This window comes from Liolophura sinensis, chromosome 7 (genome assembly GCF_032854445.1).
Source record: "Liolophura sinensis isolate JHLJ2023 chromosome 7, CUHK_Ljap_v2, whole genome shotgun sequence".
NCBI classification, from domain to species: Eukaryota; Metazoa; Mollusca; class Polyplacophora; order Chitonida; family Chitonidae; genus Liolophura; species Liolophura sinensis.
In genome coordinates this window covers 38,349,622-38,410,569 of record NC_088301.1, presented here as the reverse complement: position 1 = coordinate 38,410,569, position 60,948 = coordinate 38,349,622, and the positions used below count along the sequence as shown (strand labels likewise).

The following is a 60,948-nucleotide window of genomic DNA, read 5'->3' as shown; positions in this document are numbered from 1 at the left end:
TTAAGGTAACAATCACAAAATAAAATCACCTTCCTTTCTTTTGCTGCATTTTTCAACTACTTTAGGGTGTTTAAATCTTTGTATAAGTTATCTTGCTATCAGGAGCAACGTTTATTACCTGGGTACATTGTCCCTGAGAACCTGTGCGGCCCAGCACTTTAGTCACCTGTAAAAGTAATGAAGAGATGATCATTAAAGACATAATCACAAGTGTAAATAATTCACAACTTTAATCTTTCTGCACCAGACACCAGGGGATGCCAGTGGATGAATAACTGAGATTGATAAGATTATGGGCAGCACAAACTACTTTTGGTTTTGTTTTACAAAATGGCTAATAAACAAAGGCTACTTGCTTATCAGGGAACACCTGGACTGACACAGAACAGGGTGTTTGAGCAAAGGTATAAACAAGCCATTTTGAGCCCATCTCGTTCACTGCAAAATAAGCCTTATTTCTACAGCTGAGCAATCCAGAAAAGTAGCACAGCTTATCTGGAGACAACTGGGCATTTAAAATAAACTTTCGAAAAATGCAAAACGTTTTGAAAGAAGTACCTCAAGCCAGTGCTTTTTACGTGTTAAAAATATTTCATCTTTCTGCTGGGGTTTACTGCTCATCATAACACTGTATATGCATTTCTTGGAGTACAGCCAGAATTCTGCTTTCAGAATTCAGACACGTATCATATCTCCTGTAAAATTAGACCTGCACAAATATACTTGCTTCAATCTGCCAACCACAGCAATTCCTTTTCGTCCTTGAAAATCATCACTCCATGCTAATGCAATAGAACATAATAATGATCCTGCCCTAGGACTTCAGTTTGTGATGAGTGTAAACAATTTGAACCTGACAGCCATAATGATTATTATTTTAAGGAAGAACAAAATTATAAGGCAACCATTTGTGGGTTCTTCCAAACCAACGCATCATTTACATTCTATGAAGATCAAATCATGTTCTTTATACACACCATAAACGGAAGGCCTGAAAAGTTGATTGTGTTGATATTTGATCATCTCATAGTTGATCGCTCACCTGAGTATTTGCTGTCTGTTTATGAAAATTTCAACCTGCTTCGTCAAATGATTTGGTTGGAAAACAGAGCAAGGGGCTTCTGAATCACCTAAAGTTATTTGTACCATGTCCATTTCAAGCAAGAACATAATTTGCACCTTCATAGGCCATGAGTGGGCGTTTTGCCTTTAACCTTCTGGAAATGGTACTTTTGAATTATGCTATTGTCCTTCGAAGTGTCTCATCAAAAGCTCATCAGAACAGATCTCATTTGCCAGTCCACCAGCCTATATGCATTTTGGGCACACCAGTATTTAACGGGAAAAGGACACAACTCAAAGAAGTTATGGAGAATCTCCTTGCTCTCTTTTCCTTTTACATCTAATAGGCCCTCACCGAATTACCTCCCTTGAGGTCACTCTCCTGTTTAAAAAGTGTTTCTTCGGAGTAAGCTGTGTTTAGGTGGGACCTCAGAAAATGACTACTGGCAAGTTTCAGATTTAAAACTGCATAAGCTAGTTGAAAATCTAACTAAGACAGGTCTTAATTTCATAGACTTATCTGGAAAGCCCAGGCTAAACTTTATGTATTTCTTAATCCATTCGGACATAATTTTAAAATCCTGGCTCTTGAAATACAATAAACAGGTATAGTGAACTGCTTAAAAGCTAAAAAACATGAACTTAAGTCTTCGTTCAAAAATCTGTCGATATTTTTGCGACTCCCAAAGGCTCATACCACATTTTTTTCACATTCTGTTGCCTAGAAAATATGTGACTGTCATGACATAACTCACATACTGCATGCTTTTATAGGCGAGGTCACACTTCTTGTAGTTTCATATCTCGAAAACTAACCTCAAATTAGTCATAGTTGCTGTCTTGTAACAAGGGAAGTAATTTAAAGCAAGCCTATTGTAACATGCATATCTGTGCAGATCTGAGACACAAGAGCCTAAGTAGTCCATCTAGGTGGATCCAGTAAGCGATAATGAAATTCGGATATTCACTGTAACACTGAGTCCATTGCTGCCTCTCAAATAAATCGTCGCACATTTCCAAACTAACTAGATGGCACCAATCCCAATGAAGTCTCTGCTGACAGCACCCAAACTTACCTGCACTAAAAATACATGTTCTATTTTATGCCTTTTCGGGTTGAATCAAGAAGGCTAAGTTGTTCTTGCAGACAGCAATGGAAATATAATAGTTTTATCGAGGATTTCAATGCTCAAACTCAGTTGCATTTCAAACCCAAAAGTGGGTCATGTGACTCAAAATGGCTGTCATAGGCAAGGAACTCGGTACTGCCGAAGTTTTAGCCGTTAATGTGAAAACAACGCAGCAAGTTAATTAGTTTCATCGATGAAGATACTAAACTAAGGGGACAGTATTAGAGATTCCACCGTAAAATGAGCAGATGCAGTGCAATGCATTGTCATAAGTGGGAAGGAAATGGGACTTTGAAATCCGTGCCACAGTTGTTGGGAGGTGGCGATGGACTGAAGTGTAATGATGAATGTCAGAATTTTAAAATAGCACACAGAGTCTCTCTAGATGGACTTTTGCCTAAGGTGCAAGTTAGCAGAACTCTGCCACTACTCCAAGAAAATCAAATAGAATGTTGCATAGCTCTACAGCTTTACCCGTACAGTGTTCGTACACCTACAGGCAAGCCAAATTCCATGACTTTTCCATGACCAAAGTGACAGATTTCCACGTCCTTTTACTTTGACTTTTTGGCAAATTTAACTTGGCTTACATGACTTGGTGACGGCATTAGAGAAACTATGGTCACCTCACCCAGAAGCTAGTCATGGACAGGTTCTGTGCATGACCAGTAAGTCAGGGGCTGAAATAATCTGAGAGTTACCATGTGTTTTCAGATGATAGAAATTACAACTTAATTTGACGCTCATCAGGGGAGGTAACTAATGTATCTTTAACATGATTGTCAGAGTTCCCATAATGCAAACGTCATTGTTTTATAGCTATTGAACCAAAAAAGATTTAAAATGTTGGTTGTTTTACTGTGTATTAAATGACCAGAAGAAAGAATACATTCTCAAACATTAGGGGAAGTAAATCTGAACCCAGTAGTTTCACACCTCGCTATATAGCCATTCAATAATCTGATTAAAGCTATCAGCATTTACAGAAAGTGTACAAATATTAATAATCCCTTCATGAGGTATGCCTGTCACAGACAGCATAATGTGTTCTGTATTGCTGATGAAGCCACACTCACATGGAAGTAATGTTGCAAAAACAACACGACGCATGTGTTTGGAATCAAATAACAACACGATGCATGCATTTGGAATCAAACTAGCTCGCAAGGAACTGTAACCAATCACACCCTCTTCCATTTTTCAAAGGAATATCCTATTCTGTTTGATTCTATTGATGTAATATTCAACATCTTCAAGCCAAAATATCAAATAATCCATGGATCACACTCTAACAGTGAGAAATAAAGCGAATGATGATGTGCTATATACTAGTTTAATTAGTTCATAAAAATTTTATGTTAAAAGGGGCGCAGGTAAAATTATGTTTGATGTCCACCTTTCCTCACTTCATTAACATCACAAATGCTAATGATTTTCTTTTCTTGTCTACTGAGTAAGGTACAACAGAACAGTCACTTCCTGCTATCACCACTTACATCTGCTGTCCACTGCAGGTGATTACATATTACAGAGATGTGCTTTCAGACGTGGTCATTGTGCGGATTTTGTACCGACTCAAAGCTTGAATAAATCCATTAAGAAAAAAACACTCTTTTATTGACGCTACTATTCTAAAATTCCATGACTTTTCCAAAATCCATGAATTTCCTAGTTTTCCATGACCCATACGAACCCTGCCCGTAGTATTAGGTGCAGAGGTATGTTGAGCAAGTCAGCGACTAACAAAGCCACATAACTTTACAACTGCCCTCATCTGAATTGACGAGGACATAAAAATTTATTCGTCAAACCATTCCTAGATCCTAATCTGATTGTATTCCGTCGATACGTGCAGTAACCTACTGTGTTCGCACTCTGGCTTTGCCTGTTTCATATTACACTACAGCCTTACAGCATGTGTAAGCAATGCAGATTTGGTTCAGTGATACACGTTGCCCTTGTTAAAAACCGTTTATCACCTTCAAGACATGATTTAAGGTCTTAAACTTGCACCGAAAGTTGAGGCAGTGAAAATGCCTCTACATAAGTACAGGATAAGTATACAGAGGAACGTGTCAGGGGTAGAAACGCGTCTTTTGTACCTTAGCAAGTTTTGGTGGCGCTGACTTATCCATGCTTGCAGTTGAAAAGGAAGGCGTAAGGGACTTACTTCCGGCATGGAGTTCCCTCCTCCGGAATATTTTGTGTCAGTCACAAATTTTGACTTCGAAATAGTTTGTGATAAATAAATAAGTATATTTGTGATCGTTTTTTTTATTTTTTTAGATTTTTAGCAGACTCACGACATTTAACAAATCCATAAGAAGATAGCCCGACCCTAGGGCAAACATGGCAGCCAAGAGACAGCTGACTCCGTTCCTGGCAAAAATTCGTGATTTTTTGTTATGGGTGGGTATTATATCGATCCTGCTCCATTCGAGATCGAAATCTTAACGACTATAAAAAAAGACTTTCTTGTGAGAAAGTCCTTCAATTTTTAAGAAATGAATTGTTACGTTGTTTTGAATGACACTAACACTGAGTGTTGTTGTTGTAAATTGGATAAAGGTCGATGGATACAGCTTGAACACGTTAAATGTCTATGCAGTGTATTTTGTATCTGACATTCATGGGTGCAACGATTGACCAGGTAAATATTTGAGTCGAAATGGGGTTTTAACGTTGAGGCTGTTATCACGTGGTAGAGTGACATCAAGTCATCGAAGAGCTAGTTGAGGAATGGGTAACTCTTATCGAGAGAAATAAGCCCCAAATGTCTCGCATTTTCGGGACCTACCCAGTTGCAGCCACCATATCGATAACTTACCAGCTGCTATGGTATGGTCTCGAAAAAGGTGATCACTTGTCATGAACAGACGTGATTGCCATACAACATTTTGGTTTGCATGAATCTCGCAACAGGTTCGTTAATAACAGAGACCATCTCGTTATGCACATGTGAACAGCGGTAACTGTTCATTGGCGTCAATCTGACACATTTGTGGCTGTTTACCTCTGTAACTCCCGTAACACATTGTGTTGCTCAATGAGAGTTGCCCCACTGCAAGTTTACATTTTGGCGCGAGTAAAGTCCGTGGTCTCATACGCCGTAACAGTCATGTTGATTTATGGTTCATAGATGACAACAATCGACTTGTGCAATTGTAAGGCCAACAGTTCTCGGTTTGACCATGTTTTGTCCCTGTGTTTCTGTGTGGCAGAAAGAATGTTAATCCCTAACTGCTTGCACTCAGACTGCTCAATTATAATTACTTTCTGATTTTTCCAGTAGAAAAGAAACATTGTGATACATGTCCAATGCATCTGACAAAAACAAGTCCAGGTGGCTATGAGCATTAGAACAGTGTGGTATATCTTTAAGAGATGGTGATGAGCTTTGTGTCACAAAGAATGACAGAATTCTAAAGTAACATATGAAATTCATATAGATTTCATTTAAATCCATTGGAGCATCTCCTGTGACATTGAAGGTAACTTGGTTGCTGTCCACATTTAAATATTTGGTATGCAGTGCTAGCTTGGTCTATGGAATTGCCGTACGTGGGAAAGTTCATCATGTATTCCTGCCCCTAGATAAAATTGCTGGCTGTCAAATGATTTTCATAATATTTCATTTCAGCGAAAATACAACCAGGCTCTTCGATTTGAAGAGGAATTAAGCCCAAGGTGAAGAAAGATTTAAATACCATAAAATATTTGCATTTTGGAAGCAATTCATCAGATTTCTCAATAAGCTTACTCTCTAATGGCATAAATCTGACAGCCAGAAGAATTTCAGTATTGCTGCCTGATATTTGTGTCTTGAGTTCCTGTTGTTTATTTTAATTTTTCTCAAATCCTAAGCTGTGTATACAAAAGCTGGGTTATCATGCTTTTAAATAGATCGCAAATAAATATTTTGTGCAGCGAGTTGATGCCTAAATGTAAATTGATGCTTTTTGGGTTTTTTTTGTTCCTGTGAAGAACTCAAGCGCCACCTGTTCTACCTGATGGTCCTTCTCACAAGCTAAATAACAATTACTACTATACACGTGATGGGAGAAGAGAAGTCAATCCGCCAACAGTTGTCTTCACTGAAGGACAAAAGCTAGTTGGTGCAGGTCAAGAAATGTAGGTGTTTTAACAGCACCTCAGCTGATAAAATCTGTCATGTTAACAGTTTAGGCAATCATAATGTAATTACGCTAATATTGGGTATTATGGTTTTTCTTTGTAGTCATACAGTTGAAGTGCATTTAGCACTACTTGAGTTGAGAAAATTCAGCATTTTGTCTATGTGTGATTGGAAAATATAGTCTTGAAAAAATAATGACTCCAGTTAGTATGTTGAATTAATGCATATATGTAAATACATTTCTTGGTCATTACTAATTTCAGCCAAGGCAAACCAAGGACACAACTGCTTCCAGGATATGGTTACAACTGGGAATCAGGGCAAGGAGAATATTTACAGAGGAAGTCATTGACGTAGCTAACGCGAACTCACATTTGTTTTTATGTAGAACATCTTGTGTGAAATGTGCAGTAATACAGTAAAGGCCTTGTATATAGAGGAGTTATTCCCAAGTTGATTGTGCTAGCTGTGTGTTATAAACCTTTGTGCGATAGTAAATTCCAAGATGGAAAGAGTGACGTCAGTTTTCAACCACAGCCTCAAGATACCTTCAGGTTTGTCTATGTAAATAAAACAAAAAAAAAAAAATGATTTAATTCTATGTCTTGCAGTTGTCGTCTTGTCTTTAATCTTGTTACATGGTATTAGAAGAAAACTGTGGCCAAGAATTAAACGTGGGACATACCATTATTAACATTTTTAGTATTCACAATTTTCGATGCATTTTATACACATAACTATTTAATTTTATAGATTAACTTATATTGGCAAGAATGCTCATCCAAATGCTTTACAAAGTTTGTTGTCAGTGTGTAAGAAAATTGTGAATTATTAAGATGGACACCACTGTGTGAACGTTTGAAAAAGTGAAGAATTATAGTAGTTCACCAGACTTCGTGCAGGTGCAGAACAGTTGTACTTGCATAGTGCTGGGCCCCTAGAATTACTTATTAATTTTATTGGTGTTAAGCATTACACTTAAGAATTTTATTATATAGGACATACACCATGATATGGGGCTTGCTGGATGTGATAGTTGAAGTGGTCACTGGGACTTTCATGGTCTTGACCAAAGAGATTTGGTGTTTGTGTCCAGCTTTAGGTTTCAGCTGCGTCTTTAAGCTTTTTCAGGCTTTTTGGCAAAGGTTAGTGGTTTACTCCTTACTCCAGTTAAATCCACAAAGGAAGGCTATTACTACCGAATAAGTGAGAACCTCTAGAGCACAGTGTTAAACGCCAATCTAAGAAATTAATATATGATGGCTTTCAGTTTCGTGTGTGTGACATAAACATGAAATATGTGGTCATCAAGAAACATTAGACAGCTACACAAGCATTAGCAATTGATTATTGTAAGCAAGGAAACAAGAACAATGAGAGGGGGAATTTACAGATTACAGATCTGGCTCAGTGAACCTGCATCTTGTGTGTTGTAGCATTTAAATCATCTTAGCCATCCACTTGGCCAGGATCTAATGCTTGGATTGTGGATTAATGCCCAACAGAAAAAGAGTTGTATGTGAATCCAGCACTGCTATAGCTTATCACCTGTTGTTTCAATGAGAATTTGGTAACGTGATGCAACCTGCAGTGGGCCTTCCAGATACACATTACAAAGTGTAATATATAATTCAAGGGAGAAAACATTGTCCTCATTTAAGATATACCCATTTGCACATTTGTTTTTCATGGTTGACTATGTATTTCAAGACTGATCTTTTTAAGACTAGATTCTTTTGGATTTGGTTAACACCTGATGACAGTTGTGACGAGTACAAGATAGAAAGGTGTTCTGTGCAACAGGATGATGGAAAACAAGTAGCCAAAAACACAAATTAAAGGGAGATAATTTCGTAAGGACAGAGGCTGTCTCCTCTTGATTATTCCTTCAGATGTCCGCTAGGTGCCGCTGCCCATGTCAGTTTCATTTTCTCCAGGAGAGGGAAAGGCGGTTATATCGATCCTGACTCGATAACATTACGAAGATTTTATCACCTTAGAGTATGAGTAGGTTAAATATAAGATGTGTCGTCTGTATGTCCCAGAATGTGGGTGCACGATAATGCTAATACGTGAAACAACATCCACGTTCTTTATGTACCAAAGTACATGGAAGTGATGCATGTTGACAGTTCTGTTGATGCTTGTACTGAGATTTCGGAATATTGCGTGTGACATCTTCAGCTGTAGATACTTTTGATCCTACAGTTATATGTTATCATTTGTCATCAGCAACTACTGGGTAACTCTGACTGTACATATCTATATGTGTCATTCTGGCTGCTAACAGGGAAATAGGAACCATATGTAGGCATATGCGTTTTTGTCAGGAGATTTGTCAAGTACACTTGTGTAGACTTACAGTTAATAACGTACCTGTTAAGGTGGGGTGGGGTGGATACCTTTAGAGCTCTGATTGGATTTCTTGTGAAGTTATCAGAGGTCTTTATCTTATAAAACCCATAAACCCATGAAATAAACCCAAAGAATAATAAACTACACGTAATAAATTGTGGCAAATATGGTATGGCTATGTGTATGTATGCTTGGGTTATTGCATTATATACTTAATCATTTTTAAGCCATATGACAATAAAGAGTCATTAGGTGTGTGTACATATACTGTGTCGATTCCATGCCGTCTTTGGAGTATTATGCAGACACACACAAGATATCCTACCTTGTCATGTTATACTGGCACCAGTCAAAGCAGTCTGGTATCCTTGCTCTAACCTCCCAGTGCTGAAAGCAAATACAAATGTAATCCTGATGTAGATAAAATACATGCATGTACTTCCAGAGAGTATGTCTGTCATATTGATACCATATTAGCCCCAATGCATTTTAGTTAAACCAAAAAATAGTAGGGACATTTAGCCACTTCTTTTTTCTATTTTATTTCAGCAGCTGCTTAGCTGTAAATAAGACCTGCAATGGTGGAGAGAAAGTATTACATTGGTGTTGATGTTGGCACTGGAAGTGCACGGGCAGCCATAGTCAGAGATGATGGATATATTGTTTCAGTGGCAACGGAGCCCATCAGAATATGGAACCCCAAACCTAATATGTATGAGCAGTCTTCAGACAATATTTGGAATGCTGTCACAGTCTGTGTTAAAGTAAGCACAGCAAGATGTATTAGTCAGTGAACAGTCAAGTTCAATTGCAGGTGGATCAGTGTAGTAGTACTATTAATAATGGAAAGTATATCCAAATCAACCTGCAAATAATCATGTTTCAAACGGACTGTGTCCTGTTTCCTCCCATAATAATGCTGGCTGCTGTCGTATAGTGAAATATTCTTGAGCACAGCATAATAAATACGTCTGAATTTGCTGTTTGAAAGTGAAAAGTTTTAGATGTGAGTCTTCTTCATCTTTTTTTTTTTTTTTTTTTTTGACAGGTTTAACTGTCAGTCACAAGATTTATTATAGTAAGAGGTTTTAAACATGAAAACATTATTATTGGAAACATTTATGCAACTTTTTGAGGCATAGTAAGTATACCCAAGAGGTGAAATAATTACATCTATTTGTGTCATCTTGCAAAAGATCAGTGATATCCCAGTGGGCTCTAGTTTCTATCCACCCAGAAAATTCATGAGCAAGGCATTGAGATAAATAAATTCATTCGATTGGCAAAAGGCTGACTGTTTAATTTTGTAAATTTGTATATAGTTGAAGGTAAATAGGGAGTCTGCAATACTAAGTAGAACCTTACATATATTCCATACTTATTTCCAGAAATTACTGGCTGGATCGGGGGTTGACAAGACATCAGTGTTTGGCATTGGATTTGATGCCACATGTTCCCTGGTTGTAGTAGACAAAGATTTTAAGCCTGTGCAAGTCAGTGACACTGGTATGTTGGTCTGTTGGACCTTTGTAAGGTGGTATGTCGTTATCTGTATTTGCATATGGAATGTCCCAGTTTATCATTTGCATGAGTTACCCAAATATATATAGGCCTACATACATATTTTTCACAAATATTAATTTTGGTTCTGTCCATTTGTGTGCAGTCAGGCCCTGGTTTATTGTGCAGTGCACTTTCACTTTGTAGTACTTCAGATCAAGGTTGAAAAAAGCCTGAATTGCTGGTTTTCATAGTCAAAGAAAACACTAAAACATGTTATATATCACATAGAACACTATGGAACACTGTCGAGGAAATTGTTTGGTCAATTTTTTAAAAATTTTTCCAAGCAAGTAAAATGATTTCAAAACATCAGATTATAGGGTATCACTGACATTACATCCATATTTTTTGGCTTAAAATGGTTCGTTCTAATGTCCATTTGGCGAATAAATTCATTGATCTATATGCATATGCATTTAGTATGATGAAATACATTTATTTGATTGGTGTTTTATGCCGTTCTCAAGAATATTTCACTTATACGATGGCGACCAGCATTATGGTGGGAGTAAACCGGGCAGAGCACGGGGGAAACCCACGACCATCCGCAGGTTGCTGGCAGACCTTCCCACGTACAGCTGGAGAGGAAGCCAGCATGAGCTGGACTTAAACACACAGCGACCGGATGAAATATAGCAGTGTGTATTAAATGGCAAAAACGTGATGTGATGTCACTGTTCCCCTTAAGGCCAGAAAAGGCTATGGGTATTTATTTTGATTCAAGTATTGTCTGGTCTTGATAAAATTTTATGAAAGATCATTTTCTGTAACCTTCGATAAATATTGAGTAAAGTCATGTTGAAGTTCATACTTTTCAGGGGATGAAGTACGTAATATTGTCATGTGGATGGACCACAGAGCTTCTGATGAAGCTGACAGCATCAGTCATACTGGACACAAAGTCTTGGACCAGGTTGGAGGCACCATGTCACCAGAAATGGAACCTCCAAAGCTTATGTGGCTCAAGAAGGTAAGGTAATGATTCCTAATGCATGCATATCATGTTAGCCTCCTGTCTCTGACAATGTCTGAGCTGTTTGTGGCCACATTTGTGAAAGCAGATATGCCCATCTTGGCCTCCCTTGTCACTTTTTAGGTGGATAAATTTTGAAGTGATTACTCTGACATTTCCTTAAAATTGTGGTTTTAATAATTCAACTGCAATAACTTTTTCTGGGTTTTCTAAGTGATTAAACTAGAGGTGCATACTGATAAGTAGAAATCTCCAAGTTTATGAGCATGGGCCTGTTGCACAGAGCAATCATTGCCTATGTTGACTGAAACTGCGATGACAAAATATTCTTTTAACACATGTTGCCATGATAGCTAAGATCAAGTTAGCCTCGAATGACTTTGTGCAAACAACCCCAGTAGTATCTCCACATCTCCACCGCATATCTTCATTATATTCGAGGGTTGGTGATTTGGTCATTGCATTTGGAGGATGATTTGGTTGGCAAAGCAAAGTACATGTAGTATTACATCAGAACAGTGAAGATGTTGAATGGACGTGGACAAATTGTTTTTGTTTAACTATTCTGAGACACCTCCATTGTTTCACTATGATCTTCAGCTTCCTGAGTTAAATACCTTTACTAGAAGACATTTTGGCAGTGGTTAAGACATACAAGGTGTGTTTTCAGGCATGGGTATAGAATATGTAGATTCTATGGCTGTCATTGTTTGTGGGATCATAGGGACAATAAGCAGTCCATGTGTGGCCATTTGTGTAGACTAACATCTGCTGTGGTATCGTTTGTCCTGCACCAAAGTGGTTTGTATATTTGTATGTACCAAGTCACTTTGGTTTCATCCAACCATATAACTGACCCACCATTGTAAAAGTGAAAATTCTTTTACAGAACAATCAGATAAATAAATACGGCCACTGTGAGTTTAAGTCCACCTCATGCTGGTTCGTCTCCAGCTGCACATTGGAAGGTCTGCCAGCAACCTGCAGTTGCGCGATCATGGGTTTCTCCCACCATAATGTTGCCTTTGTATAAGTGGAATTTTGTTGAATACAGCATAAACACCAGTTAAATAAATAGATACCTTCAGTTCTAAATAAAAAGCATTGCACAATTCTACCTTTCACTTCTGTTTTCTTGTCAGCACCTGAAAGAATCTTGCTGGGATAATGCAGCCCACTTCTTCGAGTTGCCAGATTTTCTGACATGGAGGGCCACAGGGTCATTGTCAAGGTAGTGATATTCACTTTTTATGCGTTACTGGACTTAGGAGCAAGAAAAAAAAGACCATATTTCTATCATAGAGTAAAGCAGCTGATGAAAAAAAGAGATGACAAAAATTGTGTAATTATAATGCATTATTTTATCCACCAGATCCCTGTGTTCTGTGGTGAGTAAATGGGGATATCAGGCTGACGGTCAGGGCCTAAGCTCTTGGAGTGAAAGCTTTTTACAAAAAATTGGTCTGGAGGATTTGGCTGATAATAACTACAGCAGGATAGGTGAGAATAACATTGTTCATGTCTGACTTCATAATGAGCCGACAATTCATCGTTTATTATGGCAAACAAAAGATGATTTGATATATTCACAAAAGTTAAGCATTTTCTAGGCAGCCATAACATCTAGGAGAAGTTTTGAGCTCAGTCGAAAGTAGGGTTGAACCATACTTTGGGTTTTCTTGTGTTGTAAAATTATTCTTATTTGTGAAATAGGAAATGATATCAAACCTCCAGGATCTCCCTGTGGAGAGGGGTTGTCTGCAAAAGCAGCAGCAGAACTGGGCCTAATGGAAAAGACACCCGTTGGTACTTCCATCATTGATGCTCATGCAGGAGGACTGGGTAAGACACAAAAAACATATACATGTACTAGCCATCAAGAATATTGGAAAGTAAAAATCAGAAAGTTTCAGCCTTACTTCAAGGTATTTCTAGTAATAACCCTACAATAGCCCCAAAATATTTTGTTGATAACTTCCGTTGGGTGAGGCACTAATGTTAATTTCAAGAAAGTAAAATGTTGAAAAGAAATGTTAAATGAATTACTGTATTTCAGCTTAAGTTTGGTATAAAATTAAAGATAATTAAAAATAAAGGCATAAAAATGGTACTATTGATGCCAATACATAATTTTTTCTGATAAGAAATTAATGAGACAAACACACACAAAAATTTTAAGTAGATCAATCCATCAGAATTTATCAAAACGTGTCACTTGAAAATTGATAAATTTTAAGTGAAATACAGTAATATAAAATGATTTGAGGATTTCAGAACTTTGGGAACCTGGTACGGCTGGTGATCAAGTGGCTCATTTATGTGGTTTACGTGCATTTCACCATTATGTATTAATTGATAACTAATGCCCAAAGAAATTAGGAATAAGACATTGATATCCATGACATGTTTTGTGCTTTCAATGCAGGTTGCTTAAGCTGTAACATAGACAGCCCTGGATTCCCAGAGTTTCCATTATCCAATAGACTGGCACTCATATGTGGGACATCCTCATGTCACATGACAGTAAGTTATCCTTTGAGAGTTTTCCAACTTTCTCTGCATGTGAGAGGAATGCTGACTTGAATTAAATATATGCTTTACAATTGGTTGTCAGTGGATTTCCTATTTGAAAGCAATTCTATACCCATTCTGTTTTAAAAGGATACATTATCGTTGCTGATTGGCTGCTCTTACACTGGGATGCTTTTTTTTTACACTATGTTTCTATGTTGTAACATTCAAGCTGTCAGAAGAGCCAAGATATGTGGCAGGAGTTTGGGGACCACATTATTCCGCCATGATCCCAGGCATGTGGTTAATTGAGGGAGGACAGAGTGCAACTGGTAAATTGGTGAGGACACCAAAATTACAAACAGAAATCTAGTAGCAGTATTTTATTTGGGTTTAAACATCTATCCCATTTTCCACATCTTGAAGAGATAAGAAATGTTTAAAAGCATTTATTGTACTGTGTTTCTAAACTAAAAGGCACTGTACATTATTTACTTTTTTGTCAATATATTTTCCACCAAAAAAAAACTTCCTGATTTTTTTGTTCCTATGCTGGAATTTTGGTCACATCTGGTCACCAGGTTTTTCTGTCACAAATTTCTGTCTATACCCTAGATGGATACTTTGATGGCCTACAGCGGTCTTACTATAAAGTCGTCACAGATTTATTTTTTTTTATCATTTGATTGTTGTTTTATTTCCATACTCAAGAATATGTCACTCATGTGAAAGATATTAGGTTTGTGGATGTAGGAAACCAGTGTCTGTGGTAAATCACCAATCTTTGGCAAGTTATTCAGAAATATACACCATATTTGTGATAAACAAGTGGTCTTTAGTGAATGTTAGGCTGCGTGAACATCCACACCAACATTGTCACCTTCTTATTGTCACCATGATAGAATCAAACAATGTAAAATAAAAAGTTCTACTAAGGGCCTCCTTTCATTTTGCATGTAGCTGGATCACATTGTTGAAACCCATGCTGCTTATGCGGATGTGGAAACAACCGCTGCAACAAAGTAAGTTCAATGATGCCTTTTTGTATTTTTTTTTTTTGAAGGGAAATTTTGTTATTTGAAATACATAGCTGTGGTTAGTTCTTGTTTTTGGTGGTGGCATTATTCATTCATTCATAATAAAACTGTCGTTAACATGACTAACCTTTCAGCAGAGTCTCTTAGTGTTGATTTTGCCAAATCCCTAAATTTTCGTAAGAAGGTTCCCTGTAGGCTCTGTCAGTCTTCCTCCCAGCGTAATTCACTTGCTGCTGTCATGATAGCTGAAACACTGCTAGGTGCCAAAGTAACCAACACAACACAACAAAAATTCTACACCGCTTATCAACAAAATAAGTAGCAAACAATCGTCAGTACCTAGCCACTCATTAGGTGACGATATTTTGCCATGTTATAGCTATCTAGAGTGACACTAAATGTCACTCTTGGAGAAAGTACAGACAAAAATGCCTAATACCCAACCAAAGAGTATCAGCTCTGTTCCATGTCCAAAGGGCTGATGTTTCTTTAGTTTGGCGCTCTGTCAGGGCGATGTTCATGAACACAGGTGTCGTGTTTTAGCAGTCCTCTTTGTCCTTGTCCTACATGGGTGTAAGCATTTGGCCTAGCTGGACCTTCTGATTGATAACACACCCTTTCATTCAGATTTTGGGAAGATATTTTTGTAATAAATCAGACTTTGCTGATGGAAAATGATGCAAAGTCACAATATTTTTCTTCAAGCAATGACTCTCCTGAGGCAGTTTTCTTGCCTGCTCATCATGACAAGTTACTGCAGTATCCTGCCTAACATGTACACATTGGGACACTGGCAGCCATTCTCAGTTCCCAGCTCATAAAATTGTGGTTCAAAATGCATCAGTTTGTCACCTAAACTACCCATATAATCCAGTTTATTGCATCAGTATATGTCTATCCAATATAAGAAACCACAGTAACAGTTGAGAGCTAATAGGTTTTGTGACGTGGCAGCCTATTATCACATGACACTTTCAGGGTTAGTGATTGGCCAAGGTCCTAAGGGCTAGTGGGAGTGAATTGTCCACCAGTACCGTATCCCCCAACTTCATCTTCTCGGCTGTCATCACTTCATAGAAGTTTTTTACATATTTTTCTGGGATAACTGTATCATTCTTTCTATGTACATATTAGTGGCACACTTTATGTTCATTTTAATATTGTACCGATACAATGGCTGATTGTGCAATAGTTATATTATTCGGGAGGTGAGAGGGGCTATATATCTGTGCAATACGTGATGGCTTTCTTGTTGGTATGTCATTGTTGATCACTTTTTATTTTCATATTGACAGAGGTGTGTCTGTGTATGCAGTTCTAAATGACATCCTCAAAGATATGGCCAGTAAGAAGAGAATCCCTTCTGTTTCACACTTAACAAAAAACTTTCATCTGTGGCCTGATTTCCATGGTAACCGAGCTCCATTAGCAGATCCCAGTTTGACAGGCATGGTAGGTCGACCTGAAGACATGCATATGACTCAAGTTTGGATTATTGTTAAGATGGAATACAGTTTTATGAAAATTGATCTGTTGGTGTATATATATATATATATATATATATATATATATGTATATATTGAGTCTTTCATGGATCATGTGCATATGCTTTCTTGTACTTCAGATTTAACTAAAATTTTGTAACATTCTTGAAGTCTACTGTAGTTTTTTTAACTACTTATATGAATGTAACATTTTTAATAAGTTTTTTTAGTACCTTATAAAGGTACTTAAGGTAAATGCACAGCAGACTCAATAGGTCTTCAGTATGACTAAAAATACTACTGTAATTCTTCAACCTTATCACATGTTTGCAAGGTGCTTTTTCAAGCTTATTCTTAAGGCATTACTCTATTTCTTCTCATTTTTGGAACAGCTAGTCTGCTAATTTTAGGCAGTATATATGTAATTGTAACAGGAATATTGAATTTATTTTTTCTCACATGGTTAGATCATCTAATGACTATCTTTACTTTTCCAAAAGGCTGGTTAAGATGTGTAATATTCTCCCGTCAACACTACAAATATGTGTCCCAAATTTTGGAATACATGTAATCAGGGTACTCTATGTACATTGGTAAGATTAGCCTACATTTTTTGGGAAGCCCTGAAACTAGCCAATCAAATCAGTGTAGTTTTGAGGAATTGGGGTAGTAGAAGAAGCTGATATATGTTTCATATTTCTGTTTATGCAGATTTCTGGGCTTACCTTATCTGCCAGCAGTGAAGACTTGGCAATCTTGTATTTAGCTACAGTCCAGGCATTATGTGTAAGGACAAATACACATGTACTTTCAGTGACTTCAGTCAATTAATGTGGTTACATTAACTCAGAGTAAACAAGTAAATGGATATTTATATTCATAAAACTGCAAGTTATCTTATCAAGCAAAGAAGTATACTGGATTGTTTCCTTGAAAGATTTCAGCAGGGGATTTTCTGTCTGAATCTTAAATAGGCCAAAGTTGTAATTAGCAACTACTACGTTAATATTAGTAAGTATATATTTACATGTCTGTAGCTTAATTGTTTGATGGTGGAGCAATTTCATAATTGTAACTGTTGTATTCTCGAGCATCTTATTTCATTCATCTAGTATGGAACACGGCATATCCTGGAGGAAATGAAGATCAAAGGACAGGTGATAAATGTAATTTACCTGTGTGGAGGTCTGAGAAAGAACCCTCTCTTTGTGTCCATGAATGCAGATGTTACAGGTAACCATTATTGAATGAAAATGCCTCTGGGTGATACATTGCTCCCTCGAATTTACGCGGATCGATTTACCACGAAATCAGAATTAAGGCAATGGTGTGGTGTCCCCCACAAGTACGTTCTCATAAGTACGTCTCTAGGCATAACTTAGGCCAGATTTGAGTGTATGTTGAGTGTAAGTTTTTAATGTAAAATTAATTAAATAAATGATAAATAAAAACTGTACTGACTGTCGTAATCCTACGCATACCGGGGTAAGCCAAGAGGCAAGAATCCTCCTTTGTGTTAATTTTGAGTGACGAATTTGTTGTCATCAGTCCAGCGATGTATTAATGTGTTGCTGCCATCTATGTTTTCTTACACATTGTCAAGGCGAACTAAGGTTTGTTCTCTGAAAAATACATTATTCCAGAATATAATAAAGAATTCTTGATATATTGTCATGGAGGTCTAAAGTTTGCCTTTCTAGAAGATAACAGACTATAGATTAGCAGATAAAGCAATCCATTCAGTAATGCTTTGCATGGTAAATTACTTTACATGTGATAATGTTTTTTTATTATTTCAAGACAAGAAGAGATGAGACTTGCTGGAATTGTTATAATTGTTATTGTTTTATTAAATCGGTTAACTCGATCAACATAAGGACCTGAAATTCTTCTGTACATTCGATCATAAAATTGTCACCAGTCACGTTCAGATTTCTGCTTCTTCCATCCATTACAAATTATCTCCCTTGCCTGGATTCGATTTTGTGGAGATTTGGGTCCGGACGAGCAGGTTATTTCAAGGGAGCAGTGCAATTGTCTTCAACAACTTTATTCTATCATTTAAACTAATTAAAGTGAGATCACTTTATATACATGTTTCAGAGAAATGAGTTTATATTTTAGCTATTGTGGGATGTTAATTAATTATTATTACATGTACACGTGCATATTTTGAGAATGGGAAAGTGTGCCATGCCGTAGTTTGTGAGTGCAGGAATTGAGCTGGGAAGATCTGGATTCAAACAAATAACAAAATGAGGCAGACAGTTGTTTCAAGTGAAGCAATAATATCCATGTGCTACATATTATATAGGCTGTTTGAGATAACAAAAACACACAGAAAGTTACGCAGCATTAAAAACTTTGATGACAGGATTCTAGTAATTTATGTGTATTTTTCCAAGTAATTGACTTGAAAGTTGATGGGTCTAAGTAAAGTTCCAGGTGTGACTAGATTAATTCAAAGTGTACAAAACTTGCTTAAAGGAAAAAAACCCTAAAAATCGAAGTAGGCATTGCTAAGTAGACCACTTAAAACTATGCATAGATATTCTTTAATTTATTTTCTTAGATTTTTGTGAAAAAAGTTAAAGGCGCTCAAACATTTGACTGCTAAGGTAGGCTTTATGGACCATACTATCAGAGGTTAGGAACTCTGACGTCACAGGAAGTTTTATCTGACTCTAATCACGACATAGAATTTTGGAATAACTCTTTTTAGCTATGAGTAAAAGATTACGCAAAAATTCCTGCCTTCCGGTAAACATCAGAAAAAAAAGGTAGTTTTCAAACATTTAAATGCCTTTCAACACTCTCAAAAAAATCTGAAAAAATAATTGAAAGTATTTTTATGCATAGTTTTTAGTTGCCTTTATGATGAGCCTTACTTCATATTTTAGCTTTGTTTTACTTTAATTTTGTGTGACTGCCGAGAGTTACTGCCAGTGGTTTATCGTGGATACAGACTAGGCATGTGGTTCATTTGTCCTGCAAATATCGTGAACATGTAATAATCCAGAAATACATCACATATTTTGACGTTTTTACAATCAGGGATGCCAGTAGTTCTGCCTGAAGAGAAAGAGTCAGTGTTGTTAGGGGCTGCCATGTTGGGGGCCTGTGCTTCAGCCAGTCACTATTCTGTACAGGTTTGTCATTTGTCAGAAAAAGCTCTTTGGTTACTTGGCATTCATAGCATTATAAACTGTTCCTGAACACGTTAACTTGGTTATATAAAGCACATAATTAGGATTCATTGTGGTACTGTATATGAACTCAAGAATACTTGATGGTGGGAGGAAATAAGGCAGAGCCCGAGGGAAACCGAAAACCATCTGCAGGTTGCTGTCAGACGAGCTATTATAATGTTGTATGCGTACATTATCTTCAGAGCACTTCTGAATGTATGGTAATTAGGTTATACTTTTATGCATTGAGACAGAGTTGGATACCAATGATATTGGTGAGATGAAGCAAGTAGTAATTTTTGACCCACTACTACAAGGACTTTTTTAAATTTGTTTTCTAAGTTTAGTAAAACTAAGGTTGTTGTGGAATAAGTTTGTCCAGTCATAAGTATAGCATATGTATAAGGAAGATATTGAAGTGTAATTTCTCATAAAGTATAGATGACTGTGTTGTGAAGCCTTATTGGATATCTTAGCAAAGGAAATTCATGGTCTTCTCTGGAGTGTGCCTTTCACATATTGCACAGTTGTTTACACTCACCACAGCTGTCATGATGGATGATCTCTGAGATCTACAGCCTGCTAAAGAATGCAGGTGAGGCCTCCAAAATTGTAGGAATTAGCATAAAAGTGTTTGTGGAGGTCTTTACTTTCACAGGAGACACACTGTAATTAAATGAATGAGGTGCAAGATGGCAGAATGCTGGCACTACTCCAAGAAAATTAAATGTAAGAATGTATGACTCCTCTGTAATCATCTCAAAATGTCTGAGTGACGGTATTGCTAAGTAGGACTTTTAACACAAGAATTTAATAATGCAGTGTTCAGTGTGAAAGTCACACCGGAGAAAAGACATTGAACTTCTTAAGAGATCTGATATGACCTCAAGTTTTGACAGTGATCTCATTTTTATAATATATTAGTTAAATAGTTGTAGAACATACATGTGCCCCACAAATTTAATTTTACAGTCTGCTATGAAGGCCATGGGTGGGAGGGGACAGGTCATGACTCCTAACCTTGATGACCTCAGGTAAGGTCATCCTTAACTTTCCTAATGTATTATTGTACATGGGCATAGACATTTATGTTACAATGAAAAGTGAACCTGCATGATTGTTATTGGACAGTAAAATTTGCTTGTCACTATCCCTCTGTATTTCGTTATTTAAAAATTCTGAGGAGTTTTATTCCTACATAAGTTTACCTCTCAGAGGATCCAGTGTACATTTCTGTGGGATTCAGTAGAGAATAATTTGCACTCTCATGACAGAGGTGCACAAAATTAAGATACTGTCTTTTCATTTGTAGCTTTCATGACAAGAAGTACAAAGTGTTTCGGCAAATGGTGGAAGACCAGCAACAATACCGTGCCTTCATGAGTGATTAAGTGTTAGTCCCGTGTGATGCATTACCCACTAATTCACTAGTCACATGTGCAAGGTTGTTATATGATATAAGCACTATAGCCACACGAGAGATGCCGTCAATATTATGTGATGAACATTTGTATGTGTATGCCTATAATACATTGTGAACTTATAATCAGGTCAACTGATCCAATTACTCAGTAATTAATCAGAAGTAAGTATATATAAGATCCCAGGTGTTACTTTCTCTTATTGTCTTCAATGTGCAGTGCCTGCTTCTTTGTATAAATGTGTAAAACTTGATCACCTACATCAGTAAAGTGCCAGGGGCCACTTTCATAAAACTTCATAACTTTTTTTTCACTTTTCTTGTAAATGACATGGCCATATGGCAGTATAAGCTAGACATCCTTCACAAAAAAAGCTACGAGAAATAGGACTTAAAATGTTTGGTGAAAGATCCTCCCAGAAGGCTAATTAAGGTATTGATAATAGTAAATCATGGAGTCCGACAGATTTACAATGTGTCGTGTATGTGTACATTATAGACCTGCCAAAGTATTATGGAAGCTACATTGATGTTTGGATGCATGAAACTTACTGCCATGAGCTACATGAAAGTGCATCAAAAAGTGCATCATTTGGTGACTTGGCTTAAAAGGTATGGGAGTTATTACTTGTAATCATTGACAACCAGTATTTTGCAATGTTGTGATACAGTCATCATTGGACATTTACTAACTTCATTGTCTACTTTATTTATAATCAGGTCAGTATATGAGTGGCAGATTTACTGGTAAACTGGAATTGCAGTTGCTGTAAGTTATTCAGTAACTTCTTTTACCTTTAAAAATTTTTATGTGGTATTATCACAGGTTAGTCGCAAATTTGAAATCCAGTATTTGTTATGCTTTATTGTGGATTTCACTCTCATGAAGATGTAGGACAAAGCTGCATATAGTTGAGTGTGTATTATTTTCTTGTTGAAAAAGTAATGGCTGCAAAACAATACAGGTCGAACCTTCAGTTTCATCTGCTCATCTTTGATCACAAAAAATTGAGAACTTTTTCATACACAGATGCATGATTCAGGCATTTATTTATGTTACTGAGAAACGGTGCTTAATTTTTTCATGAAGGCTACACATTTTGTGTCAAGATACCAGTATTTGTTCAGATCCTTTATCAAGATTAAATATGCGGTTATAGCGATTACATACAACTCCTATCATGGCATTTACCGGTACACGCTACATTTAAACTGCATATGAAAATAAATCTTCAAATTAGAAAGCCTCTGAATGAAAATAATTTTAGTCTACCATACAAGGGTTTAATTCATGATGTGTATTTTTGAGGTACACATACTTTTAGCAAAATGTCATGGTTGGCATTGTCATTTCCAGTGTCACTACCACTTTGCCTGCCTGAAGTTTAATATGAGAGCTGCAGGCGGTCTTAGTATCAGCATGTATGGTGTTTCCCTTCAGGAATTTCATGTCCTGAGAAACAAGGACAAGGGTATATATAACACCTTACCCTATTTCTTCTAATTTTGGGACACCTGGTCTGTTCTTTTTAGCCAATATATATGTAATTCCAGCAGGAATATTGAGTTTCTTTTTTCTCACATGGTTAGACCATCTAATGAACAACATAATCATATCTGTACTTTTCCAAAAGGCTGGGAAAGAAATGTAATACTCTGCTTTCAGCACTACTAACATCCGTCCCAAAAATTAGAAGAATTAGGGTAATTATAATTGATATTGATTCCAAACGCTTTGTGGAAGAGGCCCTAGTAAATATCCAATCCTCTAAATCCTGAGTAACAATTAAGAATGATTGAGACTGCCAGATGTAAATACTGGCTCTACTATGTATTAGCAATCATATCTTTCAACTGAGAGACAGAAGCTCTAACCTCCCTGTCAATGCCGTTTTATTTGTTAAGTTTACTTTGGTTTAACTCTGTACTTCAGAATATTCCACTTTCAAGGGTTATGGGTGAAGGAACGTAGGCCCTCTGCCAAAAAACAATTGCCCATTGCACGACACTTTCCAAAGTAGCAGAACCTTGGTTGGAGGAAGCTTCTGCCATAGGCCAAGAACCACATAGCAATGAACAGAGCAAATCTTTAACAAAATGATCCATTCACCCACTATGTTAACCTTTTCTAACGTCTCACTGCAACAGCACAATGCTGGAATTGACCTATCGTTAAGAAAAGGAGGGAATAGGAAATACCACAGTGCCCCCAACAAGTTGGGGAATCCTCAAACTTCCTGTGTAACGCGGAGTTGGAGTTGGATTCAAACACAACCTTACAGCCAGAACACTTCATGACTTAAGTTGTTATGTGTCTGTAATGAAATGGTAGTGGTAGCGAGTAAGTCAAGAATGGGTGAAAATAAAAACAAAGAAACATCCAATAGTTTGGACACTGAATTCCTCACAAAGGAAATACTACAAACTGTACTGCGGGGCAGTACAAAATAACACAAATACTGCAGGAGCAGTGCAATATGATTACACCATAGACAAATTCACAGCACTATCTAACGAGCATACTTTACAGATAACAAGTGTTGTAATGAGGAAGTCTTTAGATAGTCCTAAACCCTTGCTGTAAGGATTAGAACTATCTTGGACGTTTCCCTCTTCTTACCAACACATATATTCACTATTAAAGGATTCACTCAATTGGGGAAAATAACAAATAATTTTTTGCATCAATGAATGTATGAGTGATACCTTGTCTGTTAAGTAAAAATATCCCCCCACCCTTCCCATACTACAGATATTGTTATCCCAAACCAGCAATAGTACGTTATTATCATTAAGCATAGAACTATAATTATTATACAAGAAATCTAAGATACATGTATAGGACAGTGAAAATACTGTAAAGAAACTTTAATTACAGGAAGCATTGGGCTGACTGAACAAAGACTTTATAAGTGAATATATATTAAACATAAATGAAAAATGTAGGCTGAATGATTGTACTCAGTATGTCAGATCTAAATGTGTACAAAGAAGCTTATAGCCTAACTCAAAACAAAAGATCTACTGGAGTAATAAAATTTTGCCAACATACATAGCCTTCTCCAACATTTGTCTATTTCAGTCAGTCTACCTGGTAACTACTTTTGTCTGAGGTATACTATGTAGATCAACTGATTAAGACATGAAATATGAACTAAACTATAATGTATAGGATATAATGAATTCTCATGATTACTGATTAGGCAGGTAAAAAAAATACAGGAGCAGTCAACAAAAAATGCCTCTTCAAACAGGACAAAAGTCTTCTTAATTATTATAGTATGGAGAATGGTTGTTCACTGCAACTATGATGTGCTTGTAAAGGATTCCGCATGAACAGTCAACAGGTTACAGCACAATGTTGAAACCTCTACTGCATATCACCAGCTATTTACATGTATGAATGAATAGATACAGATTAGTACTGTCAATACATCACATGTAGCTTTAATGCATGTAAAAATATTACCTTTACATTCACACATTCCAGTTTCGTAAGTTTAATGTCATATGCCGGTCGTTATATCATATTATTTTCTTGAATCCCTTCATTTCTTATCTCTGATAAGGAATAAACCAAATTAAGTACACATAAGAAGAAACAAGTCTCTGTCCGGTCAGCAAGTCAGTCTGTTTTAGAACTATTCATAAAATGGACCAAACAAGCCTTTTTACAAATGACAACGTATAATGCTCGAGTATTTTTTACCAAAACAAAGACATTTAAACAATCAAAAATAATCTTTGACAACACAAAGGTGTCAACAAGGGAACATTACAATACCAAGCACTTTCAACCATAGCAAATAATACTTTTCAAAGCAACAGTGCTTGATCTAACACAGTATTCCTTCATAGTTGTGTGATAATGTGGCATCTGATATGGAATGAGGTTTTACGAAAAGCCTATTGATGCATCCATTAACAGTGGCATAGTCATGATGGTAGTACTTTGCTAAGACTAGCTTACGAACACCTGACGATGTACTGGTTACAGCTGGAACTGGTATTTAGCCAAGTCTTCGTTGATCCAGTATATATAGTACTATTGGAGCCAGTCGTATCCCCACTTCCACATCTGACTCCAAAATGTATCCCCTATTTGTAAAAATACAATCTTGGGAACAACACAGACATGCCTTTCTCACCCACGCAAAACAATGGCCATATCACATAAAATCAGCTGACACTGCCTCTGCTATTATCACTGTTTGACACTAGTGCTTATTACATAACATCAACTCATTTGGTGAAACAAGCACTCAGCTAGGTACCTTACTGCACCATGGTAATCAGCCGAGTGTCTTTGACCAAACTGAGCAATGTGAGCTGAAACTGTGGTAAATGACACATCTATATGGCTTATATGAATTTATGTCAAAACATCAACCTATTCCAGCTGATTCCAACTTTTTTGCAACAGCAAGAATTTTGTCTGGGTTACAAGTTTTGTACACAGAATAGTCTTTTATGGGAAATTAACAACAGAGAAGAAAAAAAAATCAATAAAAAGCAAAAAAAAACAGTAGAACTTAAATGCATATTTGTCAAACAAAGCAGAAAAGGCTAAGTGCAGAAGAAAGGTTTTTGATTTTCATTTTTGTGTGCGTGCATGTGTGTGTGTAATTTTTTTTTTCTTTTTTTTTTTCAACTTTTATCCGAAAGTTTTGCCTTTTATTCACATGTATTTGCAAATTCACACATTAACATTTCTGTACACCACTGTAAGGTTGCCAAAAAACATTTCAACAGTGTTTGTATCTTAACTGCACAAAATCCTCCTTTTGACTTAACCTTATTCTTTTCTGAATCCCTTTGATCAACAGAAGTTTCTCAATGCAGAACACCATCCTCTGAACCTGGATCCAGCAAAAATACTTCATGACATTCTGACATCAACTGAACTGCAGCAAGGACATCAAATTTTATAGGCCTTCGTTTTCCAACATTTCTGTCCCTCTTGATGCACTTTCTGAAATGTTCCTTGCTAGCATTTCCGCCCCATTAACATCCATGTGCCACCATATTAATTGTTTACTCTTGACATAATTGTTCACTTTGGTCACTCATCTTCTGACTTTCCTGTTAAAGAGGAACAGTGGCTTTCATTGGAAGCTGAAATAATAAAAGTAGAAAAAATGCTGAAAGTGTACAACCTGTTTAATAAAGCATCATGGTCTCTAAAAATGTTCATATTCAATCATTTTTATTGTTATATATGGCTTGGCTGTAGTTCAGGCACTGCAAATACCTCGACATGCCCTACCCCTTTGGTTAATAAAAGTCTGCCATAAAAGTTTTTGATGTTAAGCCATAAGTGAATCTGTTGAGATTAAAACAGGTTTTTTACTTTTTTAAGATTCTGGTTTATGGACTCGAAGACAAGCTACACAAAAGGTCCAAAAGACAGTAGAACACATCGTTTTCTTCTGCGTACTTCATATATGTTTTATGAGCTCGCACACACTGATAATTGTGACATAATAAGGGAAAGAACCAATGAGTTCATAGCTTTAGACTGTCTTGATACAAGCTGGAAGAAGTTCCTTATTGGGTCACACCCTGGCATTACTATTCTTTACTTCAATTACTGCAAGTGTTAACTATTTAGAAAATTGTTGTTAACAAGCGAGGTACACCAAATACACACATAAAATTGTTCATCTTTTGATAATACATGTGAGTCTTTTGCTCTTAATGGCTACAGATTTACCTTCTGTTTCTGGGTCACCTAAACTTGAGTCGTTTGATTCTTCTGTAGTTCCACGTACATCTTGTGGATTTACAGATGACTGGCATTTTCTGAAAAATCAGGACAGAACATGTAGGCTACACATAGTACTTGTATCCATATTTACTACAAGGTAAAAAAAAGTGAAACTTTGTGATTTACACAAGTATTCTCATTGCAGATCCTTTGCCCTTCAAAGATGTCGGTTGAAGAGAAAAAGTAAAAAATAGCCACTCAGAAATACTGAATGAAATTCCAGTTGTGCAAATACTGTCTCAGCTGCAATGCTTTGCGAACTTTACAAACGACAAACGTGCCTCTGCCACACAAGAGTTCCGCCAATGGGTGAGGAAGTTTTCTGTGTTATCTAACGCCTGCCAACATGCCTGCCCCCATGAAACGTTTTCTGTGTTATCCGTGACACACAAACCACAATGCATGCATCCAGAGCGAGAAGCCGGGCACAGGAGAGTTTGTATTTTTAACATTAAATCCATTGCTGACGCAAAGCTGCGATTTTGTGGCGTACACCATTTTCTAACAAACAACTGCTCCAAAAAGATTCCAAACAAAGGTAAAGCTACCATTTTTTTGTCATCTGGTAACATTTGGCTCCGTCAAACATTGGCTTTGGGCAGGTAGATTAAGGCTATTATCTGCCCTGATGGCAGGCCCAATCCAGTAAGGGCAGGCTGACTTGAGGTGCAGGCTGCCCTGATGGCAGGCACTAAAAAAAATTATGTTACACCACTGAGTTTGATAGATATGAAACAAACCACTGAAGAAAACTGACAATATGTACTTACCTTTGTTTTTTATTGAGTGTTTCTGGATCTAGCTTATCTGCTTTTCGTTTCTCACTTGTTTTACCCGCAGTCAAACTCCGCTTTTGTTCCTCTAGAACTTGTAACCGCTGTACTCTCCAGTCAATGGCACTTAATATATTCTCACTATCCTTAGGAGTTGCCTAGGAGGGAAGCATTATAGTAAGGATAGTGAGAGAACACAAAAGACAGTCTAAGAAAGAATCACTCACAACTAATATTTATAGAGCATGGAGACAAAATCTTATTACCATCATTTCAGCCTGTTGGTTTAGAATATACGCCAAACTTAATACATCACCACTAATCAAACAGAAACATAAAACAACAAGACTAATGAAACCAAAAGAATGCTTACAAAATACTAACTGCTTTCTATGAATAATCACATGATTTCTACCAAATAATGTCATTGTCTTTCATTGCAAACACTCTGTATATGACGGGGCAATATCAAAATGCAACATTTATGACATTAGTTCTACTCTTGGATGTCATTGGCAAACAATAACATAATTTAGATGTTACATCATTAGTTTTTGGAGTATATATATATTTTATAAACGACAAAGTGGAAGATCAGGAGAAGATGACATAATATCTGGAAAGGTCTATGCTGTACTAACAGTAATAAGGAACACTTTGATCCCATCCTCCCCATCACTGGCTGTCACTCGGATACTTTTGGAACTTGCACGCTCCACTGTCATTCCAGCCCAGATTTTAGTGTTTAGTATAAGTCTCAGGCTTCCTTGTGTCCGCATCACTGGAACAAAAGAAACAAAACTGCTCATTTCTTTGGGGGGTTTTCTCATTTCATACATGTAGCTGTTAGTCCAACCGCTGCAGTAACCATAGATATTTTGACCAAATGGAAACGTAATAATGTTTCACACATGGGCTATTATTTCTTGATTTAACTCTAAAAAAAACACGCTATAAGCATATAATCAGAAAAAATAATTAATCATCAAAGACATATTACTGCACTACTATACACAACTATATCAACCTTTGTGAACTAATAATATTCAGCAAACCAAAAAGAAATACATTAACCACAACAAGATTTATTACACACAACAGTTTAACATACCCAGCCTGGAATGGAAAGTTTCCGCATGCACAGGGGCCATGTCATTCAACCGTAGTTGGCCCCTCCCCCTCTCTATCCATGTCTGAGTTGCATTCTCAAACACAAACAATTTACAGTTGGCCTGTCAAAAAAAAGAAGAAGTTGAACAATCAGTGCTTTATTCTTTTCATCCCTGTCATGAATCAAGAGTCTTCATTCAAGCCTATACATTATTACTAAAGTCTTATGCTGAAAATCTGGTGTTCATTATACAAAGTAATACAAATATCAGCAATCTACAACACAAATTACAATGCAACTAGCAGAAGCCTTCACCACAGATCATTTCTGTTGACTTCATTCTTTGTGCTATCAAACCCCTTTCAAATAAACTATACACAAGGAAATCCAAATAATTTATATTCCTTGCTACATATGCAAAACCTAGGCATGGATCAAATGGTTTTCAAATTTGGGTCGCCATAAGAGAATATGACCATAAAGTTTTATTACAATGGGATACCAGCAGAAGTCTGAAGTCGGACGTATTACATCATTTCAATGACGCTGGACATTCTACTGCAGCGTGACATCAGTGGGTACACCAAATACGTTAAAGATGAAACACTAGCACCACTTTTGTGAGAGGAAAATCTGCCGGTAACCCATTGGACAATGTTTGAAGCACTTATTACACCGAAATAATGACCAATGAGAATAAAAAATTGTTAAATATGCAAAAGTTAGGCATACATCTTGTTTTTGAACATGATCTAAGGTTACCCAAAAAAAAAAACCTGCACAAAAATTTTATCCAACGAAAACAATCTGGAGCAGTTATTACACCAATGACCAAAGAGAATTACAGTCCTCATTAAATATGCACAACTCATACACAGATGTGAGTTGCACAAACTGCACTTGACCAACATAACTCTCTCATTATGCCTCTCACCTGTAAAACATTAGATTCCTCCTCTTCACCTGTTTTCACCTCCACTTCCTCCAGCTCAGGCTTTGTGCCGTGTTTGGCTTGATACTCACGAGCAGACTCCTCTAAAGACAATGCTGTTTTTTCTAGAAAGACAAAAATATGCTAACTTTTACATATTCACCAATAATTATGGTTTATTTATGTCATAATTTTTCAAAATATTCTGTTTGGATTCTCAACCCTATGTTTTTCTGCAAACTAAATATTAACCTCAATATTTTTTCCTATGATTACACTCTGGACTAAAATTTTTCAAATGATATATCTGTTTCTGTCATAACAAACAACCTAATGAATTAAATCTTTATACAAAACAGAGAATTTGAAAATTAGCTCGTCTTCAAGTGTTTCAGAAAGTACATGTATATAATATTATACATAGGTCTGAAAGCATTCATTTCGTCCTCATTCCATTTAACAGGGTTAATACACTAGTCTAAAGAATTGGGAGGTTTGGGGGTTAAAGGTGGGGTTGGGATAATATAATGCTACTAGCCTGAAGCTTAAATACAGTATTTATTTACTTATTTCTTTGATTAGTGTTTTATGTCATACTCAAGAATATTTAACTTATATGATACCAGCCAGCGATATAGTGAGAAGAAACCAGGCAGAGCCGTGAGAAAACCCACAGCCATCCACAGGTTCTTTGATATATTGAAAGGTATAAGCAATCATTTCTACTACATCAGGTTTCATCAAGTCTTTCAAAATGTGGATTCAAAATGACCTAAGTTATTTTGTGCAGCTAGTTTAACACATTTAACCAAATCTAATCAAAATTCTGAGTATATGCATAATGTCCACATTGATTTTAAATCATGTCGGCATGGTTAATTACATGTAGTCAGAAGCTCTTAAGATAATCACAAATTGTTATCTTAATAAAAAGAAAGTATTTTACAAATGATCATTTGAAATCCTGCCTCAGTTAGATAAAAACGGTTACCTCCGCCTGAGGCTCCCGCAGGCTTATCTGTAGATGAGGTTGTATCAGGGACATCAGGGCCTTCCTCGCTCTCAGATTTGTCGGCATTCACCACACGGTCTGCTAAGTTCTGTCCAAATACAAACCCATCCACACTGTTCTGGGTGGATGTTCCAGCTGCACTACTGTTGCCTGGGTTACTAGCTCCAAAGGCAGGTGTGCTACTGCTAATTGCTGAAGAACTTACACCCTGCAAAAAAAGACCAACCTATGGATGACACTGGTTGTAAGATGCATAAGCTTCATTCAAGACTTACTTAATCAATGAAATAATAATAGTTTGGTGGCCAAATGCGAAAACATCCAACAAACTGGACTGTGTTCGGGTCAGATTCTTCTTTTTGTTACACCAAGATAAAGCCTTGTACAGAAATAAATAAAGGGGAATAAAACACTAACACTAAAGTATTTTTTCTGGCAATACCACATAAAATCAGTTACGCATAAAATCTCGTTAAAAACCTGATCCACACATTATTGCCATGGAAACTATATAGATTTACATTAAATTCTACAGTAAACACACTGGAAAACATAATCGGAACATCCAAAATTATGAATCTATCCTGAACACTAATTTTCCCCTTCTGCACTGAAATGAATTTAAAAAAAAATACAACTTTAGACCAAATGTTGATATGTATAGATAAAGAGTCACATTTAAAGTTAAAAAAACATCACGTTTTATTTTTGTGACGTAGGGTAACCGAGATATCACGGATCAAAGTAAGTAAAAATGCCCAGACAGGGAAAAACTATTTTTTTATCAACTCAAATACGGTAAGGTACGAAATGCACTAAATAACACTTAAAACAAGCTTCCAAAAGAAAGTTGTTGACAAGAGCACAAAATGCTTTATCTTTACTTCTTCTGTACTCACCATTACCCTGTCTGCTAAATTTTGTCCAAATACAAATCCATCCGAGCTAGATTCAACACTTCCACTGAAAGATATGACAAATGACTGTCTGTCTCAATCATGTTTTAGTAAACATGTATTTATTTATTTCATTGGCGTTTTACTCTTACTCAAGAATTTCTTTCATTATCTTTTCATCTGATTAGTGTCTTATGCTGTACATTGCACCACAGAATATTTCACTTACACTACAGCACATGAATTATGCACTGAAGTACCATGCCGAAGATACCACGCATGACACCCCACCCAGTCACATTATACCGAAACCAGAACTATTTCCTTGTTCTAACCTCTCCGCACTAATAGGTACCATTTTTAAAGTCTTTGGTATGATGTGACCCAGGTTTGATTCATGGTCTCCAGACTTCGAGCCAGATGCTCTAATCATAAACCCACCGAAGCGGTCCATGTAGGATGTCTTTTTTAGATTTGTAACCTGAACATACCACAACTAAAATATATACCACACAACGTTTGCTATAGATTTTATTATTTTTTTACCCATCGGCATTGCTGGCTGTAAGTCGGCTTTGTATGGCATCAGAACTGTCCACAGGGTTTGTCAAAGACACAGTAGTCTCCGATGAGAGAACGCCATTGTTTGAACTGTCTGGGCAGGATGCATCATCAGTCTTTGTTTTGTTCACGCTTGTGGTAGACTTCTGGTCAGAGGTTGAAGGTTCTTCTGATTCTAGGCATAACAGGTATCAAAATGTTAATGGCAAAATGCTATTCCATTCAATCTCGTTCTTTCAAGGACACACCAAACCTGCTTGCTAAAGTTGTCTCATGGTGAAAACACTCACAAACTTTTGAGAAACTTTGTACATCTGAGATTACCTTGTAACATTTTTTTCTTTAATGAATGCATGTAGAGCTGTTTCCCTTGTCTATGGTAAAAATAAGAATTAAAGGAAAAAAAGATGCCCACATTCAACCGTATGAACTCACCTGCGTGAGAATCTGAGGGTGATGGGAGTGTGGCAGGTTTTAATAATGGATTAGCAGGGATGCTATCTGGAAAAAAAGACGTAATGATTATTACACATCATTTTAATACGGTACCTACTTTTGATTCTCATTATGCAGTAAGAGATTCTCACAAGCACCTATTCCCTTTTTTACTGTTTTAAAAAAAAACACTCAAATTCTCAACCTATCGATTAATATTGTTCATCATATCATACATGTTGATGAGGGAAAGTCCCTTGATGTCAATGTTTGAAATTTATGTTCAATATATCTCAATGTAAATGAAATTCATTAATCTTGTAGAAATGCCTCTTTTATTCTGAACAGCAAGCTCTGTAAGTCTCTCAGTCCATCCATCTGTTGGTGAGTTATCCTATTTTCAAACATGGGCAATGAATTTAACAAGGCAATCCATGCAAGACAACAACTTTTAAATAGGATGTTGCAGGTACTGCAAACTTGTGCTTGCTTAAATACAACGCTGCATAAGATGAATTCACTGGAATATGGTGCTTTTTTTAGCATTTGGTATACTTATCATTTGTTCACTTTGCTAACAAGTGATCAAATTTATCTTGAAATAATTTTTGTAGAGTACATGAAGTAAAATGTGCATATGTATTTTACCTTTTGTAGTGCCAGGTGATAAAACTGATGGTCTCAGGGAAAACTTTGGCGCTGAACTCGGGACCTCTTTTTTGTCACTTCCAATCACTAATTTTAAGTAACACACATAATTCAAGAGTTTCTCCATTATAACATACATGTATCCAACAGTTCAGACATCCTGCTATTACCATGAGTCATATTTCATCATGACTATTTAACTTTATTGAAAATAGAGAAATTTCTTTGTTCAAAACAGACATTTTTCAAGAACATTAATTTGTATCTTCATAGTGACCAAGATGACATTATCTAGATGAAATGTGTGAATGCATTAAAACTCTTTTTCAAGAACAAAAAGTACTCCAAAGGTGTTAGTAACAAGAGAAGGACCTACATATTTTTGGAGGGGTCAAGATGGAGGAAGACACAGGGCGTTGCTTTTTATCATCTTCAAAAAAAAAAAATTAAAATGATAGAGACATCTGTAAAGAGCAAGTCACAACATTACCAAATATTACACAGATGTATTTTACTTTTGACCAAATCAGGACATTTCCTTTTTTAACAGTTTCCAGCGAAATTCAAACTCCCATCGCTTGGTCCAGCTGAGCCATACTCATTTTTACTGAATGTAGAACAGCTTTCAATAATCATCAAACACAGTAATTTTTATCCTTAATGTAGTTCTTCAGTCTTTCCTTATGTTTGTAGGATGTTTATTCAAGAATATTTTCGATTTTTTGTACACTGATAAAATTATACTTTCCCTAAGAGTGGCCAACCAAACCGATGCAGTTTAATCTTTAAAATCAAATGGCATAAATCCCACTGAAAGTTCATCTTTCAAATGCGAATAGGTTAAAGTGAAAGACAGCACCTGACTAATGTTTATGTCCACCAAAGGACTACCATTCAAAGTTTCTTACATTGGCATTAAATATTTTTTAGATTTTTTTCAATCCAGTAAAAGTTTAGTGAAACTTTGTCTTGTCCATTATGGACAGCAAGGTGACGTCGCATTTACCATGGACCAAGTGATAAATAGCTTTCTCCGAAATTCGACAAACTGGAGTGAGTGAGTGCTTGAGGTTTAACATCATATGAAAACAAAGGAGTGATTAGAGAGCATGTAATGTGCCTCCTTGTTGCAGGACGAATTTCCATTGCTCTTTTATCTAATGCTGCTTCACTGAGATGACTTATCAAAGGCAAGTAAGCCCTCTCACCCTAGCCATTATACTGATACTGGTCAACCAGTCCTTGCACTAACCTCTTCATGCTGAAAGCCAGGCTGAAGTTCTTGCTGAAGTTCATGCTGAAGTTACAACTTCCTCTTTTAAGGTCTTAGGTGTGACTCGAAAAAGAACTGATTCACATACTGGATGCATATTTCCTCCACTGCTTGAACTGTTCATACAGTATATTATATCATTAATACAGTCTACGAGTACCCTGCATATGCACGGCCGGGCAGTTCCTGGTTCAAGGCCGTAGCCTCTGGAGGAGCTGTGTGGGTGATTTTGACCCCTATTTAATGTTTACTAAATTGCAATAGGATTGTTGTACAGCTGGATCCATGCTCAATTCTGACACAAATGGAAATAAATCTTAGCACCACTGAGCTGATCTAGGCATTCGACTGTCGCTGGACTTTATGCTTCAATTTTGTAGAGGTGGCTTCTAAGATGAGAGTAATGCTGACCTAGTTATCGTGGACGTCGGAGAAAGCATCTCGGCTTAAACATGGTGTTTCAATGCTTTTAATGTATTTTATAAAAGAAAAAACATCTTTTATTTGTGAGAAAGAGGAAAAATTTACATTCTTCAGTTCTAATAAATTCAGAGAAAAAATATTATATCACAAGATTTAGTTAATTTTAAGTGTTGTCCAATGAGATGCCATCTTCTCATTCTCATAAACCTTCCCTAATAAATTTTTCACTGACTTTGACATTTGTTATTTAGCAACTGCATGCTGACTAAAAGCTAACATGAACGACAATAAATGCTGAACTACGTCTATAAGTAAGCCTAAGGTTTACTGGGGAGATGCAACCTGATAGAGACTTCCTTAATTTGATAAAATTCTCAAGCTGACTTCCTCAATTCACACCAGCCATTTGTGCAGTATTATCATTTTGTTCTACGTGTTATTCGGTGAAATCTCATTACAATAATAAATTATGATACTTTTTAGAAAGCTTGACTATCGTACTTTCGAATGAAATATGTTTTAGCCAGGTGCTGTCTTGTTCTTTAAGGAATTAGGGTAGTGAATGTGTGACTTTCCTCATAAGTTATCAAACACGGCAATTCTCACCATTATCGAACGAATGTCTTGTGTTCAGATTTTAGTACATGTAGTCAATGCATCTTAAAATATTTGTATGTTTATAGTGACTGTGTGTGTAATTCATCTTCTCACCTTCAGAATCTTTGGCAGGGTGTTTTTGTGAAAATGCTACAGTGTTCAGGCGACTTGGAGCAATGAGACCTACAAAACACATATGTTATATCTAACATGAAAAAACAGAAGGCAAAATTTGTGAATATTAAAACATTACCCACTGTCCCAATTTAGATTGTCATGCATTCGCAGTTTTGTCACTCTCAAGTTCATAGAACTGTTTTAGAATTTTGTATATTCAAAAAAAACAACTTTATGAAATTTAAATAACAGCTTGAAATGAACATAAACATGGCAAAAAAACCTTCGCACGGTTGGGATGTAACTGTGGTTCCTGACCGAGACACACCTGGCTGTTTGAGACTTGTTTTTTCTGCAAACGGGTTCCCTATAAAACAGACAGATTACATATATATATATAATAATAAAAATTAAACCAGTACAGCATGATGGAAAATGCCAGTTGATCTGTTTCACTCTGAATCTTGACTGGCTTATAAAAAGCACTGCCGCTCTTATCCCAACGATGACTAAGTATAAGAGATCAAGTTACTCACAGTTCAGACATGTAATAATTCCTTGCCACTTGATATACAAGAAAACTTTATGATTATAAACCTGTGAAAATAACTTTATGAATTTTGAAATCAAACTTTTTACTTTTTTTGTTTCATTAATTCTCAGCAAAAGCTTCTGTGGCTAAAATACTGAACGTGTAATACATATATTAAGATGACAGGTTCAGTAACAGGACTGAGCACCGGTTCAAATTATTCCAGAGTTGAACTCTGAATTGTAAGACAAAATAGTATGTGTTATAAAAGATGTTAGAGGGAGTAAGCACTGAGTATGGGTAGGACGAGCATGTATCGCATTAATCATGCTAATACCTTGACTAGATGCCGCTGCTCCAAATACTGTAAGAGGAAAAAGGGTAAGAATTACTGATTAAACAAGTTACCAGCTGCATAAATGCTGTCAGAGCCCACCTGAAATGTTGTCAGCTGCCAACAAGAGCATGCTCAGCAATACAGACTTTTTTAAAAATAACGCCAACCACAGGAAGCAGCATTGTTATGTTTTAATTTATTTTAAGCATTTGAGCAAAATCCAGGGTGCAAGTTTAAAAATCTTAATAAATAAATTTTTGACACCCACATGACCAAAGGTCAAGAAGTGACTACCATTCTATGCTACATGCCCGACAGAAATGCTGTTCAACAAAAGCCAACATGAACAATCCCTGGCTATGACTTCTGAGTAGAGTAGTATCTGGCTATGTGTTCTGAATAGAGCAGTATCTAAACATTTCAGACAGGATCTGGCACAGAAGTTGACATAAGCTCAGCAAAAGTCTACCCCCTTTTTTTTCAAACAAGGTAAAGTTGTCAAGTTGCTAAGCTTTACCTTGTCCAGTGCTCCTTTAAATTAAATTACAAAAACATTATATTCACTAAGCTTATGACAGCTTCATAATATAGTTGCTGGCCCTATAATGAAACTCATGAGGATTTGGGGGTAAAAAATGCACCAATTGAGAGGATATAAATCATTACTGTATATTGGAGGAGGCAATCAATGCTTTTGCTGTCAGGCACATTCTTAAAAGATTTCTTTGATACATATATAATTTATTTATTTCTTGTTTTTGCAATGAAAAAAAAACTTTTTTCTGCAGAATTTTACCTCTTTCCACACAAATACAGTATACAACAAAGCACCAGTACATACACCTTTACATTACTTTGGACATTATACATATGTGACACTACCTGGAAAAAGGTTATTCTAATAAAACATTTTAAAAAATGAAAATTATCTCTCTAATATTAAAAATATTTGGCAAGATGTCTTAGTAAATGCTTCCTGGCAGAAAAGCTTCTAAAATGGCAAATATGAGACCATAAAAGAAATGAACAGGAACCAGATGGGTATTAACCATACACCAGAGGATGAGGCCATAAAAGACGTCACAAATGAAACCAGTGAGTCTTGGTGATCACTAACCTGTGGGATGGCAGTAAGAAGGCTGCCATGTTCCATGTCCAGGTGAACCAAATGAGGAAGGGGATATAACTGATGATCCCACTGGTCCAGAAGTAGGAGATGATCCAAATGATGTGGAGCCAAACACTGCCTTGTTGCCATGGGTACTGCTGTCTGCAGCAGGTGCCGAGCCATTGCTTTCTGCAAGTAATATGTATCACCACCAGAAAATAAAAGATACTCCATAATACAAAATTTCAAATGTCTATATATTAAAATGCAATATTACAGCTCACAACAGAAGAAGTCTTTGAACACCAGATGTGAAAAGTAACTTCTATTTAATAATTTCAGAGACCAATGTTGTTTTAACATTCGGGACTTACCATGACATCTTATAATAATATTCATAATGTTTTAAAAACAAAAAATGAAACAAAATATATTTTGATAAACAACAGATGACCTCAAACAAACTAATGTAATGCAAATCCTCTCACCTGATCTGTTATTCTCAACAGCTGCCAAAACTCTACTGTCTGGGCTCTGAAAATAAATGGAACTATGTGTGTCAAGAAATACATACAACTTTCACATGATATCACATCTGGTTGCATTTTTGTGCTCGCCATGTTGGAAGGTATTTTAACTACTAGTATTACATTTGATAACAACTTCCTGCTAAATTTCTGCACATAATAAACAAAATCTCAACAGACATATTCATGTTCCAAAGATGACTATGCTGCAGGGTCAAGAAAGTCAATAATTATGTGGAAAATTACATGAAAGCAGTTTATTTCATGCTGAAAGTTGATCTTGTTGATCCTATTTGTCCTGCCACATTTTGTTTACTTACATTTACAAGCAGCAACAATTTTTAGGTGATCAACTTTTCTGCAATAATTATTTATAAAACCCTGAGAAAAATTATTTGAACAATTTCATCAATTTTCTATTCAACAAAGCTGATTCTAGCTGACATTTTCTGTTCTTACTGTTTTGCCATAAACGCTATTAAATACAAACCTATCACATCACTAAGCTGAGCTGAATCATACTTAATTTTGCCACCCCAGGTTTTCCTGGTCACTTATTAACATTCATTTAAAGAGTATCTAGCAATGTTCACTCAACCCGCCACACTCAAGTGACCGATTTCATTCTGACTGATACACTTTGTCTGTCTAATGAGTATATGAGTCAAACTGTACTTCATATGAGATATACTGAACAGACTAAATTACGTATTTGTCCAATGTGAGTGCAAGTTTCATTTATATGTGCATAATCTGAAATTAACGATGTCTGCTGTTTTTCAAAGGAGAGCGGACACATTTTAGTAACAAACTGAGCCATGGATCAGCAAAATTTTTTCTGGCATGAACTTCATGTTTTTTCCATCTCGCACAACCTGCAGGGCAAATTACAACTGCGCCAAAATCAATACAGAAACTACAGGCTTAAACTCTATTCAAAAGCAGTTCAATTAAATTCTTTGTTGTTTTACAATGCTCTGTCTACTAGATTTCCTATGATATTTTGTCATTCCTGCTTGTCAATTCTAAGTATCTGCAATTCACAATGTCCCATCATTATGACATGATTGGCTGGGAATTTTCTATTGGGGTAAACCCTATTTACAACGGATTTTGTGAAACAAATTGGCAACATACAAAGATTTTAAGACATCAAAGCCATGGTGCCTGCATGAAGTTGATTGATCAAGAGCCTGATACTCAAACACTTCACAGCCTTATCTGTCTGACACACATCAAATATAAATGAACAAAAATATGAATTTAGACCTAACACCCATTAATGCAGTCAATGAAGTTTTCCAAAATTCATGCATTTATTTTGGTATATTATTTAAAAAAAAACTACCATAATAGACATATAATAATTTTTGTAATAGTTTGCCACATAAAGAAGACGCTCTCTTTGACCTCCACAAGAAAGTCGTTGCTGATTACAATAGGTCTAACATGGACACGATGGAAAAGGAAACTCAACTGATTTCCCCCAAGAAATACGTCTTATGTAACTAATTATCCTTATTGGGTGGGCCTGGGGTGCATTGCTTTAAGTTTGGTTGCTACAGTAAATAAAATTTTTGTTTTTTAAGGCACACAAAAAGTGGGTGCAAAACTCTTGATGAACGGGAGCAGCAAAACATGATCTGACAGCTGGAACAGGGAGTGTGCTTCATGTATAAACCTAAGTTACATGTTTATAATTAAACGCATATTGATTATAATACAATGAAGCCCTCAAATTATAAACAAATTCTATATATGTACCCTCCCCGCATTATCAGACAGAACAGGCTCACAGCCTGCCTACTATTATACACCAGCATTCTGCAGATACTTGTGCTTGCCATACATGTATGCTAATATGTATACATACCTTTGTCACCCTTGGTTCTTCCATAGCTGGTCTCCTTAAATCAGCAGATTCAGCTTCTGAAGAGAAATGACAGCTTACAGCATAAAGTTGGTCATTTATGATTTTACCAACAATCTGCAACTTGAGTCCCTAGAATGAATCCAACTGGTAAAAAATTCAAATTTTATGAACATGAAACATACTTAAGCAGACATGGCCTGTAAATGTCCAGACCTTTATTACCACTATCACGACTGAGGGCAGGTCCTTGTGCTAGCTCAATATATTAAACATTTGGTTATTGTTATCTATTCACAACAAAGAGGTTTAATCATACAATGGCAAAGACAAATTATTTATGCTATATTTGATTATCAGGTCAAGAAAGTCACACTGTTTCACAGCTGGTTTCACATCTTACTGAGAAGCACAAACTTTGCCTGTCACTACTTTTACCTAGAAATTTATTAAAGCAATAAAAAAGCTATTCAAGATGGTTACTTTCGTGGTTACTTTAGTAGCAAAAACTACACGTAAGAGAGAACTACTAAACAAGGACAATATACAGGAGATATGTTACAATATCATATATGTTCAATAATACTCTTATCCATAATTACACATATACAATGTGAAAAGAGTGATGAACAGATAAATGAGCAGAATTAATAAATCTGTATCTGTCAAAAGTGACAACAGTTTCTCCAACCCAATCATGACGGCAAAAGGGCGGATACAAATTTACTTTTTGATTTTATGCCTCTCTCTGAGAATTGATCATTAGGTAATATACAATGGCTCAATCAGATACAGTAATAGAACAGATATATGCTAATTTCTCAACCTTTTCCCATAGGAAAGATCAACTTTTCTGTCATTTGTGCACCTTTTTACTTTGATTTTAATGACAAGTCTACTTCTTTTAATAAATATACATGTTGGGTATGATTTATTTTGTTAATTTGTTTCTAAGGGCTGAGGCTGTACTTGATCAAGAATGTTTCACCTATATTATAGAGATGAAGTTATTGATGAAAGAAACCGGACAGCCTAAAAGAGTAACCCACTGTCTTTTACGATCTACATGTACCTGAACTAGAGAGCTGGTTAATGGTCAAGGGCCCAAACCTTGCAGTGAGCCAGCATTTTAACCATATGAGCCAGCCATGTACATTTGTAAAAAATGCCAGAAATGTGAATGACTTCATGTCACCAACAGCAATATTTGTGGCACTGACTTACATCAGCATGTGATTTTTGGGTCCATCAGCAATGTATTAAGAATAATTGACAGTGTGAGTGCACATGTTGCTAGTTTCCAGTAAACACAAATTCAGTCAAAATAAAATTCATATACACTATGATCAGTTCTCCAAAAAGGTATCTGATAACTGAATAATGTAGCCTTTCTTCTCACTGGTCTTAACTTATTGTATTATGTTTCTGCACGGAATGGCACACGACATACAGGACAGGGTTGGAAGTTTTTGTCATATACCCCTTTCAATAGGTTTCTCTCAGATCGGCTGCTGCATATACAGTCAGATTAGAAAGAAATCTCATGATGAAATGATATCTTTAACTTTTTATTGTATTTTCAAATGGCTTTATCCACCATAGATTTGACCATATCTCCTTTGCAATTAGTCCTTGAGACATCAGAGTAACACCATACAATATTTCAGACAAATAGTAACGCCATACAATATTTCAGACAAATAGTAACACCACTCAATATTGCAGACAGAACTGATTTAACAAAAATGCTACCAGGAGAACAGCTTGAGCCCCAGAGAGGCTATTACTAACAGCTTTAACTTACATTATCACTCATCCATATTATTAATGGAAGTTTTGAGGATGCTCCAACTGTAATAAATCTGAAAGCATCTGTCAAATACTTTGATCTAGACGTGTAATCTATTAATATCAGGTTATTTACTCAGGCCAGCATGTAAAGCAGATAAGGACATAATAGAAAATCTCACACACTAAGTTTTTGTCTCCCTAAGATTCACCATCAAGCAGACCTGGAGCAGTTAATGAAATCTAACATTCAATGGTAATTCACAAATAAGACCAAAGCATGTTGTTGTTGTTTTATTGCCTACCCTACTATCATAAAACTTCGGGTGAAATGCCGATGTTCCGATGGTTTGAGATTAAGGCACATGGAGATAATAGAAAGGCGACATTACTGACACGATCTAGTATATAATGGAGGCTGAAAGACCACGTTCAATGCTCAGAACTGAAAATAACTCGCAACAGTCAGTGGGACGGACGAATCAATCGGTCGCAAAAAAAACATGACTCTCATAGTAAATATAGCAGATATAATAATAACCTGACCAAAATGAGTTATTATGTACAGGTTTTTTTACACTGATTTTGTAAACTTCTCAAGTCGACAACTTATTATCAACGCTCCTCTTCAAATCATTGCAAACTTCTTTAAATCGTAAGTCGATATTCGCGCTCACCTGCCGCTTCTGCTTCCGCCATCTTGCTTCGACAGTGTAATGCGTCACGTGACCAAGGGCTCCTTTGTACTGGGACATCCCTGACGATGCTTTTACCATGGGATATTTTAGTGAATACCTCTAGATATTCATATCTATTTGAAGAATTGTGCCTAGTCTTCTCCTAAAAACATAATTATAAAGTATGATGTTTTACTATTATTGTTTACTATTATTATTATACATCTTAAAAGCACATCTAAATACATCTATGTAAACGGGATTTTCAAGAGTTCGAATCCCACTTCGAACCAAGCGCACGTTTTGTCTAGTTTTCTTGTTGTTTGCCCTGTTGTCACACAGAATCGAATTAAGTAAATGTCACCTTAATCTTTACATCATTTGGTGCAAACCAAAATTATCCAAGACGAATGGGACGATTATTGATATACAGGCATGTTAACTATATGTACAGGCCCTATATAATCACAGAAGTGCCGCATCGACAACATGTCACAGACACCAGATAGGTGATTAAGTTAGTTTGAGCTAGATATAATATAATACACATACATACATACAGAGAGCCCATATGAAAGAATCACTAATCGGATTTTATGTCTAATCTATCTACTGGCACAACCAATGATGTACGGCACGGATAATTTTGTTTTCCGAATGGATCATATAGGCCCTTTACATTCCATACTAATTACATATGGTAAACTGCATGGCAGTGCCTCCGTGTGTGGTTTTCATAGTGGGCTTTCTTGCATGATATACATGCATGCATTGTCCTAGTTTCACAAAATGCCTAGGCTGAGTTGTTCTACCTTTATAACTTACACACGATGAGATAGGGTTTATATTTATATTGACCGAAAGAAGATCCCCCTTGTCACACGTACATACGTCCATTTAGAGTCATTGCTGGCTTGCCAGTGCCATAAGGTAATATAGGCCTGTCATTTAAGGTATTGCTGTTAACAGCGGACACATGCGTGTGTAAGTATATACATTTTATACATAGATTTAATGTACACATAAAAACACGAAGACTTTTCTGCATATATCAGTTTACCAATTCAGCGAATTTAAATGAGTTTAAATGGTACATCCTGCGTAACATGTACATGTATAAGTACAGAGAGTGATTATATATACTTCCTGCATGATTTCAGTCTTTATTCTAACTTTGTTTACGTTTTATGGGCATAGGCGTATACAGCCAAACCAATGTATATACAGAGCCTATACAGGCCTTTACAAGGTTTTACCATCACCTGGAAACTCTTGACTGCATCTTTTGACTTTGCAGAAATCTACCGGTATCTGAATATATGTTGATTGCGCAGTACATAATATATGCAGACTACTATGAACGTTCAGGAATGTCCAAATTACGGCATGGGAGCCTGCCCGGTGGATCTTGGGCATAGTATTTAACACAACTCCACCAGCAATGCTTTAATTTGATTTCTTTAGATACTTTATATAAATTTACATTAATGAAACAGTTGAGCTTCACAATATATAGTGTGCAATATGCATTCTTCAGGTGACAAGGCTTTGTACATATATTGCTCAGAATCTGACCACGTTTTCTCCTATAAATGCTTTATTAATTAATGCTATACCAAGACGAAAACATTGCCAATCAGTCTGTCAACTAGGGACTCATTAAATTCTATACACAGTGCAACTCAAGCAACCTTTTTGACATAATTCAGGTATTAGGGAACTGTATGCATACCTGTGTGAAGGTATAGTACTGGCTGGTGCTGTATGCATGCGCGCAGATATTGATTGTTTGGGTTGGTTGATTGCCAAATTTGTATTTCGTGGACTTCCTGGTTTATGGACTTTTATCGAAATAGATTATAGATACCATGTAAAAATATCTCAGTCATTTACATATTGGCGATATCACCAATGTCGTCAGACCTTTTCCTGCATGGTTATCACTACTTGTATAATGTTATACGTTAAAAGAGGGAATAATAATAATTAGATAAGCTTTTTAAACGTCTGGCTTTGTATTATATATTTGGATACCTCTGAAATGGAGGGTTTGTTTACCGCGCAGTCAACATATATTCCAGATCTCAGTGGTGTTATACAATCAACACGATTGTTCTTTTGTAGTGATATTTTCAGACTTCGCCATATTTAATACGCTAAAATTTGAATAAAATAAAATGAAGAAGGTCGCATACACGAGAGAGATCGTTGATATACAGTACGAACAAGGGAGTCACAGAATAGACCTTGTGGAACTCAGCATTGTATAGACTAAGTTGTAACAAAGTCCTTGAAAATGTTACACACTGATTTATATATATACAAGTATAACTTTTAAAGCAAGAGTTACTATTACCTCTTAATTCATTATATTAAAGTTCACGCCAAAGTATGGTATGATTTACGGTTCTATATACCTTTAAAAGGTCGAAAAATGTTAACATATTTTACAGTTTACTCCTTAGCGAACGCTGTAATTAATCATATCATCATATGAACACGCAGCCACAAACATATAATGATTTGCTCTGAAACCATTTTGGTTTCCATAGATGATGCTATTAGTTTCTACATGACAATATACTGCATTTGACGATACTTTTACTGAAGCAGGGAAGTACAGATATATGTAGTATTCTTGATAAATTACCCTTGTTATTTTTGTTAACACTCTAAATTTGTGCAATTTCCATGAACCAGAAACTATACATATATATATAAATAAGTTGATAATATAAGCGGAAAAGGGGTAGAAACGTTATCGTAGGGCAGTTTAACGATTGACATTCGAATTCTGTCAAAATCTTTAACTGTTGGGATTTTTTAATCCAAACTACTGCAGAGTAAAAGTATTTATTAAAGCTATTCGCTATTGTAGCAGGACCGATTGTATGAGTACCAAGTATACTAAACGACAACGTAAGTTCTGATGATTTCATGTGATCCATTAATTCATTTTAAAATTTCTATGTTCATCTAAAATATATATCATTTTCAACTTATTCACATTTATTTTCAAAGTAATATTTTCTTGCTAAAAGAATAATATTGCTTAACTTGATCCTAAAGGATCTGAACTTTTTTTCAGACGGATCACCTGTATATTTTAGTTTCAGTCGGTATAATCGTTTTTCTTTCTTTATTTTTTTTAACAAATATATGTCAGTAGGCTGCGTTTAACACACGGCTTTGTGGCTCTTTTTGTTGACTGAGTCAAACTACAGGAAAGTGCTTATTATAGATCGAGAACATTCGACCAAAAGTGGTAACAGCATGCCTGGCATAGGTTAGGTGTAGCGCCCCAGTTTGTACTCTGTGCATACTTTGCCAATTTCATTTATAGCCTCAGGTAGGTTGTTGTATCAAAAAACAATACGAGCCCTAAAATTTACTCTCGAGCTACGTCACACAGTAGCCAGTACGTCTTGAAATTTGCTTGACACTTACTTGTCTCCAGACAGTTAAATAAAGTTTGAACCAATCAAGCTCCTGTTTCACGATGCCTACACTATTTAGTTCATACAGATGACAAGATATTATGATCAGTGATGTGTGTAAAATACATTTTTTTTATTTGAATTGGAGCAAAACAGCACCTGTCAGCTGTGAGCAGGCTTGTGTTCATATACTATCTAATAGAGAATCAGATACATCTGCCATCGCTGACATGTATATTCTTGAATGCGAGTTAATTTAGTTTACTGTAAGGCAAGGAATGATAGAGGTGCATGCTCGTATACAGCCTTTTCCTTGATATTCATACATGTCAATATCTGGCAATACTAATCAGTATGGGTCTCTAATTATTTACATCGTCTATAAGTCCATATCTGCATGCGGAATGGTGTGACAACGGCTTTTTTCTAGCCATATATACGGGCACATAGTTCCTGTTTCGATGGACAAGTTATAAATGAAAGGGAATGGAATAGTTATATAGATGAATCTGAACATTTCAATTGTTCCATCAAGACCAGTTAATTTACCAACAGACAGTGACGGAAGTTGCCTACGGCAGAAGTCAAGAGTTATGTCAGAAAATGTAAATGGAAACCCTTCATGTCATGAGAATTTTCGACCGGAGTTAAGTTGAAACCTCCGGACAAACCTTGTTGAAAACAGTTCCTTTACATGTATAGTGAGAAAACAAGCCTTTATCATTCACAGTAACCCCCGCAAGGCTATTAATTTGACGAAAGAATAGTCTTTGATGATTTCTACATCATGAGTCACTAATGTTTTCAGGCCTCCTACACTACACAACACATTTATAAACATAAAATATACATATAAAACAGTTTAGTATTAAGGGTGTTTATTCCTATATGGATATGGCTTCTTTTCCATGATCAGCATTTGAGATTCAATTTTCATACTTACACTTACACCACTGTAAGAACCCATAATTTATGTTTTTAAAAAAGAAGCGGAAATTGGTGATGCGTGCGTCTAAATGAATCGAGAATGTCGCGATGTCTCCACTCCAAGATAGAACATTTAAAAAAGCTGCATCAGGATTTTGTAGCTTGCACAGATACATCAATTTCAGCTGTTTTGAGCTTACTTAACACGTGCTTGTAGTTAGGCTTTGGTTTCTAGATTCGAGGCTTGCTCCAAGTAGTCCCTACTGAAAGCTGAACAGTGCCTGTATATCATATACACGGGTCAGCAATTAATTATCTTGTTTATTCAATTTTTACATGCAAACAGTCATCAGCATGACAGGATTACAGTAACTGATCGTAAAATGATGCAAAGGGACAACTCCACCACAAAAGTGTGGCCATCTTCCCTACACGAGATCCAAGGCTATCTATAATTTCCCAGCTCCATATGCCACGAATTGTAATTCCCACATCATCAGATTTTGCATTGCTTTATATGGTAATGCTATAATTAACAAAATGAAAGAAATTTATAAGCGTTAAGCAATATGATGGTGTGTAACGAAGGCTTTAATAAACTCCTGATGTGAATATTCCTCTTGACTTGCAGCACCTATATGTGGACATATCGTATGTGGACACAGATTAGCTACACACATGCATGCTAGAAAAACACACACACTTTCCAGGAAGCTGCAACCGGAATGGCTTGCATAGAGTCAGTGGAGGACGTGCATGATACAAATGTATGCATTGTATAATACAGAAGAATGACTTTGGAATGATGTAAATCGAGTATAGACGGTAAAATAGTTGGGACTCTCCAATCTAACCGGCAATATACTGCAGGCATGATTGTACATATATAGCCTTCAACACAGCATTCCAAATTTATTACATCGCAAAATAAATTAACTACATATCTGAAAATCAGGGACGTATTTCCTTTATATATGTTGCATACGTTGGTCCATTAAGGATGATAAAATCCGCTTTGAAGCATCCATTCAATTATAGCTGTACTGTAGGGAATGGGTTTCGGAGTTAGCAAAGGAGTTTCGAAAAGTGGGACTGAAAGGAAGTGTGCGAATACTTTGAAACTGCTAAAATAAACGGACTATTATTGTAAAATCAATGAACTATACATCTACGTTCGATGAATGATTCAAAATCAATAGAATTTACATCCATGCTCGGTGTATAGCCCAAACTGGATTCCAGTATATACACCATCTCATTTGACAAGGGCTGAGATCGTCTCTCCTCCCCTTCACAAGAATGATGCACGTATATGTAAATTTCTGAACTTGGATATCTAAAAACTGTGACTGCTATGTACATGGTTCTTGACAAGAAGCTGGATTCAAGTTGCGCGTGACCAGTTACTAACTGAGATTTGGCAATGGTCGGTTGATGTTAATATGTTCAAATATGATGACAACAGAGCATTTTGTGTAATTCTAGACAAGTGACGACTAATAAATTGCAATAAACATCACTTCTAATTTTTCAAACTAATTCTGCTTAAGCCATGGTGCCAGGCGCCTGTAATTTGCTACCAATTAAGCATTTACACGCATGAACATTACGAGCAAAACCCTAACCGAGGTAAATTGACAAGCCGTAGTATTTTACACGGCTACGTGCTACCATTTTCCAGTTCTTACATTGTCGTCGCTGCTTTGGTTTTACTCTCTGTACTGTATGTCTTTCATTATATTAATAATGTTTTTTTTTATGTCTGTAGACATCACGATATAAGCCACCATACATTTGTACTATTGTAAAACGGGAATAACGTGTGCCAACATGTAGACTGCTCAGCCTAATTCCGAAGGGCAATAATTTAATGCACACCGTTAATATTCTTCCACGAACACTATGAAAGATAATTATGAGATCAGAAAAAAATACAGCCACATAAATAAAAGTATCTGCAAAGTAAGTATTTTCTTATGTATAGTACCTACCGCACATATAAATTTTGACCTGTTAATGACTGATCCAGTACATATGCGTTTCACATGTATTTCAGGAAGACGATGGTCCTTTGAGTATCAACACGAAACCTTTAACCCCAAAAGGTATCTAGCTGGATCGACAGATTCAGTAGCAACTGGCGAAGAAAACATAGAGGTCTTTCCGAAGGACTTCACAGAAGGCCTGGCTCATGTCAGTAATGTAATACATACCCTAATGCTTCGCAATGCAGTTATGTCAAAGGAGCACGAGCGGAAAACGGATAGACTTATCTCAAAGAAAGAGGAAATGTTGGTGGCAAAAGATTGTGACATCGACGAGCTAAGACAAAACCTGACACGAAAAGACAATATTGTAACTGTCATGAAGGGAGAAAGTTCGTAAAAGGACTTTCATATGAAAGAAATGGAACAACAGATATTAAGTCTGAAGGATACAGTGAAACAGGACGAAGAGTAAAATGAAACATTGAAGAATAAATTGAAACAGGTCTTCGCCAGGAGGAGGAGAAGGGGACTAAAGGCATGGATCATGATTATCTACATCAGAAACAAGAAATTGAACGCCTGTCAGAAGAAATCTCAACACTGAAGGAAAACGCTACTGCGTTCGAGCATGTAATGAAAACGGCTCATAAAGATGAAATGGAAAAGTTGATTTCCGAGAAAGATTCCTTATTTGCCAAATTTGAGGAAGAAACGCGGAAGCTGTACATATCTTTCAGCAGGGAAAATGCCCCCATGCGTGGAGTAATGATGCAACATTGACAGGAAATGAAAGGCCTTCGCCAGCAAAATGCGGAATTGTCAAAAGACTTCCAAGGCATACAGGAGCAATTCAGCAAAGATGTTAGATCCCTAAGAAACCTGATAATTAACAACACAGATGAAGATTGCGTTAGAGAATCTCATGGGGATTCATGATAGAGGGGTTTTGGGAAACAAAAGATTACCAGGACACACAAGACCGAGTAATAGCCATTTGAAGAAGAAATAGGCCACATGAGGGTATATTTTGCTTGCAACCGATAGAGCAATGAAACTTTCCTAAAATAGGATTTTATATGCCCCGTGCTCTCAAGAAGCCTTGCCCTCCCCCCACCCACAACGTTAATAGGAAAGAAATCGTCGAGATGTGGGGCTTCAACGCGACATTTTGATGACGTTACATCGAGATTCCAAGAAATGATTGAATCTCGCGCTTTAGAATCAGCCTTGCGTCTTCGTCCAATTCTAGACGAAAGCTCGACTGAATCTTTTCTTACAGTTTTTTTAACTATCGAGTTAACCTTTCAAGAAAATGACCTAAATAAAGACACTAGGTAATTACCAGGCGAGAGCAACAGGACTGTTTCAATTTAGTCACGATTTTAGTCGGAGTTTTATTCCGGGTGGTAAACTTTCTCTAATTTTGCATTGTCGACCTAAATGTTGTCAGAATTTTGCTTTACTTTCTAAATCTTTTTTAAAGTTTGCTTCGTCGCCATGTATGCAGGTTAAACGTCGCCAATTTAGCGACTATACTATTTACACGGAAGATTCGAGTATATGGCGTTTGTTCATTGGTGTAGAACAAAGTCTTCTTACGAAAATAAGTTTTCTAGGTAGAGACAAACGGGAAAAATCGTCAACTGACTCTTGTTAAGGATACGTGAAAAGAGCCTCTAATAAAAAGATTATTATTTTGAGGGAAATAATATTATCCATTGCCCAAGAAACGATTTTTTTTTCAGTTTTGATACATATTTTCTATTTTTTTTGATAACCCTCTGCATGCTTTAGGCATATTTTCCGTCAATACTGAAACTTCTTGGAAAGCACCGTTGGGCCAGTTTAGAGTCCCCCATCTGGACTCTGCCCCTACAGAATTATTTTAACAGCTATTACCGTTGATGTCATAACTGCAGTGCACTTAATTTCCAGACTGACCAATGGATCTTACCATATCTTGAAATAAAAAACAAACCTTTCATGTATCCTTCTACTGGCATCTTTTGACTTCTTTAACATACTTTCAAAGAGAGTTTCTGGTAAACATGTATGCTTATGTATGCTAGGGGTTTTTAGGCCCCTGCGTCGTAATTAACCATTTTTCACATATGACGACGAGGAGTCATTAAGTGTGTATACATATACTGTTTCTTCTTGTGGAAGGGTACACCACCTAAGTGCTGCCGTCGCTCATGTATCATGTCAAAGCTGACACACCGCCCAGTAGCAGTGTCCTGACACCTTACCAAACAGTCCTGTTGCCTTGTGCTAAGCACTGAGCCAGACAGCAACAAGTAGGCCTACCATTTCAAAGTCTTCGGTATCACCCGACGGAGCTGTGGTACCTGCATTAAATTGTGTCAGGGAAGTCAGGGGAGATCTTGTTTAACAGGAAACGGATTGTGATCAAGTGGGATCAAGGTGCAAGTGTTTACAATCAATATATATATATATATATGAAAGCCCACGACCATTCGCAGGTTGCTGGAAGACCTTCGTACGTTATGCATATCAGTATGTCACACGTGAGAATGCTCTTCAGTAACATGTCATAGGGTCTGTGGTTTATGTCGGGCACTCCGGTATAAGTGAAAAATTCTTAAATATGTTGTTAAACAACAATCAAATAAATATATAAATAAGTTTCAATTGACAATGACGTCATCTGGCCTTCGACGTTTTATCGTAAGACTCTCAAATAAGCTGACCCGACCGCAACACGACTGTCACGCCAATGCAAAATGTGTTTTGAGCAGAAACGGAGCTGAGCCACTGCCACAATATATAAGATATGGTGGTTATCTGAATCACTGCGCCCAGTGCTGCAAATATAAGTCTTTTTTTCATCAGTAACTACATTGTGGCCTATATCTCCTAACATGTTGTGTTGGTTATTCAGTCCTATGAATCTTGGCGACTCATTTGCTTTCAACCTTAATCTTCGTGGCATTCGTGGCTAAAAGCGACGGACAGCCTTTAAGACGGTCGTGCACTAAGCTCGTTGCCATATGCTAAATATTCATCGTTTTAAATTAGATCTCCACGTTGAATCTATGGACAGTTGCAATCAAAGGGCAACTGAGATTAATATTTTATTATCGGCAGCAGTCTGGCACACGATTCGAATACTGATTTTACTCGTTGGCCTAGAACAATCCTCGCGTCTTTCCAACATGAAAGAAAACTGTTGTCTACTTCTCTTTGCATGGTTCCATCGTAATTTCATACTTTGTGTACTTTCCTAGTTGTCCCGAATAATAATGTGCCTAATAATTAGGCTTTATTAGTAAAGTTTATACCGCAATATTTCAGTAAATTGCTTTGCATAACTTGCGATGTGTACTTATAATACTTCTGATGTTTTGTGGTGACGTTGAACAAATCCAGGTCCTTCAGAAGTATAAATAAATGTATCCGTATTTATCGTTCGAGTGAGTGTATGTGGATTAAGGAATAAGTTGGATACCATTTATGCTAATTTATCTAAATTTGATATTATTGCAATAACCGAAAGCCATCGTACTGAAGATGTTAGTAATTCCTCTATCTCTATGACAGGCTATAGTGAACTATTTAAAAGGAATCGTGACCAAGTGTGGGGAGGTGTACGTGCTTATACGTGTAAAACTTTAGCTGTTACCCAATTACATAGATTAGGAGTGTCAGTCTATTGAAATTATTTAGCTTGAAGTTTATGATGTTACTAATTTATTACTCAGTGTCATATAGCGTCCGCCAAATATTCCTGTCGAAAAATGGGAAAGTGTCTGCGGCACTGTTGAATATGCTATAGAAAACGAAAACAAAGAATAATACAGTAATTCTTGGTGATCTTAGTGAAAACCTATTAGATTATTCTAAATACCACTAAGGTGATCGCACATGTCGCCTGGGACTGACCCAGATCATTGATGAGCTAACACGGCCATCCTCCATCACCTTACTACACCCAATAATTTGTAGCAATCCTTTCATCTGTCACACTGAACTCGGAGATACTGCCAAATAGCTGCAGTGATCACCGCCCAACATTTATTACAGTTAATTATTCTATTGTGTGCGAGAAGAACTATGCACGTACACTGTGACATTATGATAAAGCAGACTGGAAAAGTTGTTGCACAGCTCTATCCGTGTGCTCCTGTGACATAACAGGCGATATATCGGTAAAAACCTACCGTGAAAAAATAACTAACAATATATTATATTGTGCTAAAAATACATACCTAGCAAAACTGTAACAATTAATTAAAATGTGAATTTAAATATCACGAAGTTTTCAAAACGAGTAGACGTATCAGACATAATTTCAGTATTGATGCCTAGATAAGAAACAGAGAAACAGCCTTATCCAACAAGCAAAGGATAACAACGTTAAGAGATTTGCTGACATGGAACTAAGAGTTAATTGTTGTGGAAAAAAAGCGCTGGAAGCTTTACAAACGCCTCCCCAAGATAAAGCCTCAAGGTACTATATTTCCACCAGTTATGAAATCTCCTAGTCTACATGCTTACCGCTCCACAGAAACGGGGACTATTCAAAATAACTACTTTGCTCCTGTTTGTATAGATGATAGTGGAAAAGAGGCACTCTTACTACACTATGTACCAGAATCTTTGCACTCTGAAATAATAATTAGCTCAAATCAGGTTTCCTTCACAATGGACAATTGCTAATGTAACATGATACTAAGAATCACCGACCTATCTAACTTTTAAGCTGTGTCAGTAAAGTTTTTGAAAGAAGGGTTTTCAGCTTGGTGTTTCCATTTCTCTGCTACTCCATGTCTCCATGCCAATTCGGTTTCCTTCCATCGTTCTCAACATGTACATAGTTAGTAGATATATATTTTCATATTGTTACTGCTTTAGACAAAGGTAAAGAAGTCTTTGTTTTGTTTTTCGATATTTCCAAAACCTTCGATAAAGTGTGGCATAAAGGTTTACTTGCTAAACTTCAGAGTTATGGTATTAGAGCTATTCTTTTAGAGAGCTTTAAAGATTATCTCACAGATCGATATCGTAGATAGTTGTTATTAACGGGAAGCAATCCGGTTTATGTAAAATACGTGTAGGTGTTCCCCAGGGTTCTGTTCTTGGACCCCTTCTGTTCTTGTTGTATATTAATGATCTAACCAATGATCAGCACGCGTTTATTTGCTGATTATACTTGTTTGTGGGTCATAACTGACAATAACACACACCCGGATACCATGTCCAACTTAGAACATGATTTGTCGTGTGAAGAAAGATCGTCTCCAAAATAGTTGGTTGAATTTAACTCTGGAAAGAAAACATGTTCATTACCTAAAACACAAATAAACATAAACATTGAGGGATAACTCTATCTAACCATGGAACATGGAAAGACCATGAAGAATGTATCTTAGCTAATGCCAGCCAAAAAATTTTCATGTTAAAGGGATTTAAATGCGTGCTTAACAGGAAAAGTCCATAAATCATCTACAAGAGTTTTAGCATATGCGATATGCCGATGAACAATCCGATACCTTGCGGAAAAACTTGACTGATTGAGCGTAGGCCTACTAAGGCAATTCAAAAAGACGCTTTACGTGTAATTACTGGCTTAACACAAAGCACTTCTTTAAATTTGCTTTACATGGAATCAGGATTTCCAACTTTGGGTACAAGGCGCTTAATACACAGGCTTTCTTTCACGCATGGTATGTGTTTCACAAGGTCCTAGTCATCCACTGTATAAACGACTTCCGCCCTTTTGCTATAAACGTAATCCCTATTCATCTGGATCTCACTATAACATAACCACCTTCTTACGCAGAACAGAATATTTTAATTATTCGCCCCTCCCACATACGGTGCGAGATTGGAAAATATATATAACATATAACATATACATGTGACTCTTAATTTGCCATACCTTGCTTAGACTTTATTTAGTTTTATATTTTCTGCATGTCGGTCGAAAATAAGTACATTTGTTCGTGATTCCATGTCTGTGTTCGTAACCTACTAAGTTAATGACCTGGGAAATTATTACTTTATGCGTATTTCTGTATACAACATACATGTATGTACCTATATATACATACATTTATACCATAAGTATAAGCATGGTAATTTATCTGACCTATATGAAGACATTCACATTTGTATAAATTAAACAAGTCTGCTCAACTGACCTACATGGAAAACCCCACCACACAATCATATTCATATCGATAAGATTTCAAGATATGGAGATCGGTAATACAAGTCAGAAATGGGGCCAGTCACTCGAGGAAGACCTTTTATTTATTTTGTGTGAGAGGTGAAGAGTAATTGTATTTTGATCCGCTTTGTATAAACCTTTATATACTATACCGTCTCATGTCAGATTCCGGCAAAGGCCTACCATCACCGAGAACTGCCATTTCCGAGCTGTCATGCGTGAAACATAGGCCTACCAACACAAGCCTGACATGGACTTACCGGTATATTATTGGTAGTTAATACACTTTGTCAGGTGTCTCGATTTATGTAGGCCTATGGCTTCAGACGAGCGTTCTCAACCAAAGGTGAGGTGAGTTCGCTATAAACCCCGTGTGGTCCAGCTTGGGAGAATATTGGCACGTGTAATTTTACGGCTATTTTAATGATCGTCCTTAAGGGGAGCATTATAATATACATTAACTACACTTACGTATTACCAAATGGGATTGTCAACAAGCGTTCGCCTCGGCAAACCTTTGAGAGGATTAGCCTGGATTAAGAACCAATAACAGTTGGAGTAGGAGGAAAACTGTGGCAACGACGGACATTGTGGGATAACCTAGGCAAATAAACCCTACCCACTGTCGTTGTACTTCGTAGGTAAGAATTGCAAATCCCGTTGTAAGCGGATAAGCCTTCAATTTGCTCAGTGCAGCTGTTCTATACGCTACCTTCATACACTACTCTGTTTTCGACTTGCTGGGTCACATTACTCTCCCGAGACAGAATTCTTTACTCAACTACAGTATACACAGACGCAAGTAGTGGTGAATATGTTAGTAAGGACATACCAAGGGTAAAATATCTAATTAATGTGCATATCTGGACAAGAAACCATGATGAAAGAATGACGGTGTTTTATGGTAGGGGCAGAATATTCGGAATGAGGATGTAATTTGTTTTCCCAAAAATCAGTGTCGCTTCGTGTGGTGCTTAACTCTCAGTGTTGGTTGAAATAGGTGTACGACATTTTGGACGAAGACAATGGGTACAGAAGTTTGGCCGGGAGACACTGTTTCTCGAGACCGCTTTTCTCTGAGAACAGACGACACAGATTCAAGTGAAAGCCTATCGGTTTCCTCGTCGGATCAGAGTTCTGAGGAAGACGAAGCGCCGGAAACGATCACACCTCGGGACAACGGTAAACCGAGAAAGAGGGTCACGTTTCAAACGGATGAAAACCTTGTGGAAATTTTTGAGATTCCAGCAAGAGGTCAAGATTTATTTGACGAAATTTGTGATGTTATTGAGCAATCTCCTCTACCTCAGAACTCAACAGTGCACCAGGAACCGGAATCAGACTTGAAAATCTCAGGTCATGCCGCAGGATTTTCCGTGGGACAACCTACTGAAAAATCACCAAAGGACGAATTGCCAGAGAGACTTCCAAGACCAGAACGCCCCGAAAGAGCTGTGTTGAATCGAAGGAACACAGACGTGTGGGGAACATATACAGTGACGCACGCCAATAACCCGGTGACAAACTCTGGGGCAAATTCTCCGGCCAAGCAACAGAAATCAGCATTTTCGCATCATAAGCCCCGCGTGACATCCAACATAAGGAATTTCAATTCCGCAGAATCTAAGACTCCCCAGGTCCCCCCTCCTAAACCCCCCGTTCCAGTGCAAAGAAAAAACTTTAGGGTTAGGTCGTCGGGAAAAGCCAAGAAAAAGGGAACAAAAACCGTTAAGGACTCCAAGAACAGTTCTGCCTACGACAATACTCTTGATCAGGATGAAAATGACGGTGAAAAATTAATTGCTATGTTTCTGGAGAAAAATGCAAATAAAGAGGACAACGATATTACGCCGGCGGTGAAAAATCCCAAGCAAAAGTCGGCGAAAAAAGGAACTTACAGGCGCTCGACAAGCAGTGCTCGTAATAGAGAGAAGGAAATGATAAATAAGGAAATGAAAGGTGAAGTACAGAGGCGTGTATTTAAGACGTATAACAATATATCGTCATTGCATAGGCCAGGTCAGCGACAAGTGAGCAGAGGGCAGAACCAAGGAGATCAAAGCGACAGAAGAAATGGAAGTGACAAAGGCAGATGTAGGTCTGCAAATAAACATCCACTGAGCGTGGACAACGGAAAACTTAACTCAGGACCCTAAAGTAAAAGTTGGCAAAGCAAGGCAAGGTTCTGCAGAAAGCAGTGTAAATGGAGTGGCCGATAACAGAGATGGGTCTTTCAAGAATGACACCCAACAGCAAAGTAAAGGAAAACATGGCTTTCCTAGTGGATCGGATGTGATAATGATAAACTCACCACTAAGTCAAACGGGTTTATTTTTCCTGAGGAAAAGACCTTTCACTTTCCGTTGATGTCACAACCAAAGGAGACGACCTCACAGTTAGTTAGACTGGGATTCCAATATGTTATCTTTGTACAAGAAAAAGTTATACGCCTGGCATATGGCAAACGGTACAGTTGTGGAGGGTAGAATAGAAACACCTTGTATATCCCCAATGTGGGAGCCCCTGAAACCCTCGTATTCTTGATGTCTAGTTAAATATGTCTGGGTAAATTGTTGTAATGTCACGTGAAACGCCCATAGTTTTTTTTATTACCCAGACCAGACTGTTCTACAATAAATGGTGGACCATGCACTTACCTGCTGTGTAAGTCATTGTTTTCCACGAAGGATTTTCATGAGGCCATAAAACAGTATTTGTTGGAATGGAATATATATATATATACATGAAGGTTTGCATTTGTAGATGCCTTATGCCTGTTTTCTACACATAAATTAAATCTGGTGCCAAGAAACATGAGGAGTTCAAGTTGTATGTAAGATGTATGTGTGCCCTGCTGGGCTACACATTTCCAATACTTTCGAAATGACGATTCAGGACGTAATTAACACTAAGACATACGCTAGCTTATGTCGTGATGGCAGTGACGTCCCGAGCACATTTCGAATGTATTGAGATTTGTGCTTGTTCAGTTTTACCACTGACAATATAAAAATCCGTCTTTTACCTGAAAAACTGTAATGTGGACGTGGAAGAGAATGATGTAAGACCGACAAGCTACTGGGGCTAGCTTGCTTAGGTGCACCAGAATATGGCAAATGACACAAGAGTGTCAATCATTGTATGCATCTTTTAAGATAAGTACGATCTTCGGTAAAATTTCCATTCCCTTTTGCCTCGAAGCGAGAGATATGTTTAGGCATGCGGTTGATGCCAACACTGAATGAGACAAAATCCTAGATATAGTACAACTGGATTTCAATTTTTTATCTTAATTATTTACAAGAAAAAGTTGTAAGCTTAGCATATGGCCGACTGCGCATGTACTCGTCTGAAATCTTAAGTTTCTGTATTGACCTATATACCCGCGCATATATCTCCAAGTTGCAGCATATTGGCAAACCTCACATGCTGAGCATAGTAAACTCAGTAACTTATTTAATTTTATCACATAGGGGAAGCAGATTTGTCGTGCCTCAGTGAATAAGATGTGCAACTACTTCCAACGAGACACATGAGGTACAGGTTCAAGTCTAACCTTGGACTGGGAAAGTGTAGATTCACCCCATCTCAATGCTCACCTGCCTCGATGACAATAAAGTGAACGACGACGCTCATCTGCCCATCTGTGCAGCCTAACATCCATTGAAAGTCACTAGTTTTGTACCAATATAGTGTGCATATATGTGCGTCACACGCGGAAAGCTAGTTTGTAACTTGTCAATTGTCAGTGATTTATTATTTTTTGCTTTTTTTTTTGTAAAGGTCGCTATAATAAAACGAATAGGCCTAAATCATTAGATTTTTAAAAATAAATATTCTACTTACATACAGCGGTAGTCAGGTTTATGAGTAGTGGAGAACTTCAACAAGTAGGGGCGCATATACCTGACAAATTTTAATGTAAAATAACGGCCATACAGAGTATCAGCTGCTTCATAGTTAGTAATCTCATTGTTCTCAGACAACTATAGTTCGTGGTTAGTTATAGATTAAAATCCCAGAGAATCGAGAACCACGACTAAACAATTATCAGATTTAGGGTGACAAATACATAGACAAAGTTATTAAATGATCTGTGGTAGCGCCCCACATAGCGCTAGGTTGATTGTAAGCACCATGGTAATAGCTCACGTCTTCAACGTGTTAACTTGATAATTACCATTCTTCATGGAACGTGACCCTCCGTCGTTTCTAACAAACTATTCAGGAAACTGCAAGATTTTTGATCTTATGTACTTGTTTCATTTAGAAATGTAAAAAAGTATTTTGATATTCCTTGAAGATTTGTGGACAGATACATTTTTACACTAACTATATGAATACATGTATATATTGGTATCCCAAGAAACAGCATGTAAAAAGCCTGAAACCGATGCTGCTGATGACGTCGCGCCTTTGTCAACAACATTTTTACTTCAGAAAAATTCACATAAGTTCTGTACACGAACTAGACTAGTTCAGTTAAGATAGAGGCCTGTGTTAACCAGTCGCCACAGGACTATTATTTTCACGATTTTAGAAAATCCGAAGAAAAAAATCATGAACGAAAACTCCACTTTCAGATATATCAACAGGTATATCATGTGCTATGTAATTCCATTATGACGGAAATAACGTACGAATCATGGGACATTCCCGCTGATATTATGAGTGTACCAGTATGTAACAGGTAGTATAGTCAAGTTCACAGGCACTATATATATATATATATATATATATATATATATATATATATATATATATATATATATATATATATATATATATATATATATATATATATATATATATATACTTACTTACTAACTTACAACGTGAGACATCGACCAGCAGGCTTAGCTTTATTCAAAGTTTAATTAATGCAAGTTAACCATACCATTACGCAATTACACGTTCTAAATATAGCTAGATACACTGGATGTATATTTCACACCACAAATTTATTAAGGTTTCATGACGTTAAGGTCATTCGATATGGAATGGCAAGGAAGGTCATATCAGTGGAATACACCTGCAATGAAAAGTAATCATTCTGTTAACGAAATAGATCTCAAATACACAAACCATGGGATACATACACCAACAAGATTCTAGCTTACTTTTAACAGAGGAATGTTACCTCGACTTACTCCCAGATAAAGCCCAAAAGTACGTAGAACACCGTCAAGGAAAGAATATAAAAAGTAGCTCTATGGAAAACTGCAATATACGGGAAAAAAAGAAAAACAATTACATATCTACACTTGTAGTGCGTGTCCTTCGATCATACTACAGTGAATTATGCAAAAAGAAAAAAATAGAAAGATGTTCTATGTGGGTATGATTTCTGCTATATTTATTTATTTTTTTTTTTTTTTTGATTGTATTGACATTTGATTTTACGTCGTATATAAGAATATTTCACTATTCCTCGGCAGGCAGCAGGAGGAGGAAACCGGACAGAGCCTGGGGAAACCCACGACCATCCACAATTTTGTGGTAGACATTACCTGAACAGGAGAGGAGAGAAATCCAGAAATAATTGGACTTCAACTCGTAGCGATATAATCATGGCAAAATGTACTTGCATATGCACGTTATGCTCGGCAACATTTTCCGTGATATAATCGAAATAAATATGTCACTCTAACATGCCAAAGCCAAGAGAGCCAAACGTTACCCAAGCCTCTAAACGCCATATAACACATGGTTTAAGCATAAAGAATAATAACTTTCTGTGACCCATCTCGACTCCACCTTACCAAAGCCCAGAGATCAGATGCCACCATGTCCCAGAAAGAAATCCAGCTGTAAGACATACAAGGTACAAAAATAACAAATTCATCAAATCACATAGATGATTACCTTCTATAAGCTATTCCGTCATAACGTAAAGCCTCAGGGTTAACCGCCATTAAGCCGCTCTGTGAAGCTCTGGAAGTAATAATATAACCTTTAGATAAACTTGACCACCTTACAGAAATAGTTCTCCATAAAGTATACTCTTCCAAAATCCCCCCCCCCCCCCCCCGCTCGCCAAAAAAAGGCTTACCATGAAGTCTTGTAGACATCTTCCTGTAAATGACATGAAGACCTGTAGACGTTTCTTCTGTTAATCACATGAATCTTTCTGTAAACCACACCATCAAGCACCAGTGATAT

At 36.8% G+C, this 60,948-nt stretch overlaps 4 protein-coding genes across 8 annotated transcripts; 3 read left to right on the top strand and 1 right to left on the bottom strand.

The window, feature by feature from the left end:
* The first annotated feature begins 4,530 nt into the window (after window positions 1–4,530).
* LOC135471688 (NADH dehydrogenase [ubiquinone] 1 alpha subcomplex subunit 7-like) lies at window positions 4,531–6,911 on the top strand. Its single transcript, XM_064751005.1, has 4 exons — window positions 4,531–4,601; window positions 5,833–5,879; window positions 6,177–6,323; window positions 6,591–6,911. The coding sequence occupies exons 1-4, from the start codon at window positions 4,542–4,544 to the stop codon at window positions 6,682–6,684; spliced, it is 348 nt and encodes a 115-aa protein (XP_064607075.1). The 5' UTR covers window positions 4,531–4,541; the 3' UTR covers window positions 6,685–6,911.
* Window positions 6,912–8,148: 1,237 nt separating this feature from the next.
* Window positions 8,149–23,105, top strand: LOC135471833 (FGGY carbohydrate kinase domain-containing protein-like). 2 transcript variants are annotated; one of them, XM_064751217.1, is made up of 16 exons: window positions 8,149–8,334; window positions 9,235–9,446; window positions 10,071–10,188; window positions 11,064–11,215; window positions 12,361–12,449; window positions 12,591–12,718; window positions 12,932–13,060; window positions 13,644–13,741; window positions 13,962–14,069; window positions 14,690–14,751; window positions 16,062–16,218; window positions 16,962–17,036; window positions 17,363–17,483; window positions 19,305–19,399; window positions 20,411–20,472; window positions 20,751–23,105. In XM_064751217.1, exons 2-16 carry the CDS (start codon window positions 9,261–9,263, stop codon window positions 20,827–20,829), a joined length of 1,659 nt encoding a protein of 552 aa, XP_064607287.1. In that variant the 5' UTR covers window positions 8,149–8,334; window positions 9,235–9,260; the 3' UTR covers window positions 20,830–23,105. The 2 variants fall into 2 exon arrangements, with proteins under 2 accessions (XP_064607287.1, XP_064607286.1); XM_064751216.1 differs by having other exon boundaries at window positions 9,232–9,446; window positions 20,751–23,104.
* A 117-nt stretch (window positions 23,106–23,222) lies between these two features.
* LOC135471832 (ran-binding protein 3-like) lies at window positions 23,223–39,853 on the bottom strand. Of its 4 annotated transcripts, none has more exons than XM_064751211.1 (18): window positions 39,780–39,853; window positions 37,868–37,913; window positions 37,389–37,568; window positions 36,272–36,298; window positions 35,686–35,769; window positions 35,400–35,468; window positions 33,369–33,422; window positions 32,993–33,079; window positions 32,345–32,410; window positions 31,895–32,084; window positions 31,352–31,415; window positions 30,432–30,660; window positions 29,444–29,565; window positions 28,510–28,630; window positions 28,040–28,179; window positions 27,396–27,556; window positions 26,572–26,660; window positions 23,223–25,973 (listed from the first exon to the last, which is right to left on the bottom strand). In XM_064751211.1, the coding sequence occupies exons 1-18, from the start codon at window positions 39,801–39,803 to the stop codon at window positions 25,921–25,923; spliced, it is 1,806 nt and encodes a 601-aa protein (XP_064607281.1). In that variant the 5' UTR covers window positions 39,804–39,853; the 3' UTR covers window positions 23,223–25,920. The 4 variants fall into 4 exon arrangements, with proteins under 4 accessions (XP_064607281.1, XP_064607283.1, XP_064607282.1 ...); XM_064751213.1 differs by having other exon boundaries at window positions 35,731–35,769; XM_064751212.1 differs by lacking the exon at window positions 36,272–36,298.
* A 5,278-nt stretch (window positions 39,854–45,131) lies between these two features.
* On the top strand, window positions 45,132–50,572 carry LOC135470895 (nucleoprotein TPR-like). The gene is given in 3 exon segments (XM_064749945.1): window positions 45,132–45,160; window positions 48,662–48,982; window positions 49,096–50,572. Coding segments are annotated over 3 exon segments (783 nt in total). The 5' UTR covers window position 45,132; the 3' UTR covers window positions 49,530–50,572.
* The last annotated feature ends 10,376 nt before the right edge of the window (window positions 50,573–60,948 follow it).

What these genes read in the sequence shown, in the direction of transcription:
- LOC135471688 (XM_064751005.1), top strand. Translation starts at nt 4,542, where the DNA reads ATGGCAGCCAAGAGACAGCTGACTCCGTTCCTGGCAAAAATTCGTGAT. An exon ending in GAAGAGGAATTAAGCCCAAG is followed by an intron (nt 5,880 to 6,176) that starts GTGAAGAAAGAT and finishes GTTCCTGTGAAG; the next exon opens with AACTCAAGCGCCACCTGTTC. An exon ending in GTTGGTGCAGGTCAAGAAAT is followed by an intron (nt 6,324 to 6,590) that starts GTAGGTGTTTTA and finishes TACTAATTTCAG; the next exon opens with CCAAGGCAAACCAAGGACAC.
- LOC135471833 (XM_064751217.1), top strand. Translation starts at nt 9,261, where the DNA reads ATGGTGGAGAGAAAGTATTACATTGGTGTTGATGTTGGCACTGGAAGT. An exon ending in TGCTCATGCAGGAGGACTGG is followed by an intron (nt 13,061 to 13,643) that starts GTAAGACACAAA and finishes CTTTCAATGCAG; the next exon opens with GTTGCTTAAGCTGTAACATA. An exon ending in CATCCTCATGTCACATGACA is followed by an intron (nt 13,742 to 13,961) that starts GTAAGTTATCCT and finishes GTAACATTCAAG; the next exon opens with CTGTCAGAAGAGCCAAGATA.
- LOC135471832 (XM_064751211.1), bottom strand. Translation starts at nt 39,803, where the DNA reads ATGGAAGAACCAAGGGTGACAAAG. An exon ending in AGCAGCGGCATCTAGTCAAG is followed by an intron (nt 35,770 to 36,271) that starts GTATTAGCATGA and finishes TCTGTTTTATAG; the next exon opens with GGAACCCGTTTGCAGAAAAA. An exon ending in AGGTGACCCAGAAACAGAAG is followed by an intron (nt 25,974 to 26,571) that starts GTAAATCTGTAG and finishes TTATTATTTCAG; the next exon opens with CTTCCAATGAAAGCCACTGT.